The 72,089-nt window shown below is 37.0% G+C and overlaps 2 protein-coding genes across 2 annotated transcripts; both read left to right on the top strand.

The window, feature by feature from the left end:
- Positions 1–46,874: 46,874 nt before the first annotated feature.
- Positions 46,875–47,300, top strand: LOC136851078 (ribonuclease Y-like). Its single transcript, XM_067125048.1, has one exon. It carries the CDS (start codon positions 46,875–46,877, stop codon positions 47,298–47,300), a length of 426 nt encoding a protein of 141 aa, XP_066981149.1.
- Positions 47,301–47,364: 64 nt separating this feature from the next.
- LOC136851077 (M protein, serotype 2.1-like) lies at positions 47,365–48,165 on the top strand. The gene has a single exon (XM_067125047.1). It carries the CDS (start codon positions 47,365–47,367, stop codon positions 48,163–48,165), a length of 801 nt encoding a protein of 266 aa, XP_066981148.1.
- Positions 48,166–72,089: the final 23,924 nt, after the last annotated feature.

Here is a 72,089-nt window from a genome sequence, read left to right as displayed (position 1 = left end):
CTTTGTGAATAAATGTTAATACCGCCTTACTTTGGATCTCATTGCGCACAATACTAAAAACCGGTATTATACAGATCCCTCTTTTATGCAACTATACACATCTTCGCTCATTGTCAGATCTCAAATTAATTCCGTTTTTCAAAATGCCATCAAAATTATCATCAGTGCTTCGGGTTCTTCTTTCTTTCCTCTCTATCTCTTTCTCTCTGTTCTTGACTGAAAGATTTTCAAATTTTTTCCAATATATTTGGACAACGCGGTAAGGCCCATCCTGGTCCACAACTGGTCATGGTTTGCATAAGCTTGAATCTGTGCAACATTTGCATCATATTAGCAAACTTCCACGTATAGGCTTCATCACCTTTGACCCACTAGCTCTGTATTTTGAAATGACCCAACCATAACTCTCCTTGGATTACTTTCAATTCAGGATACTTTGAAATGGTGCGTGGGTCCATTTGAAAACCAAACAAACAAACTAAACTTGAATTCAATTTAACTTGAGATGGTTTGTGCTGAATTTGTTTGAAACTGGTCCAATGGGTCTGCGTAAGAACTCGGAAATGTGAAATACTCATAGCAAACAGGCATAAATACAGTACATACTGTATGTATTCCAACCATACAATACGCACATTTATGTATAAGTGTCAGTATACTTTCATTTTTCTCCGGAAATATGCATTTTCATGGAGAGATGGAAAGGTGAAGATTCTGGCATATATATAGTACATACAGACACACAGAAAGATGAATTCTGAAAAGAATACCTCATTACAATTAATATTATGAAAAGAATACCCCATTACAATTAATATTACGAAAAGAATACCTCATTACAATTAATATTACGAAAAGAATGCCTCATTACAATTAATATTACCTGCGGTTCTTGAAGGATTAGTTTAAACTTCTAGCTTTGAGGATCTTTGAGCTGTCTAGTCCACACAGGAACTCACTCTAACAGTTCTCCGGGGTCATCCTTCAATTAGGCGAGGACAGAGAGAGAGAGAGAGAGAGAGAGAGAGAGAGAGAGAGAGAGAGAGAGAGAGAGAGACCATGGCGGCAAAAAAAAAAAAAAAAAAAGATGCAGAATAAATGCAGATTTTCGAGCTTTGAGTGACATTTAACCTTTTTCAAATACCATGTACACTGTAGAAATCCCTGAATGTAGAATCATTCTTTGACCTCCGATAAAAGAAAGCTTGTTCTTCGACCTCCTATGAAATATGTTCCCGGAGAGAGAGAGAGAAAAAAAGCAGGTATCATGGAGAATAAAAATAACTAACTGAACTCATTTCCTTAATTTGAGCACCGTATTCTTAGAAAGAAAACATGGAAAATATTAGAGCCCTCCATTGCAAAACGAAGGCCACCGTGTTAAAATCAGATTTTTACTTCCTAAGCATCACGTGCTGGAAACTAAACAACACTTCAATCGCAGCGCGAAATTTTACAGCATCACAACCGAATCTGCGACTCAGAAGGTAAGAAGATAATATAATAGAACGCAAAACAGTACGGATTTCAAGAGCACAGATAAGGCGTACAGCGCAAAGAAAGTATTAAGATATCACTACTCGAGAGATTAGATACTTATCACGTCAATTAGCTAAGTATTCAAATAAGTTTATTATAAGTGGTTAGCTACCAGGCAGTTTAACACTCGTATTCAAATCTCGGGTACACAAATACAATATTAGGAAAAAATTGCATGAGTAATCTAAACAAATGACTGGACTGATCAATCAATAAGGAACGAATTAGATTTGTTAGCCTCGATTTTAGTAGAATTTTCACTTTTCAATGAATATGCATTCCTGGAAGAAAAACTGAAAAATACTAACGTGTATACATTTATGTACACACGTAATATTTAATTTATGACTGGAATCAACAAAACCCAGACACTATGATTCTAGGAAAACTCAGTTTATTTCTGTGTCGTCTTTATTTTCCAGTCTCACAAAAATATAGCGCGTGCGATGACACCTTTTTGTTTAAAGTGGTAAACCTTAGTTAAGATGCAATATTTACCATGAATAATACTGATTTACATTCAAGCACTGATGGCCCTTGTTGTAGTGACGCCAGTTACTCGAACGAATCATATCCGTTCTCAGCTAGCACTCTGCTGGCCGCGAGTTCGAATCTCCGACCGATCAGTGAAGAATAAGAGGAATTTATTTCTGGTGATAGAAATTCAATTCTCGCTATAATGTGGTTCGGATTCCACAATAAGCTGTAGGTCCCGTTGCTAGGTAACCAACTGGTTCTTATATAGCCATGTAAAATAAATCTAATCCTTCAGGCCAGCCAGCTCAGTGCTGTTAAACTAAGATATATTACAAACAATGAATGACTGCTATGTTTTAGGCCCAAAGGCAAACAACGAATAAGACTATGTTTTGGTAAAAGGCAATTAAGACTTATCATAAACAATGAATGACTGCTGTTTTAATAAAAGGTAATTTAAGAGTTTTTGAGTACGAAAAACTTGAAAATTACGTGAACTGCGCCTTGACAACAGAACTTGAGTCCCAATGACAAAGGTCCTAATATAATATACTGTAAAAACACACTTGTTCACACAAAAATTAAGGCGTTTAGCAAGCCAAGCGAAATCATTCATTTATGTGAACGAACTTGCACATAAACGCAGAGCGAGGTCATAATTGAATGAATAAATGAAAAGATCAGGATTACGGAAATTGTTCTCATACGTAAAGCATTGAGAGAGAGAGAGAGAGAGAGAGAGAGAGAGAGAGAGAGAGAGAGAGAGATTTCCGTAGGCATACAGTATTTCATTTATCCATTTCACATTCAGAGAAAGGAAGAGATGAAGAAGTTTTATTTACCTAATATTACTGGTTTTTCATTCTCTCTCTCTCTCTCTCTCTCTCTCTCTCTCTCTCTCTCTCTCTCTCTCTATATATATATATATATATATATATATATATATATATATATATATATATATATATATATATATATATATATATATATATATATATATATATATATATATATATATATAGTCTCAGTGTTTGCGTATGAGAGAGAGAGAGAGAGAGAGAGAGAGAGAGAGAGAGAGAGAGAGAGAGCGTGTCGTTGCAACAACGGGGGCCTCTGTCCTCGGTCAATTCGACGGGAGTGGCGAATGATCAGGGATCAAGAGATAAAACCCTGTCATTTATTCATAAAATGGGAACCATTTCTCTCTCAATCTCTCAGACTCACCGCCGACCGCTGCTGCTGTGAGCAGGACAAACAAAAATTGCTACAGGGCAGTGGAGGGGGTCTCTCTCTCTCTCTCTCTCTCTCTCTCTCTCTCTCTCTCTCTCTCTCTCTCTCTCTCTATATATATATATATATATATATATATATATATATATATATATATAAATATATATATATATATATATATATATATATATATATATATATTATATATATATATATATACATATATACATGTATATATATATCTACATGTATATATATATATATATATATATATATATATATATATATATATATATATATATATATATATATATATATATTCTTCACCATTAGATTCCTTGCTTTTCCATTGCCTGGACTACGTAGGGACATTTGGCTGCGTCCGGATTAAAATCAATCTCAGTATTGATATCGAATAGCTGTCATAAAATACCAGAAAAAAAAAAAACATGAGACGAATAAATGGAGAGAGAGAGAGAGAGAGAGAGAGAGAGAGAGAGAGAGAGAGAGAGAGAGAGAGAGAGAGAGAGAGAGAGAGAGATTTAAATGACCGTTCCCAACATCCAAAACTTTCCACAGGAAACCGCAAATCAAACACTGCTAAAAGAAACATGTCATTACTAATGTGATCTTTGTCCGCAGGAAACGGTCAAAATGGAATTGGATATGGTAAAATAGGAAAGAAAAAACATACCATTAATAAAAGAGAGGGAAAGAAAGAAGGACACACAATTCCGTGAAAAAAAGGAATGTGTTTCGGAGGAAAAATAGAATTAAACTTTAAAAGCTGGAAAAGAATTATCCTGAAAACTGTGAAAAAAGGAAAATAGGAACAATGTATTTTTTCAAAAAGAAAAAAATTACAGAGAAGTCATATACACAAGAGAAAAAGAAAATAGAAAATTAAAAAAACCAATAAAGAAAAAAATTTCCATAAAAAAATTTTCTTTCTTAATCTATAAAAAGTAAAAAAGATAGAGAACAAATCGTAAGAAAATAGAAAAGTAAATGTGTGATTAAACACAATTAAAGTAAAAAATTACTTGAAAAATTTTTTGATCTAACAAAAAAGGCAGAGAAAAAAATTGTTAGAAGAGAGAAAAGTAAATAAGTTATTAAAAACAACGTAAAAAAAAAGCACAAAGAAGAAACCATATGAAAAGGGAAAAGGAAGTGTGTGATTAAAAATAAAGTAAAAAATTAGCCAGAAAATGTTTATTTACCTAACAAAAAAAGATACAGAGAAGAAATCATTAAAAAGGAGAAAAGGAAACAACAAATAATTAATAAACCAATTAAGTAAAAAACTAGTTAAAAAAAAGAAAGAAAAAAAAAAAAAAAAAAAAAAAAAAAACTCAGCCAAAAATTGAGAATCTACCACTGCTACATAGGCCCGTCCACCGCGATGATGAGAGCCACGGAGGAAGGAAGGCGCGGTGGCTTTTCGTCATCCCGGCTAATTACAGACTCCCTCCAAATAATATACACCACGAGCCATACATCACCTGCGACAACTCTAACATTAACTTCGAAGGGATAAAAAACGAAATCCCTCGAGTGACTGACTCCCCTGGGGGGGGGAAAGGGGCTTAACTCGGATCAATCAACAATTATTGCTGTCCGCCATTACAAACTTTGAGAACTCTCGCCCTGGGAGCTTTTGCGCTCTCAAGCCCGACCCAAGCTCGTAAGATGCGGAAATAGATTGTAGGACTAATGTTTCTGTAACATACCATATTGATCTGGTGTAAGCTGAAATGGATTATGAGGACTTACGGCCTACAGAAGAAAAGCATTACTAACTCTGATGACATAAAATGTGTACGTATACATATATACAAACACATACAGTATATATATATATATATATATATATATATATATATATATATACATATATATAACAAACACACACACAATATATATATATATATATATATGTATATAACTCCTCTTTCATGTTTCTTTAAGCGGCTAAGATTAGTTACAAGCTGAACATTTTTGCATTCAATGAAGGCTTATTATACTCGTAAGAGCTTTCATCCACGCTACTGACGCGCACTGTCAGTTTCTCTAAAAATACAATGATGTTTTTAACACTGTCATTCTCATCCACGTTTGCTGCACAGACATTTCCATTATCAAAACTCACGACGGTGCAGCGTAAGCTTTGTAAATTCGGATAATGTTACATTAACAGTTTAATATGATCACTGAAAAAAAAACATTTCGTATTAATGTCATTATCACTAACAAGAAATTATAGTATTACTTAATATTATTACTATTATTCAGTAGATGAAACCTATTCATATGGAACAAGCCCACCAAAGGGGCCACCGACTTGAAATTAAAGCTTCCAAAGAATATGAAGTTCATTAGGAAGAAGAAAGAGGAAGTAAAGTGAAATACAGGAAGAAGATATCCCACTTATTAAAAGAAAAAATAAATAAATAAATAGATAAAAATGTATTAAAATGCAAGAAGAATAGTATTAGGGTAGTAATGCAATGCACTTTCGCCTGAACTTACGAAGTTCCAATTGCAAGACTTCCTCAAGAATCTATAATATATATATATATATATATATATATATATATATATATATATATATATATATATATATATATATATATATATATATATAAAATAAAATAAAAAAAACAAAGCAGCTCATACGATTTTCAACGGAAATTCATCAAAAAAGGAAAAAAAATACCCCTTTAGTGAACACTTTTTCAAGTTTTATATGCATGCATTTAAAAGCAACCTGAAGATCGCCCGCACAACTTACAAAGTACGAAATAATTCAAGATTTACCAGGAAGTCTTATAAGTCTGTGGTACAGTTTTCCTGACACCACTATTTGTGGTGATTCTCACCCCTCAATTCAAAAGTTATAAGAGCGGCACGCACAACTTCTGCATTTTATCTGACTTGAATTGTGGTTTTTTTATTTGGGACTAGTCCGTAATTTATCTTAAAAGTCTCTTATTTTTCTTGTTTTATCTTTATTTTCAAATGCTTATTCATTCTGAATAATAATAATAATAATAATAATAATAATAATAATAATAATAATAATAATAATAATAATAATAATCATTACTGTGCTTATTAAATTATTTTCATTCTATAATCGATTATCGTCATCGTTCACACACTAAAGTCTCAATACCATCAGTAAATACCATAATTAATATTTATTCATACAAAATCACAAAATAAAAAAGTATAACAACAACAACACAACCAGTCAAGCTAAATGGAAAAAACTACAACAAAATAATCACTAAAAAATGAGTAAAAATTAATGCCTAAAATCTCCATACAAAATCACATGATAATAGAAGCCAATAACAATAAACAGCAACAAAACCAATCAACCTAAACAGAGGAAAAAAAAAGCTACTACGAAACAACAGCCGTAACAACCGCCCCATAATTCATAAAACACAGGTTCAGTCACACCTTCCCACGTCATGAAAGTTACCCTGTAATCTGGCAGCAAATTACAGCCGCGAGCAAATCTCCTTAATAACGCCTATTCATACTCCTCCACGGCGCAGCAGCGGCGCAGCAGCAGCAGCACAGCAGCGCACCACAGCGCATTAAGTCCATCACGCCCTGACAAAACACGGAATTACGTCATTATGCAGCGCTCTCTTTTCCCTTTAGATACACCCCACAAATAATTTTTTATTTATTTGAGGTCATGTCGTTTGTATTCGGTGGCAGCCTTAGCCTACCCTGAGAGAGAGAGAGAGAGAGAGAGAGAGTACATTTTTAAATAGCATGAAGAGATTAAAGAGAGAGAGAGGTAAAGGGGAAAAATATCAACATCGCAAAAACTGGTATATAAGTCAGTACTACCTGAAATTGACCCTTAAAAAAATACAATGTACAAAAATAGAACAACATACGTTCAAATAACACACAGAGAGAGAGAGAGAGAGAGAGAGAGAGAGAGAGAGAGAGAGAGAGAGAGAGAGAGAGGGGGTAAAGGAAAAAAATCAACATCGCATGAATTGGTGTGTGTGTGTGTGTGTGTGTATAGATCAATACTGCCTGCAATTAACCCTTAAGTAAAAAAAATATACAATATAGAAAAATGGAACAACATACGTGTAAATAACAGAGAGAGAGAGAGAGAGAGAGAGAGAGAGAGAGAGAGAGAGAGAGAGAGAGAGATATAAAGAATAATTCAACATACCAGTTAACGAATCAATATACAGAAAACTTTTTCAAAATAAAATGGCCAAGTGGAAGGCCACTTTGACTGAAAAAGGATCATTTATGAGTACTTAACTTATAGCCAGCTGTGGCCGAGCTCACATACAGCTAAGCTATGGTCCAAACATAAATAAAGAAAGCTAAGGAGTAACTTCTAAATCATCTTCCATTGCTAGGGAACACAGGCTACTAAACTGTATGTCCATAGGTGAAACACACGAATAAATAAATAAAAATGGCAAAATAAAATTATTTTCTTCAAATTTCAACAATACCTAAAATAATGACCTTGATTTATTTCCAAGCCCACTGAGCGTCATGTTATTCACTTTTGAAATGTGGAATTCTCTGCAACCCTTTATGTTTCCTGACTTTTCCCGTAACATAAGAAAGGACGGCCGTTATTGGTGCCCGTTTCCTCGCTAAGACCTAGTTTAATTTGGGCATTTTTTATAGTTAAAGTATTTAATTCTACGCCGCCAGGTTTCTGCAGAAAATCAACCACCCCATCAAGCATATGTCGTCGACTTCATCCTGAAAAATCATCTAAATGTTGTATTAATTTTTTTTCAGCACTCTGATGCATCTATAATAGGTGCCCACTGATGCAACTATTATAGTTGCACAATGATAAATCCATTATAGTTGCGCAACGATGCAACTATTAGTTGCACAATGATAAATCTATTATAGTTGCACTATGATGCCTCTATTGCACAATGATGCAACTATTAAGAGTTGCACAATGATAAATCTATTATAGCTGCACAACATGAATAAATTAACTATAGGCATCTCTTATAGTTGCAAAATACGAATGAAATGACACACACCCAATAGGAACGTGATTCTGCTGAAGACTTTGGTTAAAAAGCATGGGCCACGAACCCTCTATCAAGGCGTCACCAAATGTGTAAGTAAATGTATTCATAGGATGTAAATTAAGGATTTACACACATTCTCTAACACCTCACTTAATTGGCAAGAACTCGTATACGTGATTCACGTCACATGACGGTAAATGAGGCTAAAGATATCCATTCTCGATAGCATACGAACTCCAATATTTATTTCAAAACAGCTTCAAGTATAAATGATGTATATCTTTATCAATGGCGATATATCATTGTGCACGAAAGGTGGTATTTAATAGAGTTATGTGCACGATACTTGTGATAATGAAAAAAAAAATAAGAGCAAAATTAACGCTTATTTGAGGAATAAAAAAATTTATGATCAACAGGTTTTTCTCAGTTTTTTTAAAAGATCATTTGCGCTGCAGTAACATAGGTCTTGCTAAATCCTTATCTATGGCGACAAATTATTGTGTATATAGGACGTCATTTAATAAAGGTGCAAATGACTGATTCTTCTGGTTATTAAAAATAAAAAGTAAAAAATGCACCGAAGTTTCTTCGGCGCAGTCGAGTTTTCTGTGCAGCGTATAATCAAGGCCACCGAAAATAGATATATCTTTCGGGGTCTCAGTATCATTCCGCATGAGCCGCGGCCCATCAAACTTTAACCACGGCCCGGTGGAGACCTGTCCTATATCGTTGCCAGAAGCACGATCATAGCTAAATTTAACCTTAAATAAAATTTTTAAAAATTCTGAGGCTAGAGGGCTGCAATTTGGTATGTTTGATGATTGCAGGTTGGATGATCAACATACCAATTTGCAGCCCTGTAACCTTGGTAGTTTTTAAGATCTGAGGGCGGAGAGAAAAAGTGCGGACGGACAGACAAATAGTCATCTCAACAGTTTTTTCTTACAGAAAACTAAAGAGGGAGTGAAGTGAAAGCTTAATTAGAAGTATATTTAAAGAAAAAAAAAAGATCAGTATGTTTTCTTAAAAGATCATTTGTGTATCTGCGTTAAAGAGGTGCTGCACTGACATGAAACCTTCGTTGCTTCATCTGAGTCCTAAAAGTCTTCAAAGCTGTACTAGCTAAAAACAAAAACAAAAAAAAAAAAAAACAAATAAATGAAATTTCTTCGCAATCGAGCGTACAGCGTAAGTTTGGCCGTGGCCCGTGAAACTCTCAGCCACGGCCCAGCCACGGCCCATGAAACTCTCATCAATGCCCCGGTGGTGGCCTGTGTTGTTGGCACCTACAGCGGAGTCAGAAGCACGATCATGGCTAACTTTATCCTTAAAATAAAACTACTAAGGCTAGAGGGCTGCAATTTAGTATGTTTGATGACGGGAGGGTGGATGAGCAACATACCAATTTGCAGCCCTCTAGCCTCACTAGTTTTCAAGATCTGAGAGCGGACGGACAGACACAGCTTTTATTGGGTGGATTACATGCTCTACTACTACGGTCGTCGTCAACAAATGTTCGGATAAATATAAATGCGCAGGTGTTCGGATATGAATGTCCATGCAACGTGGTTATGTACATGCAAGGGACTACATGCGCCCAATATGTCCTCTCAAACAAACAGCTGCCTCCATCAATTCAGAAACAAATGTTAAAATCACATTTGTCATGTATTCATTCGATAAGTCGTACACCTGTTGAGTTAAACGAGGTACAAAATAATACACGGAAAACCACGTTTGACAAATGATGAGGATGATTGATATATATATATATACCATGACATGAGCATAAATCATTTACAATATCAGGCGAACGATGAAGGTATTTGAAGAAAAAAAAAATTAAGTCATTTGAAGTTGCAAACGGCGATTGGAATCTATTATTATTATGATGATTATAATTATTATTATTATTATTATTATTATTCATAAAAATTTCATAATCACATTAGTCATTAAAATGGTGGCGCAATCCACAATGATGTCATTCTAGACATATTTAAATATATATATATATATATATATATATATATATATATATATATATATATATATATATATATATCTATCTACTATCTATCAATATACAGTATATGTATGTATGTATTTATGCTGACATCACTGTGGATTTCCCCACCATCAAATTTATTATTATCATTATTATAATTATTTTTTTCAAATGTCTGTACAACATAGAAAAGCTCAATATTTACTCAGTTCGTCGGAAAGCTTTAACAAAATACCCAGAGAAAAACAAAGTAAACTCCGGTAAAAAAAGTATTTACTTGAATATGAAGAAGTCATAGAAACAAGTATATATTTTATAGTCCTTCATTGACAATTATGACATAGTATGTTTAATAAATAGAACAAAAATCGATTAAAAGAAAAAAAATTGCAACCACCAATTACAACGCCACAATCTAAAAACAGCCTACTCGTTAAAAAAAAAAATGTAAAAAGCATAACTTAAATCAGCAGCCAATGTTAAAATATATAAAAAAAATATATAAAATTATAATAAATTATATGAAGGATATCATATATATATACATATATATATATATATATATATATATATATATATATATATATATATATATATATATATATATATATATATATAAATAATAAGACACTTTACAAAAGAATCAGCTAACAGTAAGAACAGGCCTGGATACAGACAGATAAAAAAAAAACACACACACACATTTTCCGTTTTTGAAGAAATATTGACATTGTTTCATGCACATTCATTACTTCCCTTTCATTATTCACTGTATCTTTTTATGACGATGGAACTAACCCCAAAGCCCCTCCCCCATCCCCGGAAAAAAAGATTAAAGGTACAATTTATCTTGCGAGTTCGCATTTTATGCCGCAAAAGGAAACACACGCACACATACACTGTTGTAATGTCACAAATACCCGATTTTTTTTTCTAAGCGATTCGCGAAAACCTTCCACCATTTTAAGAGGAGGGCCTATCGCTTTTTTTTTTCTTTTTAGGGTAGGTCCACTCCTTTTCTCTTCCGACTACCCATTCTGGTTTCCTACGGCCCTGGACTTGGAAAGGTCAATAGGATGTCCTTCGCAAACGCCCATACATTAAAAAATCGAAAGTTAACCTATTGATGCACAAAATTTGAACAAGCTAAAAATAATGTAGGAGTCAAAATATATAGAGGCACTAATTTTCTTTAAAAACATTAAGCTATCAATATGACAGTCATTAGTGAGTGCCTCACTCACGAACCTGCCAAGCAGTGAAGCAGCCTTTCTGTCTTGATTAGAATGAGGACTGTCAATTCCTTTCCGTCTTGATTGGAATGAGGACTGTCAATTCCTTTCCGTCTTGATTAGAATGAGGACTGTCAATTTCTTTCTGTCTTGATTGGAATGACGACTGTTTTTCTGTCTTGACTAGAATGAGGACTGTCAATTCCTTTCTGTCTTGATTGGAATGAGGACTGTCAATTCCTCTCTGTCTTGATTAGAATGAGATGAGGACTGTCAATTCCTTTCTGTCTTGATTAGAATGAGGACTGACAATTTCTTTCTGTCTTGATTGGAATGACGACTGTTTCTCTGTATTGACTAGAATGAGGACTGTCAATTCCTTTCTGTCTTGATTAGAATGAGGACTGTCAATTCCTTTCTGTCTTGATTGGAATGAGGACTGTCAATTCCTTTCTGTCTTGATTAGAATGAGGACTGTCAATTCCTTTCTGTCTTGACTGGAATGAGGACTGTCAATTCCTTTCTGTCTTGATTAGAATGAGGACTGTCAATTTAAATGTCTCGTCGACTGATCCGTTTGACAGGAGCTACAGACTGGGACCAGTCTCCTATCTCCACTCGGAAATAAATATCTATGGATGATATGCGTCTATCCAATACACAGTCCCATTAAAATTATGTTGGTCCTCTGGTCAAGGTGATGTGAAATCTGCCATTCTTAAACGATGGTCAAATGCCTTCAGCTATATACTGTTAGCTAAGCTATCCCATTTAGCTTGCCAATTAATTCTCAAGTAAGAGCAGCCGTTAGAAGATGTGATCTATAGTCACGATGAGTCACTTGGCAAATAATGGGGGTGGTCAATACTTGGGTGGGTGACCACAACACTAAATACCACGCTGTCGGCGTGTAAGCTCTCGTAACCATTGATGAACTTTGCGGTAGACTTTGGGAGTCTGGTGGGAGTGGCAATGTGTCAGAGAAATATTCAATAAAAACAAAAAACTGTGAAGGACAAAATATAATCAAATATAGTGGAATGCATATGAACCCAGCACTATATAACAATTGATCTATGAGGATACCTCACATCCCGTGATGAGATTCGAACCCAAGCACAATGGGTTGGGGAGTGGTTAAGACCAGTAATTGGGTTCGAATCTCACCGCAGAAGTTGCGGTCAAGCGGTTTAGCCCCACCCATCGTCGTGGGTTCGAATCTCAATAATGATTCTGGGGTTTCTTCATTTGTTCTTTATTTGGACTCGGGGATCCAAAGAGAGTGAGGAAATCGAGATATCAAAAGGTGATTTCGGCTACATAAACAAACTTATGACAAATATATATATTCTCTCTCTCTCTCTCTCTCTCTCTCTCTCTCTCTCTCTCTCTCTCTCTCTCTCTATATATATATATATATATATATATATATATATATATATATATATATATATATATACTATATCTATATATATATATATATATATATATATATATATATATATATATATATATATATATATATATATATGTATATATATATATATATATTTATGTATATATATATATATATATCTATATATATATATATATATATATATATATATATATATATATATATATATATATATATATATATATATATATACACACACACATACATACGTAGAATACCATGTTACCATAATGCATCTTCTGGGAAGTCTTGTTTATATATAATACAGTACATTCTTCCGACGTATTATCTTTCGTACTTGACTACACACAATAATAATAATAATAATAATAATAATAATAATAATAATAATAATAATAATAATAATAATAAGCTCAGAACAAAAAAAATAAAAAAAAAAAGCAGCACCAAGAGCAGTACGTGGGTGGCATAGCCATCGGAGAACCTGAGACGATAATCCACGCATTTCTCCGGAGCGGCTCAGCTCCTTCCTTGCGACAAACAGGTTGTCGTGCGCGTGTCTGTATTGGCCAGGGACGTGACGAGAATGAGGATTGATGCCGAGGGACAAGGAAGCGACGTCGGGAGGACGGACTTCGGGGGAGAGGACGATGGTCGTTTCCTATATAAAACTGTGGACTTGTCGAAGGCGATTCGTGAGGAGGTCAAGTGTGATTGCGGAGTATCATAATGGTAATTAAAATTACAATTTTTATTTTTGTTTTATTATTTTCTGTTAATGAAAACGGAACGAACAACCTTTTCAGTTGAAAAATATAAAATTCAGGGGCAAATCTATACAGGAATTCTTTATAAACCCTAATTCAGTACAATTTATATACCATGAATTTCGTAGATTTGACATGCCTTATTAATAAACTTCGCCCTGCCATTCGATTTGGTTTAACTATAATTAACGAGCGTTTAGTGGCAATAACCAAACCAGTTATTCCATATCAAAAAAATAATTCAGTTCCTAAATACTCCTGAAAAAATAAACGCTCACTGGTCAATCGGTTTGAATAATTTAATTAACTTTTCAAGCAAATTCGCTCCCAGGTTGTCTATTTCCTGAATCATTTAATATGAACTTTTTATTTTCTATTTATTATGAGGCGTGTCTGTCACAGCCTATAGGTTCAATTATCTACACACCTTTTCTTGTGGGACCGGGTTTGTTTTAGGCACTTTGCCTCCCAACCCCATGGCCACATCTTAAAAATTAGATCTCAAAGAACTCATTGATTGATTTATTTAGCCTGGCGTCGCAACAACTATAGCCACCGACGCCTTAATCTGAAAAGAACTGCCGCGTTACCAAACCTTCCATATACAACTTCTAAAAGTTGCGAACAAACTTTAGAAATAAGACAAAACTCACTTCCAGAACACCATAGTATCATTATTAGCATTCAGAGGCCCAAAGCCAATTCATCCACCCTATCAATCAATCAGCCTTCAACTACTTCGTCAATCAATAACAGAATAACGAACGATATCCCCGTACCTCTCTCGCCGCCAGATCAGCCATTTTGTCCCATAATTGCTACGCGTTTAAGCCAAGACTTCTATAGGTGCCATCCATCACGGATCGTGACGGCATGAATCCCCCTTCTTCGCCCTGTGGGGTCCTGCACCCCAGCCCAACCCCAAACCAATCTCTCAACCCATTCCCTAAACAACTACCCTAAATTCAAGGTCCAGGTCCCTTAAATCTAACAGTACTCAACCGTTTTAAAGTTTCGTTTTGCAAGTTTAATTACTGTGCACTGTGTGCAAATTTAGGTATTCAGAGAATTCTATCTAAATCGAGGGTGCAGATATTAAATTTAAGTGTTTTTAAATTGCTATATATTTCATAATATTTTTTTTTCATTTTAAAAATTGGCAAATAGTGTTCCTTGAATAACGAAGAATTTGTCATCTAAAAAACAATACGAACTTTTGAGAACTACATCTGCCTTAGATACCTAAATGAACATTACTTCATGGCAAAAAGAAAATAAATAAAACAAATAAATAAATAAACAAAAAAATCATTAAAAAAAAGTTCATTGAAAATATGAATATCGTTTAATTACATTGGAATAAAGTTCACTAAGCAAAAAACACAATTACTTCACTGACCAAAAAGCATAATTACATCACTAAATTGATCAAGTATCACTAAATGCCTACTTGCAAACTGAAGCCTGTAAAGAAGTGCTGCTGTTTAAACTTGAATAATATACGAAGAACACAAGATTACTAAAAAAAAAAAAGAAAAAAAAGACAGAGTTATCAAATGTTTTCCCTGAAAAATAAGGAAGGACAAATGATCATTCATAAACAAAACGCAGGTACATCAAATCCACAGTCTCCCTCCCTACCTCCCTCTCTCTCTCTCGTTAACAGCTCAATTATGACCAGACCAATTTGCATGACAATTAGTGGGAGGAGGGGCGAACACAAGGCGAAACCAAAAGGTGTACGGGGCTCATTAAAAAAAAAAAATCATAAAAGAACGTTTCCATACAGTTTTTCATCTCTGTGACCGATACTCACGATATTACACAGGCGTTGATATATGTATGTTTGAGTATGCGCATACTTATATACATACACACATATAAATACCCTTTAATATCGAATAAATTTTACCTTGTGAATAACTCACACCTACAGGAAATTATACATGATAAGCGCGTCTACCTTGGTCATGTTTAGAACCTACGCCTTTTGGGCTTGATACAGCAATGACAGTGACATCCATTTAGCCTGTTCAGTATCAGCATCGATAAAAGTGACGGGTGACCCCACAAAGGACAAATGTTCATCCGGGGTCAGAATTGACAAGTCTCCTCTGTCAGAGTATGAGGGGCACTTTTGAAGGCATCCTATGTCCTTAACTCCTACAAAGTCAGAGAGGATGCTGAACTTAACTTGTTAATTAATGAGTAACTGGCGTCACAACCTGTGGTCATCAATAGCGTATACGATACTGAAATGAAATTGGTCAGTCATTCATTAAGTTTTCATTTGACATCGACAAAGAAAACACACAATTAGAAAATGTTTTTGTCACACGTCTTGAGGTTAGGATCTACTTACTTGACCTATATATATATGGTGTTCGGTGCTTATGGTAAAATGTACCCCCAGGCGCTGTAAATCAGTATTTTGGCCCTCCGCCCCCCCAAAAAAAATAAACCGATAAATTTTTATGGGTCAATTTCATAATCCTTGTGAATGAATGAACCTCTACCAAAAACTTCATGCGCCTTTTACACTGCACTACAGTTTTTAACAAATAAAAAAGTATCGCATTTGGTAATTACACGAAACTTTCCTTTGGAACGTTAATGAAAAATGTCAACTTAATTAACTAGAGCACGATAAGAAGTTCATACGAAATCATCATAAAGATCACCCTGTCTACGAATCGTAAAAAAAAAAAATAAAAAATAAGGATATCTAATTATGAGACGAACAGCTGCTCAGAAACATCAATCATCATTAAACTGTCAAAGCATACATCGCGAACACTTAATAAATGCAATAAGAAGTCGCGGGCACCAAATCTTTTGCTCGCTTCAACTAGCAATTGACAGAGGGTGACACACCACTTGTCACTTTCCTCATCATCCCGTGCAAGACATTTCTTTACCATATTCACTTCTCTCTCTCTCTCTTTTAGACTGTTTGCCTTTATCAAGAGATTATAGAGTCTACACAGACCCATTTCAGTGTATTTTACACCTTTAGTTTTCAGTAGAAATGGTTCAGATATTTATACATAAATTTCTATCGATTGCTGATGCACAAATATCCTCCACTATCACAAATATTCTCCACTGTCTCTAATTTTCTGAATCTCTTCTTATTCTCAAGGCTGAGACTCTCAAGGATAAGATTAAAATTGTTGCTTTATAATGTTTCATCTCTTCGCCTACAGTTCAGCCATTAACTCAAGAGAGCATAAACGCTACCTTAAAATAGTGGATGCCATTTGTTCAAAATTTTATACAAGTGTATTTAAATATTTGTTTCTTCTGTAATTATAATCCGACGTAGGTCACTCCCACAATATGAGATTTACGATACAGTATCATGACATTTAAGCCCGACGCAACCTTGCAAATGGCAAATGCCTGGCCAATAACAGCGCTAACGTAATTATGTTAATGAAGACGGCAGAGGGAAGTCCCAAATTGGTCTCATGATGACAAAAATTTTCCTTTTTCAGAGAAATTACAGAAAGACCATATTCCTAACTACCAAACTACTGTTCCATATTTAATTAAACCATAAATCAAAATGCGTTAGATTTTTCATAATTTCACTATCAATAATAGTACTTCCAATTTCACTATCAGTAACAGTGCTTGATTTCAATATTTGCATGTAACTCCGACTTAGGAAAATATAAGATGCTTTTTCGTAAATATAAACATAAGACTTTTCAAAAATGTTATCATGAATAAAATATGTTAAAATACCTCAACATATAATCAGGGTGAGCAAGCACCACTAAGCTCATCATTACGTACCATGATTTATGTAAAAAGCATTTGCAAACTTGTGTTGTTCAAATATTTTTCCTATCGTCTGGTTCAAAACATGCATCTCACACAATTCTGCAACATATAATAATAATAATAATAATAATAATAATAATAATAATAATAATAATAATAATAATAATAATATTTTTGCTTTTAATGGTACTGTTAAACTGCCTTCCGGTTGAAAGCTTTTTTTGCTGAAATATTTTGCAAATATTAAATAAAAAAATAAACTAAAACAAAAATTTTTAGCGCTGGATAAAAGTTTATGAGAGCAAATGGAACGTTACCACACACATACACACACACACAGAGAGAGAGAGAGAGAGAGAGAGAGAGAGAGAGAGAGAGAGAGAGAGAGAGAGAGAGAGAGAGGGGATTTTGCACGGTCGACCTTATGTACCAAAGCTTTCCAAACTTGCTGATCATAACAGTATATGGGTGGAGACAAAACAAAATAGCCCGCTGGGTGTGGTTCTTCCATGAACTGTCAGTGGAGGAGAGAGAGAGAGAGAGAGAGAGAGAGAGAGAGAGAGAGAGAGAGAGAGAGAGAGAGAGAGAGAGAGAGAGAGAGATTTTAAATGTCCGCTCCTAGAACCTGATAATCGGGTTCAACTGTGTGTGTGTGAGAGAGAGAGAGAGAGAGAGAGAGAGAGAGAGAGAGAGAGAGAGAGAGAGAGAGAGACACGATCAACTCAATCCACGTAGATTATGGACAGCTATAAATTTTGGACAAGAGAAACGGCCAATTAGGTGCTGAATTCGCGCGCACACACACACATACATACACACACACGCACAAGCACACACACACAGACACACACAACGCAATACAAACAGAATTCTCTCTCTCTCTCTTTCCTTGAATTCACACAGCCTTGGAACTCCTTCACTCACCAAGAATTTCTTTTATGCCGTTTTGGGTGTGTGAGAGCGAGAGAGAGAGAATAATTCTCTCTCTCTGCCTCTCTCCGAATTTCACAAGCCAAGAATCTGCTTCGCTTCCTACATTTGTTCTACTGCTGTATGTGTGTGTGTGTGTGTGTGTGTGTGTGTGTGTGTGTGTGTGTGTGTGTGTGAGAGAGAGAGAGAGAGAGAGAGAGAGAGAGAGAGAGAGAGAGAGAGAGAGAGAGAGAACAATTCTCTCTCTACCCCAGAATTTCACTAACCATGGATCTACTTCACTTCCTACATTTGCTCTACTGCTGCTGCTGAGAGAGAGAGAGAGAGAGAGAGAGAGAGAGAGAGAGAGAGAGAGAGAGAGAGAGAGAGAGAGAGAGAGATTGTGCAAAAACGTGAAACACGAAACACGTCAGCTGTCGGTTTAGATCAATTCCCATTTCCCTATACACCTGTAACCACAGGAAATTATCGCTCCATAAATATTTATGGCTTATAGAGTCTGGTCTCTGGTAATACTGCTCCTCTTCTTGCTAAAGTATACTAAGAATATTACATCAACTATAATAATTGTTCAAACTATAATCATTATTTCGCTCACCAGTTAGAATACAAAAATTATCGTAAGATTTTATACACTAAAGTCGGTCACAAACCCGGATAAAAAGGTGTCGAGCATTAGTTACCAAATTTGCAACACCCCTGAAGGGTCTGGTGCGAACGGCAGTGGAATATGATGGCGTCTGAAAGCCACTCACAGAATTTTTAACTACTCGTAAGGGTCTCAGGGCCGGATTAAAGCAAAGTGCATTAAAAGAAAAAAATTTAATGTAGTTCCTATGAAATTTACAGTACATCATACCTCAGGGGTCTGATGCAAGCGTCAATAAATCATAATGAGAACCCGAAGATAACAGAGTAGGAAAATAGCATAAGCAAAATGTAATAAATACAACGATAGGCATTAAAATATACACTGATAATATCGGGTTTTTCCACTGAAACAGTTCAAAAAGATTATACACTACATATATTTTTTTTTTAAAAAGGATATCTCTCTCTCTCTCTCTCTCTCTCTCTCTCTCTCTCTCTCTCTCTCTCTCTCTCTCTCTCTCTCTCTCGCTTCCATTCAAACATAGCATATACAATTATTTTATTATAAATGGGGTATATAAACTTCATACCATTTTTCCCCATTCAAATAGAGTATTAGTATATATATCTTTATTCTATTTACGAACTGGATAGACGACATATCCCTTTTTTTTTTTTTTTTTTTTAATTAAACAAGGAATCTAAAACGAATATTTTTAGGTGGTACTGGTTTGTTATCTGAAATAAACCAGAGATGACTGCAAATCATTTTCTGATTTAAAACCTACATTCCTTACAAATTATAAAACATAAACGTGTACACCTCTCTCTCCCTCTCTCTCTCTCTCACACACACACACACACACACACACACACACACACACACACACACACACACATATATATATATATACAAACATATATATATATATATATATATATATATACAAACATACATATCTATATATATGTATATATACACATATTCATATATATATATATATATATATATATATATATATATATATATATATATATATATATATATATATATATATAATGTACATACACATATTCACACACATATGCATACATACGTATCTTAAATTCAATTCACTTCACTTTATCTTCACAGGCAAACTAAGGAAGCTTTCCCTCACCTTCGGATAATCTGACTGCAATTATCCGCAGACCAACGGAGGACAATAGCCATCATTATTTACATTTTAAAGATTCCATTTCCTCGGATTGCAAGTTCCTTGACAGGATTGCATATACAGTCATATGAGAGAGAGAGAGAGATATGTGAGAGAGAGAGAGAGAGAGAGAGAGAGAGAGAGAGAGAGTTTTATTTTGGTGACGACAAATATCGCAAGTGACCAGATAGCGAAAGATAAACATTTTTGCCTTTTGCAGGTCACGTGATCAACTGTTTTAGGTTTTGTTAAGCTAAATATTAAGTTCTTTTTCAAACTTTTTTAGTAGCAGTTTTAAGCGTCAATGAAGATTAATATCAATAAATAAATAGTAAGTGTAAATCTGTTATTATCATTATTATTTACAAACTTTTTTAGTAGCAGTTTTAAGCGTCAGTATATGGAGATTAATATCAATAAATAAATAGTAAGTGTAAATCTATTATTATTATTATTATTACACACACCAAAGGAGCTCAAAACCATCACTCTGTATACAGAATTTGTGAATGGCCCGTTCGTACCTTAACTTTCTCTCGATGTACCTGGCCACATTTACCAATGCCAGCCACCACATACGCCCCTCCCTCATTTCATAACCGCTTTCAGGAGTACCTGTATAAGTACCTACATACCCCATTGCACAAACAATGGTCGATAAACCGATATTTTTTTTTCTTGTAAGTTTGGCAGTGAGCATGTTTTACGTCAGCGATGTTTAAAGAGTAGCCTGGTAAGTGATGTTTGTTTTAGCACACTTACTTGTCTGTCCTGTCTATGTATAATAATAACATTGATGTAATAATAATAATAATAATAATAATAATAATAATAATAATAATAATAATAATAATAATTTCAAAAGAACAGTCTCAGAAAACCTGTCGGCTAAAAAATCGAACACTGTAAAATAATAATAATAATAATAATAATAATAATAATAATAATAATAATAATAATAATAATAATAATAATAATACTGCTAAACTGAGAGCAAATCAGACGGAATTGTGACCAATTTCTTCTATTTAAGGGAAAGAAATATGGAAATAAATTACTAAACCTTTGCACGGATACCCAAGAAATGACCATGAAAATTATTACCAAATAAAAAACAAACATCAATGAATTATGAAATTTTGGCTACAAATCCAAGCTCTGGGACATTTCCGGCTATTCAGTGCTCAAAAAGGTTCTCGTGCGTGTGTGTGTGTGTGTGTGTGTGTGTGTGTGATAAAAAAATATATACATACATACATACGTACACACACACATATATATACAGTGTATATATATATATATATATATATATATATATATATATATATATATATATATATATATGTAATCTATAAATTATACATATTATACACACACACACACACACATATATATATATATATATATATATACTGTATATCTATAAAATTCTTTTTAATAAAATAAACCATCAGATACTCGTTACAAATACGACAATCTTGCAAACAGTTCAACAAAGCGAAACCAAGATGGCCATCACCACGCTTTAGTGAAGACATTAAAAACGAGTTTCCTGCGACAGATAAAACAATTCTCTCTCTCTCTCTCTCTCTCTCTCTCTCTCTCTCTCTCTCTCTCTCTCTCTCTCTCTCCAGTTACTGTTCCCTCTTCCCCCCGAGCGAGCTCATTTGATTTATAGGAAAATAAAACTCACGCAATACCCGCAGGCTAACAGGACTACTGAACCCATCATCCCCAGGTACCATCATTCACTGTGCGCATTCTCTCTCTCTCTCTCTCTCTCCACAGTGTGTGTGTATAAATGTACAATAATGCAGTGTGTATGTTTACATGTACGTATATATACGTATTATATTATGTATATAATTTATATACGGTACAACACCCTAATACATAAAAAACATAAACACACAGGACAAAATTATCAATTTTATACGCAAGCTTCATCATCTTACCCACACCTCTCTATTTCCGTGTGTGCGGGTGTGTGTGTGTGTGTGTGTGTGTGTCCGCACCCCCCAAAAAACTCCTCCTATCCCTTCTTACCCTTTCTGCTCTTCATTATTAATTATCTCGTCGTTTCCCACGCCCCTCAGACTCCCATTTGCAACATACAAAAGGGTCTCCTTCTTCTTCTTCTTGCAGGGCAGGGATGGCTAAGCACCGTTTGTCTACCGACAGTCTTCGGCGCACCAGATGACGTCACGAACCACTGCGGCGGTACCACACGATTTTAAAGGGATTAAAGGAATGTGGATATTGCAGTCTGCTGAAGAACATGCCGATACCAATGGAATCGCAATATTAAATATAATATATTCACAGGTGCCCGATTTTGCCAAGGGCTAAAATACCATTACCTGAGGAAAGTAAATTATGAACAGGAAGATATTACCAGTTTGTGGTACCCTATGTGACGAACCACTAAGCCAAAACCAGGAAATATGGAACTGAAAAACTGTAGTTTCAGATTTCGACAGGAACCACCACGATGGGAACACAGGCTTCATTTATATATATAAAAATATACCGTCAACAATATAACAATTCTTAAATAAAGGGTATACAGGTACCTAATAAATTATTAAAAATAAAAAAAATACAAATATGCTACCATCCTTGGGCAACATCCTCGGTAATGGTAGCAAGAGGACAATAATAAAAAAAAAACTATTACATTTAATTTGCGAATCTCAGCCACAGTATAATGAGGATAATTAGATACCAGGTTCCTCAGGCACCGCTGTAACTAATATCATCCTAATTATAGACATAATGAAAACAGTCTACGGTACAAGATCTCGTCAGGTACTCCAATTACAGATAAATTGTTTTATAAGCATAAACGGTTTTTATGAACGAGAGGAATGGGGCGTCTTATAAGGATTAATGGCTTTTTAACTTTTAAATTTTTTATCTAAGCAAAGGAAAATTCTAATTTTATACGGTAAAAAATCACTGTGACCATCATCGATAAAAAGAATGCTTAATACACAGTCTAACGATGCTCACATCACACCCCTAGGGTCTATTGCAAGTTTCCTTATCGAATGCTGTTTTCACAAGGCAAGTTATTTACCCCTAGCTTAGCCCTTTCAATGGGAAATGTAACTGACTCTGTACTTGACCTCTGACCTTGTACCTGATCTCATATACTTATATTTCTGAAAAATTACTTAGTTCTTTTCCTACGCATACAAAGATCTGAAATTCATGGATAGCCTATAGAAGGAGGATGTTTTAAAAAATTTTGAAAAATGTATTTTGTGGAACTGGTAAAAATAAAAAAAAACTAGTTGGTATTGGGGAAAACTTGGCGTTCTCTCGTAAAAAAGACGGGGAGCAACATGCACCGTTCTAATCAGGGTGTAAATATTTGAATTTGCATATAAGCAAACAATAGGTGACGTCAATAATGTCATGAGCAAGACTCCGCATCAGTTAGTAACGTGAATTATGACGCGCAGGAAGAGAAATTAGAAAATTAACAATACAAATCAAACGAAACGTGTAAATCATCTAACAAAATTTTAAGGTTAAGATTTGCTTTCTTGACAGATGTAATAAAGAATCGATGTAACTTTGCTGACACATTCGCACTGACTTGCTGAATGCGTCGCGTAATAACTCTCTTTTTAATAGAGATAGCTGAAAATGGAATCCACTTTCCCATTACACACTTCAGAACCCACTGCCGCTCCCAAAGGACTCCCAAATTCTGTTGCAAGATTTAAGTAACAATAGTTATTTCTAGCCATGATATGCCACATTTTAGTCATATAGCCGTTCGATATTATAACTTAATTTCCTCGTATTTCTAGCCATGGTATGCCATCTTTTAATCACATAACCGTTCATTATTATAACTTTTTTTTTTATCTCGTGTCTCCGAATTTTGTAAACAGTAGGACTATTGTATGTACCCTGTCCATTTGTGTACTATATGGCCCTGGGCTGAAATAAACGATATTATTATTATAAGTATTATTATTATTATTGTTAGTATTATATACAACCGACTGGAAATCGTTGCGGTAACATTTGGAATTATATTATCTACCAAAGTAATAGGAAGTAACTTCACTTGCTTTGAATATGGAGATAATGAAAAAAAAAAAAAACAATTTGAACAGAAAGTCACTAATCTAACCGTGAGAGAGGTGAACAGAGCAATGACTGAGAGACTAGAAGATTTAGTATTAAACAATGACGTCACATTATTGTCAATGAAGTCTGTGACGTCACGCCACCATTGTCACTGAAGTCTGTGGCGTTACACAACCACTGTCACTGAAGTCGGTGACGTCACACAAGCGCTGTCACTGAAGTCTGTGACGTCACACAACCACTATCACTGTCACTGAAGTCTGTGACGTCACACAAGCGCTGTCACTGAAGTCTGTGACGTCACACAACCACTATCACTAAAGTCTGTGGCGTCACGCCACCGCTGTCACTGAAGTCTGTGACGTCAAACAACCACTGTCACTGAAGTCTGTGACGTCACGCCACCAACGTCACTGAAGTCTGTGACGTCACGCCACCTATGTCACTGAAGTCTGTGAGGTCACACAACCATTGTTACTGAACCCAGAAATACACTATTTCTACGACTCGTAATGAGAAAAATTATCAGTAACTACTTTTTCACACAGAGAGAAAAATCATATCAGCAACAACTACTCACTAACTGCAATTTACTGCAATAAAAAAATTCAATCCACGGCTGCATGAGGAAACTATTCGACCTTTAAACGGGACTGAAATTATGAGAAAAAAATGATCAAACTCCCTTTAAAGACCTTCTACCCGTATGGGAAGTCATTACTATTTCAAGCGCAATTCTGTATTCTGTATTAAAATGAAACTGCATAATTTGACGACAATCTACTGCACTTTTCACATTCGTTATCTGGGCCACCGGTACTCCAGTAGATTTTCTGTCAATGTCAGTTCCGTCTTCATAATAATGTACTACTGTGAAGACGAAATGAATAATGATTAAATAACTGTCAACAGAAGAACGCAAGGGATAGTAAATAAGACTTAACAATAATAACAATATAGTGGCAATAGGTAGTAATGTAACAAATCAGAAAAATATACAATACGAAGGAAGGTCAAAACCACCAAATAAAGAAAGAACAAGATCAAGAATGTGAAAAAAAATCAACAAATAAAACAAAATGTATAGTAGATTTAACAGCCAAATTTTTATGAATTGTATGAACTCTTAACTTATTCCCTCTTGTTTTCGGATATTTTCTCCTGAATACCTTTAATCCGAATTTGGGAAAGCAATGAACAAACATTACAACACGCCAGGTTTCTAGGCGTGATAGCGTACGTGGTTAAGTGCTGGGTTCGAATCCTGGCTGGAGAAAAAAAAGAAAAAGTTTCTTTCACTTCATTCCAATTCCAGATTAAGATTTTAATGCTTTCAGGGGAAAATGCATCCAGACATACTACTGGAAACAATTTAACAGTTCACTGGATGGTGGCTGTTGATCGACATATATCTGGCGATTGTGACCTGTACATTTCGTAAACTAATTTATTGATGCATTAACATTACAAATTTGATTCTAACATGAATCATGATACGATATCTGATAACTAACAAACGCTTTTAAAATTACAGAATACCCACTTACGGAAAACTATTAACATAATACTACATTAAAGAAACAAATGACAAAAGGAAAGCATTCCCATTTAAAATTTCTCGCAAGGAGTAATTAAATACTTGAGTTTAACCTACAAATATTAACGTTAAATACTTGAATTCAACCTACATATATTAACGCTCACTTCCAAACACCTGCACAGGATATCGCTCACTTCCTAAAAGCACGAAGTCGCTCCCTTTGAATGCGACTTGCTTCATTTGAAAATAACAGTTGTAACGTCTGTAATTATATTACAAGAAGTGCTCTGTACTCGTGTTACAAGAAGTGCTAGGTGAAAATGTTAAACGGAGTTACTAATAAAATTTCTATATAATGGGGATGATCATGAGGTATATATATAATGACAAGGATGACAATAACTGAAAATTAACAGTATCCGTAGCTTGATAAATACTATATGAATATAATCACAGACTTGTGCAAATTGTATATAAAAAAAGGGAGACATATTCTGAAGGTGAATCAAGCAGACGTATTACATCCCCCCAAAACCAAACACAATTAAATGCAGACGATGCTTACCAAAAACGGTTAAACCAATGTCAAATCACAAATTGCCCTTTGGCCAATTCTCCCCTCGGGGAAAATTGGATTTTAAAGACCTTTTCCCATCCTGCCATGTTGACAGCCGAGCCACGCATAAATTGCAAAAATACACTACACTTTATCGTTGTAATTTATAAATAAATTTAGTTCTTAAAAATTATTCCCCCGGTTTCGTTAGCTTTATAATACAGTTCAATATGCAGAAAACGTTTCCATAATATACAAGATGAAAACGCAACAATCCGATCATTCATATCAGCAAAGGAAGAACAGCAATGACGGATTTCAAATTAAAAGTAAGAAAGCCGAGAACAAGGGAAATATTTAGCAAAGAATTTGGTCTGATATACTCAACAAACAAACGCTTGTCCACTAATAATTATCCTAGCAAAAACACTTTCTGAAGATGGGGAAGTACTACCTCACCCCTACAACTGTGGATATCTATGACCAAGATGCAACTTCACAGTCCAAGTGGTACCTAAAATATCCTTCCTTCCTGGGTACTTGAAATAAAAACGAACAAACGTAGCAAAGTATTCCAGATACTTTGGATTACTGGCAATGGTTCACAGTGAGACTTCAATAGAAAGCAAGGCCAAGAGAAAGAGAAGGCCTGCTCACTCGCCCCCAAATCCCCAAAGTAGGCGGAGCTTTGTCTACCTCCTTATTACGTCAGCAGGTGAATTGCCGTAACGAGCAGGTACCTCTAAGATACGTCATCGCCTACGTAGTAACCCCAGGTGGGAGGCGACTCCACCCAAATGGGTAGACCTTGTCTCTCTTGGCCTTGACAGAAAGTTGTCATGAAAAAAATCATCGCAGGGGATTCTTGAATCAGTAGTAGGCCTGATCTGTGGTCTCAGCAAACGAACATTATTTTGGTAGGGTATCAGAAAAACTCGTGTCAAGCTAAGCAACTAGCAACAAACCTCATGAGTCTGGCGTGAGTGCAGTGGATCACGATGCAGCCCAAATAACTTATTAACAGCCCCAATAACTTATTAACAGAGGGCGTGAGAGATCGGCAATCAATGACATTCGCTGGCCACCCATTGCTGGAAACCACCTTTGATCGCATGTGACAGGACAACACACAAAGATGACAACAATAATAATAAAGAATGAGAGAGAGAGAGAGAGAGAGAGAGAGAGAGAGAGAGAGAGAGAGAGAGAGAGAGAGAGAGAGAGAGAGAGAATAACTAACCATGTTCGAGTTTCACAATCCCTGTTCTTTACAGCTGATTAAGGATATTTTACTGACCTGTTGGTGGTAATGCTGAATACAAAATGAGTCAAGACTGGAGCTGAAGATGATAACTAGGCATGGCGACAATCAGTTATACTGTTTACTGAGAATGATTTGAAAGAGTAAAGTTTAAACTGATTTGATGTAACCGGGATGTTTATTGAAACGACCTAATTTTAACGATTGGGGTTATACGGATTTAGAATCCAACTGAGAATTACTTAAATGGGGTTTGATGCGAGGTGAGTGGTCATTAAGAACGACTAAGAGTCTTTCAAGACCCGCTGAAAATGGTAAACGACACTGTGTATAAAATGTTGGAGTAAGAATTATTGAATTTACTGTGCCTCCGTTCATATTCTCTTTCTTCCATCTTACTTTCCATCCTCTCCTAACAACTGATTCGTGGTGCAACTGAGAGGTTTTCCTCCTGTTACACCTGTCAAACCTTTTACTGTCAAATTCCGTTTCAGGGCTGAATGACCTCATAGGTCCCAGTGCTTGGCCTTTGGCCTAAATCCTATATTCAATTCAAGAATGATTGAAAGTAGCATTCAAATGGCTTAGGTGAAGAGCATTAAATGTTGACTGAGACTGATTTAAATGCCCTGATGTTAAAGATCAAATGGAACTTGACTTTAACTGGAATGGAATTAATTGGCGGCCAAAGTCAATTGAGAATGCTTAAATGGAGCGAGATTCCATTCACTTAATTAGTTACGTATCTGAATAAGCTGGCCACATGACAGCAAGGACCCTCCTGTTCTGAGACCAACAAGCGCTGGACATAATGACTTCTTGCTTCTTTCCATCAATCAAATCTCAAAAGGAAAAAAAAAACTAAATAGCTAACGTCTGACACATTAATATGTCTGACAAGCTCTCGCATTCCTGTCCCGTCCATCAAAACAAGTTATTATGCGTCCATTCGACAAACTGTCGCCTGAACGCACGCCAGTAGTGTTTGCATGGTTCGTCATTAATTAGCTTCTTGCACTGGTAAAATAATAATCTAGTGGTCGGTGCGCGTTCCAGTGATTATAGTTTATTTTTATTTCTCTTCTTATTCTGACTCATGCCAGACAGGTAATTATTCTCAACACCACAAGTTAATGAGCGTAGGTTTGAATCCCAACTGGAAATTGTCAGCTTCTTCATATGTTCCCGGTACGGGTGCAATGCATATAGGATTTGAGTGTTCGAACGGTGTGAGGAGGGCTAATAGGTTGTTGTTGTTGTTATTATTATTATTATTATTATTATTATTATTATTATTATTATTGGAGAAGCAAATCCACAGTTATGTATATGTCCATATATTTAAAGATAAATCAATATAGATAGCTTTCGGGAACCTTTTCAATAATGTATGCATGAGATTGAAAAGGGGAACCGCACAAGTTCCCGAAATCTATCTATATTGATTTATCTTTAAATATATGTACATATACATAACTGTGGATGTGCTTCTCCATTTTAAGACTCATGCTACTATGAGTATTTTTTAATTATTATTATTATTATTTTCTTCTCACCAGGGCTGACATTTGCTAATAACTGGCCGATGTTCAGGCCTTACTGATAAGGAGTAGTATCTGAAAAGTCCCTCCTTTTCGTTTTTAACTTTGTACATAAATATTTTTAACATTACTGTGGCTTTTAATTCTCGATATTATAGCCTCGTTACAGGGTCGACTGGTTTCATTATCATTATGCACAACGAGCATATTTTTACATGGACATGCCGTTAAATCATACACTCGCCAATATGTCTCCAAAGACCAGAATGGCCATACGTGAAAAGCAAACACAAGAGCAAAGTAAAAATACGGCTACTTGGCATATTTAATAAATGACACAAAAGAATAAGCATATGAATATAATTACAGAGAGTTATTACAACAGCGACCGGGGAGGAAAATGGGATTTGAGTGAACTCTCAACCACTGGTATAAAACTAATTTCTCTTAAAAGCAAACTGAAAATTGAAAATAAAATCTAGCTAGCGAGAGAGAGAGAGAGAGAGAGAGAGAGAGAGAGAGAGAGAGAGAGAGAGAGAGAGAGAGAGAGAGAGAGAGAGAGAGAATAATTAAAGTATAAACGGACATAATCTCAGAATCTGCCTATTATTGTCAATAATAATTCTACCTGACAACGAAGTCTACCTGTACGCAAAATAATCTAAAAAAGATAAATAATAAATAAAATCTAATGAAAAACACTGGCGTAAGAGTATTCCACTCTGGTATGCCTGGCATGTAACACGTGTGCGTACGCATAAGGTTGCGTGCGCGGAGGAGGGACTAGGTAGTAAAAGATCATATTTTATTGTTGTAATCCAGCTGGGGGATGGTGCAAGTGGTCGAGAGAGAGAGAGAGAGAGAGAGAGAGAGAGAGAGAGAGAGAGAGAGAGAGAGAGAGGCACGACAGGTAGTCGCTGATCAGATCCTAATTAGAGGTGATGGGTTGGTGGATAGTTGAGCGAAAAAACATGTTATGAATATGAAGGAGGAAGAAAGGGGAGAGGAGGAGGAGGAGGAGGAGGAAGAGGAGGTGGGACAGAAAATAAGAAAGGGAGGAGGGGGAGAGAGAAAGAGAAGGACGGGAAGAAAGAAAAAAAAAGTGTCTAAACAATAGAGGTACATGAGGGTTAGCCAAACCTTCTTCTGTTCAACGCCATGTTATAATGTCCAACGTCAAGACCAGAAGAAGAAGAAAAAGAAGAAGAAGAAGAAGAAGAAGAAGAGAGAGAGAGAGAGAGAGAGAGAGAGAGAGAGAGAGAGAGAGAGAGAGAGAGATTCAGCATTATCCGGTGAGTGCTGAAGTTCTTGTATGCAACAAAAATCTTAAGCTTTGCTGTTTTATTTTCAACTAAGATTGAGATGCAGATTACATACCATCGACAACCACTGGCTGTGTAGGATTTGAGAGAAATCATGACCAAATTATGGAAAATTATATGGTAAATGAATAAATGACAAATAACCCATTATTATTATTATTATTATTATTATTATTATTATTATTATTATTATTATTATTATTATTATTATTATTATTACCAAACAAATTTGCTAAGGCATGAAAAAAAAGCTAAAGTTGGAATTAACTATCAAAGCAAGTCCACATTAAAAATAATAAATATATAAAACAAGGGAATATAAGTGGAAAAATGAAGTAGATGATGACAATAATAATAATTACATTTGTTCCCTTTTATAACGAGGGGATACATTTCTTTATCTCCAGGAGAGACAAAAGAAAAAAATATTGTCCTTAGGGCGCAATTATCTCCAAACTTCCCCAGCATTATCCCCGGTCCATTTTCCCCAGAAACCTCCGATAAGGTCTTCAACGTTTCCTCTTCTCTCTCTCTCTCTCTCTCTCTCTCTCTCTCTCTCTGTCTATTATTCTGACCCCTATCCCCTTTTCTTTTCCCTCATCCTTTCCATGGCCTCCATCTTCCTCCTTTCGCAGACATGCATCGCGACTCCCCCATACGACTCTCCTGAGTCTCCTCCACAATTCATACTGACATTCTCAGCGGTAGCCACCCCCCCCCCCCGGGGGGGGGGAGAAGGGAATCCTCACCCGGGGTGAGGAGGTCCCCTAATCCCCCCTCAACAACCCACGGCCATAATGGATGTCCGATTGTAAGTTCTGGGGTCTCTGTTCTCTTCAGTCCGTACTATACTTAAGAGGGCATCATGGTTATTAAAATTACTCATTAAAATGGGTACTCCCACGGGGATGCCCAAGGTTATCACCTGGGGTCTGTCCTTATCCCCATACCCAACACCCTCAAAAGCCCCACCAAAACCAACCTTATGTCCCTCTCTCTCTCTTTCTCCTTTGCCGAGATTCAATGACCTGGTTGAACTCACAACCCACTTCAGTCTTTCTCCAGCAAGTTTTAGAACCCAGAGCTAACCCAAACCTTGTAGGTACCCCTCCTTCGTCAAACCCAAAAGAAACCCCCCTCCACCCCAACATCCTCTCCATTTCCGTCAACCCCCAACCCTAAAGTCCTCTCCATCTCCGTTAAACCCAAAAGAAATCCCCCTACCCAAACAATGTCCTCGCCACCGCCAACAACCCACGCCCATGTCCCCTCCACCTCCGTCAAACCCAAAAGACCCCTCCCCAACCACATCCCAACATCCTCTCCATCTCCGTCAAACCCCTTCCTCCCCCCAACTCCTCCAAACCAATCCCCTTAGCCACGATGCTACTATACCTCAGCCAAGAACCTCCTTTTTCTCCCTCCACCCCCTATAACATTAGCATCATCCTCCCCCCCGCTCCTCCTCCTCCGCTCACAAAATCTCCAACTTCCATCCAAACCTGACTTCTTCCCTTCTTCTACCACCACTGCCACCACCACAACAACGAGACCCTTCCACCACCATCAAACACCACCACTACCACCACCACCACCGGAGGGGTCTATGCGTGGCGGTCACATTCCCGAGCCACTCAATTGACTGAGTTACGACGGGACGACCCCCGTTTGTCTTAGGTAGGCGGCTGGTCGGTTACATGTGCTGAATGTTGGGGCCATAAACAGACATTTCTTGATTTACTCAGGAATGAAAAAAAAAAAAACACAATACAATGAAAAAAATAAAAGGTAACTTAATGGATAAACTTCTTCCGACATGAAAAGAAAAATAATATTAACCCCACAAAATAAACAAACTTCTTCGACCACTCCATACAATATATATGTATATATATATACACATACATATATATATATACATATACACACACACACACACACACACACACACACACACATATATATATATATATATATATATATATATATATATATATATATATATATATATATATATATATATATATATATATATATATATATATATATATATATATGGCCGAATGGGTTAGTGCGTCCCTGTAGTCCTGAGTCCTCGTCTGTTGCTGGTTCGACCCCACGGGACGGTGGACTTATTATCAACTAAAAATTCCCCTTCGGTAACATATATGAAAATATATTATTTCCGAGGTAGAGCGAATAGGATATTAAAGGACGTTTGTAGCTTTCTGATTGTATATGAATCACGGTGATGTTATAAATAGTCACACATATATATATATATATATATATATATATATATATATATATATATATATATATATATATATATATATATATATATATATATATATGTATATAATGTTTCTGAGAGTTTCTGAGAGAGAGAGAGAGAGAGAGAGAGAGAGAGAGAGAGAGAGAGAGAGAGAGAGAGAGAGAGAGAGAAATTAAATTTTCATGGAAATCACTGCGAGACGCAGACACTAACCTTACATAGCCAAGACCCCCTCCACGGCCCTAACAAAATGGATCTACAGAAAAAAAATAATAAAAAACTAGGACCAACCTCCGAAAAAAATAACAGACCTGCCTCTTAAAAGAGCCTAAAGTTACATGGATCGTTCATGTCTTTGCCTCGGCGCAAATATACTCATTATACGAATCTTTATCTTCCATAATTTTTTCATTACATAATACAGCGTTTTTCCCATCACCATCGACCCAAGTTTCCCATTTTCGTGATGAAATCCACATCAATATTTGCATTTTATCTGTCCTTGTCTTTTCATGGTAATGCTTAGAGCAGGTACGTGGGTAATGAAAGGACGACTAAACGTACCTGACGTACTAGCGGAAAAACAATGGCGTCAACGGTAGGCATCTAAAGATAAGGTTGCGGGGGCCACTTTTTTTTTTTTTTTTTGCGTCCTTCCGTGAGCCTTACCACAAAGTAGCCAACTGTTTTTCTACGTCAGTGCAACACCGAAGTCACGTGAAGGTTATGCCAAGAGCAAGAGCATGCGTGACGTCAATTGTGATAAAATATCGTCAAATGAGCAGGTATCATGCGAAGGCAAATTGGCTAACTGCTTTTTAATATATCTGCTCACGTAACAATTCACCTTAACTGTACGAAAATGAAAAATTCTGCTTGCAGATTTTCACTCTATCGGCTAGTTCACAATACGAGGGACAAAACGGAATTTCACGCCTTTAATGAATGATTTATTTAGTCTATACTTCATTCTGTAAACTAGAGAGAACTGCACGTCAAACCGTTATTGTAATCTGCAGTATTCTAATTCTCATACGGACAAGTGAACAAGAATAACCACTGAAACACTAAGTACTATCTGAAAGGAGCATAGAATAATATATATATATATATATATATATATATATATATATATATATATATATATATATGTGTGTGTGTGTGTGTGTGTGTGTGAGTGTGTGTGTAAAATGTAAGTAAATAAATATAGAGATGAATACGCAGTAACATACTTGATTAGGAAGACGAAGTGCATTTGTAAAAATATATGCAAAGCTTCAAGCTTACATCTCTCGTCCATCCTTCTGTGGATATATATATATATATATATATATATATATATATATATATATATATATATATATATATATATATATATATATAGAGAGAGAGAGAGAGAGAGAGAGAGAGAGAGACGAGAGATATAAGCATTAAGCAGTAGGGGAAAAGGTGCCATTTGGCGTCCTGAACATTTGGCGTCCTCAAGAAAGGGTGTCATTTGGCGTCCTCAATTATTATTTATTTTATTTTTATATTTTTGGTGAAGAAAATAAATAACATGCAATTTTATTTTTATATTTTTGCTTTCGAAAATAACATGCATATATAAAAAAAATTATGTTGTAAGTAAGGGGAAAAGGTGCCATTTGGCGTCCTGAACATTTGGCGTCCTCAAGAAAGGTGTCATTTGGCGTCGTCAATTATTATTTATTTTATTTTTATATTTTTGGTGAAGAAAATAACATGTAATTTTATTTTTAAATTTTTGCTTTCGAAAATAACAGGCATATATAAAAAAAATTATGTAGTAAGTAGTGGAAAAGGTCCCCGAACTGATATGAGAGAGGTCCACTGAGTGACTTATCAACTGTCGCATGACTGACGAGATGAATCAATATAAACTATCTGTTATTAATCCCACTTTATCGATAAGAGTCTGATTAGGAGGAGGAGACACCTTGCCGAACAGATCTGAACTGATATTAGAGAGCCCCACTGCGAGACTCAACCACAGTCGTGTGACTGATAAGAGCTGAACCGATATAAACTAACTGTTATTAATCCCACACTATCGATAAGAGTCTGATTAGGTATCCGCTGCTGATATGATTTAGACCTGCCGCGTGACTCATGAACAGGTGTATCACTGATAAGAGTTGAAGCGTTATAAACTATCTGTTATTAATCCCACTCTATCGATAAGAGTCTGATTAGGTATCTATCTGTTATTAATCCCACTTTATCAATAAGAGTTTGATTAGGAGTGGCGTCCCACTATATAATGTATGAGTTTGGCGAGACGGACACCAGTTCACAGAATGCGTAGCTGTACTCCACAACATCCCACCAGCAGAGATGGGTAATTCCAGCAGCTCCAGCAGTGGCGATGACAGTTCGAGCAGTAGCAAACAGCCAATACCATGGGATTTATTAATACCATCAGTGGCAAAGACATTGCGCAGGAGGAAGAGTAGCGCTAATGGCGGAAGAAGAAGAAGAAGAAGCAGTGAGAGAGGTCAGAAAGGATCGAACCCAAGACCCATCCCTGCTGAAGAGAACACTACTCTCAGCTCTGGTAATAATATAATAATAATAATAATAATAATAATTTAATTTTTCATATATGATGCAACACCAGTCTACGTGAATATTGCCGCTCTTTTTACATATAAAACTTTCCATTTTATAATTAAAAATTTGCCACAGCCATTCCTATTTTGCAGCCTCTCATAACACCCACACTACTCCTCTGCCGAGCGAAGCAAGGGTAACCTCTGTAGGAGAGAACACAGCTACTCCTGTATCTGGTAAGAATAATTCATTTTGACCAGTCTCCATAAAATAAAACATTGTCACCTTTTACATATAAAACATTCTTTTGATACTTTTAAAATTCACCACAGCCACCCCTATTTCGCAGCCTCCTCCACCTCCACTTTGAATGCCTTTGTCGCACCTCCACCGCCGACCGTTGCACCTCCACCGAGTGAAGCAAATGAGATGGAAACATCTACAGCGAATGCTGGAAGACACTGTCGAGTAGGTGGTGCCAAACAGCGAGTGCCCCAGCAGCAGGAAGCACCATTGCTTGACAGGGAAGGAGAGGTAGGCAACTGGATTGTGAATGCCATCACATACTCGACTGCAGTGGGAACGCAAGTCGATGTGACAACGGCACTCAGACTTAACCGAATGCAACTTGCCGAGGAGGTTATACGCATTCTCAACAACCTGAATGTAAATAGCGCCATGCTATACTTGTGCATTGTCATCAGCAGAGAGAGAATGAATGGTGCTAGTGCCACTCGTGAAACTGGTACTTTTTTACATTAATACCCTACCAGTGTTAACATTGGTGGACACTGCCCTTGATGTGATAGACGAGGCTATCGAATATGTGGCGAGCAATCTAGAAGATAGACTAATCCTGAGTGAAGGTTCAGGTTGGCACATCACATCGTTGCGCAGTGTAACGATCAAGATCTCCTGGCGAGAACTGGTGAACATGGCCAATTTTCGAGAGTATCCTACAGGAGTTAGGGGCGGTGGACAAATCCTTAACATCAATTCGGGGTACAACTGCGTCATTACAGCGGTAGAAGTGTACAGCATACTCGAGGGAAATGATGATCCTAACCGCAACCTCACCCGAGATGTGAAAAGACGAATAAACTTGAAACGCTTCACCATTAAACACACGCCCGACATACCTGTGAACAGTGATACCTTCAAAATGTTAGAGAAGGATAACAACCTTAATATTTATGTATATAGATTGAGGGAAGTGGTCATGGGAAAGGGACTGAAAAAACACTGGACAGTGCATCTCGCCAGAAAGGGGGGCAACAAATCATGTCCCCAACCAGTTCCACTACTGTTGATCACTGATGACCATGTCGCCCTCATCTAGGATTTGCCAACCTTCATAGATACTTTCCACCGTTTGAAATCAGGTAGGCGTGACCATGCAGCGGGCGTGTGTTACAATTGCCTCACTCTCTTCAAAACTCCAGTCATCCGTGACGCTCACACCCAAAGATGTTCAACCTGAACCACTGTTCTATACCCTGAACCTGCCCAGTTTAAACAGTTCACCAAAGTGAAAGCACTGAATAAAAGCTCACACATCGCCTTCTTAGATTTTGAGGCGTACAACAGACAGCCGGAAGAAGAGGATGAAAACCCGAGAATCGTCTCGAAGCAGAAAGCGTACGCCTATTGCTACGTCATCATCGATGGCAAAAGTGGTGAATACTGCGTACACAGAGTAGGTGTAGGTGAACAGTGTGTCGATGATTTTCTCAATAAAATTGAGAGAGACTGGGCCAGGTTATATGAGAGGAAATTAAATGTGAAACAAGTTGAAAGATCCCTGCCTGTTTCAGTGCATAAGTTATCATATGATGTCGCCCTCATCTTGAAAGAAGCGTCGCCAAACACAACTTTGAAATTTTGAAACGCGATGGGGGTACATTTTATGCACTGAAAACGGGTAACATCCGATTGATGGATAGTTTGAACATGATAAGAGGATTGCTATCCAGTCTCACTTCGAGCCACATTAAACAGAAGGGGTCACTGGAAATCACACGTCGGATGTTATCCAAATATCCTGACCAGTGCACAGAACTGGTTTTAAGTACGGGTAAACAGTATTACCCCTATGATTATGTCACAGGTTTCAACGTGTTGAGAAAAACGGGTGTCCCTCCTAAAGTGCATTTCAATTCCTCACTGACGGGGAAAACATACCCAACGAAGGATACGAGCATGTCTGCAAAGTGTGGAAGGCTGCAAAGTGTACTAACCTGCTTGATTATACCATTTTATATTTGGTTATGGATGTGGGATTATTGTGCGATGTTTACTCAGCTTGGAGGAATGCCGCTTATGCGCAATTTGGATTAGACCCGATCTATTATTCAACCTCTACCTCTCTCTCTTGAGATGCATTTCTTCACTCTTCACGAATGCGCCTCCCCCTAATTTCTGACGGGAAACTTACCAGTTGATTTCCAACAACATTAGAGGCGGTCTCTGCAGTCTAGTCCAAAGACACGCCATAGCCAATAATCATGAGTTAAATCCTAATTTTAAAACGGGTGACAATCATATATATTGTATGTTGATTTCACTAGTCTTTATCCCACAGTCATGAGCAGATATAAAATGCCTCTGGATGAAGTAACAGAGCTCTCCCCCACCGAACTTGAAAGTTTTATTGCCAGCGATATCACGAGCATCAATTCGCAGGGGGAATACGGTTACTTCATCCTCCTCGATACCAAGAAGGTTAGAGACGATGCCACCCTTCGGACTGATGACTTCCTCTTGGCCCTGCACAATATGAATGTGACTTTCCAACAACTCTCCCCATACACTAAAAGTCTATTGGAAAAATTCAATGTGAAGCTGCCTAAGAAGAATGTCAAACTGGTGGGTACACATTTGCCAATGTGTAACCATCTGATCTGTCTTCCACTTTTACAAACGCTGATAAGACTCAGGTTGGAAGTGAGAGGATAAGGAAAGTTTACAAGTTCAAGCAGGGATATTATTTGAGGGAATACATCACTGAGAATGCAGAGAGGAGAGCGAAAGAAACGGACCCCGACAAAAGGAACACCATCAAAATCTTGATGAATGGTCTTTTTGGTGTAACCATTAAAAAACCTTTAAACTATTCCACCAGGACTGTTGTTACCACCAACGAAACCTCGCTGCTTAGAAATGTGTCTAAGCATACATACAAATCTTTTGAGAGATTGGAGGAATATCAGTACATTGTGAATCACTGCAAGGAGACTGTCAAAGCTGAATCCCCGATCTATATTGGATTCAGCATACTGGATCTGGCAAAGGACATGATGTACAAGTTCCGCTACGACGTTCTTCAAAAACTGTATGGCGGGAGAGTTGAGCTTCTGTACACTGACACCGACAGTTTGATCTTCTCCCTGGAAACGGACGATCTCACACGCGAATTGAAGGATGTGCTCAAACCCCATTTGGATTTAAGTAACTTCCCTAAAACTCACACAGCATATGACAGTTTGCGCCAGGGAACTCTCAGACTTGTTAAAGTCGAAACAGGAGCTGAACTCATCAGAGAATTCATCGGTGTTAAACCTAAAGTGTATTCTTACGAAACACAAAACAGTTGGTGCAATACTTTAAAGGGGATTCAAAGTTGCAGGCAGAAAACCATTAGTCATGGTCAATACCTGGATGTAATAAAAAATAATGAGATTACGCACACTACAGTGCACAATTTGCAGATGATGCAGGGAACAATGTGTCACACCCAGCAGAGAAAGGTAGCTCTATGTCCTTTAGAGGACAAGAGATATTACCTCACTCCATTTAAATCTTTCGCTTATGGACATCCACAGATTGCAGCGAGCGAGTTAGAGGAAGCCGTTAGCGAAGATGATGACACATTACCTCGAGCACCATCGCACCATGGAGGAAGGGGCGCCAACCCTTTACCCTCCACCCCGGATAAAAGGTTGTTCCAAAAGTATCCTCCATCCAGAATTTCCCGATGTACAACCCTTTACTCTGGCGATTCAGTACCCCGGATAAAAGGTTGTTCTAAAAGACGGAGAGTGGACAGCAAATTGGTGGATGAGCAACAGCAGCAGCTGTTGCAACCTGCATGGGCTAAGCCAAGAAAAGACGGCTGAGCTTTAGTAGACGCGTGTGAGAAGAATGTACAGTTTTCAATTAATGTAAATATGTACCATAGTAAGAGTATACACGTCACTCAAATCAGCCTAAATGCCTTGTTTGTATATATATATATATATATATATATATATATATATATATATATATATATATATATATATATATATATATATATATATATATATATATATATATATATATAATGTGTAATTTTCAAATAATGTAAATATGTTTTATAGTCAGAGTATTCGCATCACTCGCTCTGCAAATAAAAAAAACAAATGCTCGCTTGTATATAACCATCACCAGCTAAAAAATATACACATGTATATACCCTGTAATATATACATATGTCAATAAAAAATGTTATTTATTAAAATTAATTTTCTCTACAACCTTCATTTTTCTCTACAACCTTCACCTTAATATATAACAACACGCAGATCATCGCATCCTCTCAGTACACCTTGAACTTTAAACATGGAAGCTGGTCCTTTTCAAGGAGAAATCTTAAACCTTTTCGCTGTTCCTGCGCGGATTATCATAGCAGGTTTCAGCAATAGTGGCAAATCTGTGTTGTGTCAAAACATAATAGAAATGCATGAGGCTAACTTTCGCTGTATTTTATATTGCGGGGTGAGTGAACACCCTCTGGAAAGTCATCACACCATAAGCACCAAATTAAAAGTATCCAAAGAGATATTGAACCCTTTCGATTACACGGAAAGAGGAGTGGAGGGTGGTAGTAAAGGACTGTTATTTGTACTTGATGATTGTTTTCTCGAAGCTAGCGACAATAAATTCGTGACCCAAGCATTCACTGCCGGACAGCATTCAAATATATCGGTGATCTTCATAACCCAGAACGTGTTTCACTTGGGTAAATTCAGAAGGAGCATCAATCTCAATTGCTCCCATTACATCCTCATGAAGAATCGTGACATTGTCAAACTGAAACTTTGGGCAGGGAATTGTTCGGTCGGCGGAGAGGTGTGGAGTTTTCTGACATATACAAAAAAGCTTTAACGCATAACCGATATGGTTATCTATTAGTAGACTTCGCACTGTCAACACCTGAATTGTTGCAGCTCAGAACAAATATTCTCGGAGAGACCGAATATCAAATCGCGTACAAATATGACCGAAGAACATTTACGACTGCTTAGGGATTTATATGGCAATGTGACACAACCATCATGTTTCAGCAGTGTGAATGCACTACTCAAAGCAGCGAGGAAGGTAGACAAAAACGTGACTAGAGCGGACGTCGTTAATCTTTTAAAGAGTCAACCTTCATATACCTTGCACGAGAGCACGCGCAAATGTTTCCTTAGAAGGAAAATCATATCAACTAAACCTCGAGCAGCGGCCAGCATGGATTTGGTGGACATGTCGAAACTGGCTCGACACAATGAAGGTTATAAATATCTCCTAATTTTCATTGATCAATTTTCGAGGTTTTTACGCATTCTTCCCTTGAAAAAGAGGGATGGCCTTACTGTGTGCAATGCGCTAAAAACGATTATTGAATCTACAGATTTTTCAGGTCTGTCTCGCCTGAACAGTGATGAAGGTAGGGAATTTATTAACCGGCATGTAAGGAATTATCTGAAAAGTAAAAATGTATTGTTATATAGCATCTATTCGCGGGAAATTAAAGCTTCTATAGCTGAAAGGGTGATAAGAACTATTAAAAACCGCATATACAGATACCTCACACACAACAACACGTTGAAATATATCGATGTTCTGCGAGACATAGCTAACAGTTATAACAACTCACCGCACAAGAGTTTGGGGCAGGGGCGCACACCCGAGGAGGTGCACGCCTATGAGAAGCGAAGCGGAGATTAAAAATCAATTCTCGAGAATGTATAAAAACGCTTTTCCCACAACGAATCGTGTCACTTCATCCTTGAACGTTGGAGACACCGTATGTATAGCTGACGAAAACCAGAACGCAGTTTTCAGGAGGGGGTACACTATTCAAAACACTATGAATTTTTAAAATCAAGAAGCTCGTCACTCTGCAAAATCCCACAGTTTACATCTTAGAAGATTTAGCAGGAGAAGAAATAAAAGGCACATTCTACAGAGAAGAATTAATACCTACCGAATTACCCGAAACCTATGACATCACCATCTTAGACAGGAGGAGGAGAGGCAGCAAAACGCAGTATTGTGTTAATTGGAAGGGTTATCCCGCACAATTTAATTCGTGGGTTGACGAATCGCAAATTGTGCGGACATGAGTTGTAAAAAGGAGGTTTTAATACGTAAAAACAAAGATTTTATTTTATTCATCTCTCGTTTATCCCCCTCCGAGAGGAGTAGAGTAATTCCAACATTAAGCAAAGCATTTACCGCCACCATATCTGAAATTTTCAGAAATTTTTTTCGTGGTAATCTGACCAGAGAAAAAACATTTATTAAAAAACTCGGAAGGTGTAAGAGAGAGATCCATCAAATATCCCTGAAATCTACGTCATTAACAAAGAAGAAAAAAATATTGAAGAGTCGCAAAGGCAGCGCCATTCTGTCCGTATTACTTCCTTTAGCGGCTAGTTTGATAGGCAGTCTTTTTTTAAAATAGGAAAAAAATAAAAAAAAAAAAAAGAAAATAAAACAAAATGAAGGAATTCTACGTTGTACCAGCTATCACATGTGAGAGGTTGACAAAAGGTCGGGAAACATGCGTCAACAGCAATAATGTTAATAACAATAGTAATAACGTTAACATCAATGCCGACGGCAAAGACAGCGCTGGTGGGGGAGGAGGAGGAGTGGGGGGGAGGAGGAGGAGTGGGGGGAGGAGGAGGAAGGGGGGGGAGGGTGGGTTAATGCGGGGGCGGGTGTCGCACCCATTCCTCTTAACGTGCAGAGAAATGTGAATTTTCCAGCAAACGCCAAAACAGTTACACCTCCACCTCCTATACCTCCTGTCGAGGACGATCGTGTGAAGGAGGGAGAACAGCTAATTTTAAATGTGCTCAACAAGCAGAGTTACCCGCAAAAGGGTTAATCCTGACCTAACTGGTATTATTCCTATATTATTCAAAGATCATCAAATACCATATGTGACTGCCTTGGTTAACCACTTGCAAAATTCAGGTGCGACTGAATGGAATGAAGAAGGGGACTTGTCCCACCCGCTTATGGGATATAACATTTTAGATGTGGCAAGAGAATTTCAAGCGAATAAGAAGACGGATGATAACAATGTACCCAGTTATAACTATATAATTGAACGGGGTGGTATTAGAGATCAGATGGTGAGAAACTAAGCTATAAAAAAACAGATAGAAGCATGGCTCAATTCACCTAGGAAAGGAGGGGAAGGAGGAGGAGGAGGGAGGAGAATAATGAAAAACAAGGTGGCGAAGAAAAAGGTGAACGTGTAGCAACCATATTGATGAGTCAAGAAATTAACGTGTTCAATCCCGCAGCAGCAGTGATAAACTTTTTCACAAGTGAGTGACCATTCTGATGCATATCACAAATTATCTGTGGCAAATCCTTCCCTTATCGCGGGGTTTAAGACCCGTTCAATCAAGTTCGGTCATGGGGTGGGCTCGAGAGAAAACTGTTTAATCAAGAGGGTGGGGGGGGGTGTGGAAAATTGAAGGAGTTTATGGAGGCATTAGTATTCCAGCTCGTGTAGCGTTAACGTGTACACCCTTCCAATTTTCACAGTTCAGAGATGGCTTCATCACCTTGCAAGTTGGTTTTCGGGAGATTATCCGAGACCAAGTTCAAGAAGGAGTGTTGCCTGGTTATAGCTACTAACTGTGTAACGTGCCGGAATTATGGCACTGCTCAAGACATTGTGAGAGTTTACCCCTACGCCGATGTTGCAGGTCTTGGTTACAACAGAGCTGGGACGAGTTACGCTGCATTCTGCCACCACGGGATAGAAGGTACCGCCGTTTTGAGAGTGCCCGAGGGGGAGAATACACTCGATGCGGAAGAACCCGACCTACCCGTCAATGCTACGTTGTTAACCCCAGGACCCACTCAGACAGGTCAGGCGCGTGCAGGTAGAGCTCGAGGCGGGAGTGAGTGATGACGTCAGCTGCACCTTTACATACAGTTTTGCGCACCAGTCTCACCCAAGCCACCCTCGTGTGTACATCTTTTCATCGTGATCTTTTTCCACTAGACATACTTCAGTGCTGCAGATATGCCAAACAACTGTTCAGTATACGGGTGCCATAATACAAGAACAAAACATCAGGACCAGACATACAATACTTCCGTTTTCCAAGGGCAAAAGAACTTAGACAACGATGGACTCATTGCTGTTGTCGCACTGATAGCATAAACGCTGATAAATGCAGTAGTATGCTCTGTGGATTTTGCTGACACTGACTAAAAAGATGACATGAAATCCAGACTCTTTGGAATCGATAATCCTAAGCGAGAACGAACATTAAAGGATGATGCAATTCCATCTCTCCTTATGCCTCAAGGTATTAAACTATAAAGCAGTAGTATGTATTAGTGTGTGTGTGTGTGCGTGTTGTGTGTGTGTGTGTGTGTGTGTGTGTGTGTGTGTGTGTGTGTGTGTGTGTGTGTGTGTGTGTTATGGCGTTGTTATAGTTTTTTTTGGAGGGAGGCGTTGTGTTTGAGGAATTGTTATGCATTTATAGCAATGTAGAGCAACTTTTGTATGTTTTGTTGAACTGTTGGAACTGTGTATTTATGCAAATGTGTCATTGCTTCGACTTTTTTTGTTGAACCATTGTTTAAGGACTTTCATTTATGCAGTTTTGATCATTAAGTTAAATTTTAGTGCATTCTACTGTACCTTTGTCCATGTACAAATCTCTGGTCAAATAACGACCTATCTGTCGGTCTATATCTATTTATCTATCTGTCTACGTAGTGTAAGGATGTGTGTGTGTGTGTGTGTGTGGGTGAATGTGTGGCCAAGGATAAGAGGTGGACAGATGAAGTAAACAGAGGTGAACGTTACGCTCCCTCAGAATCATTTTATTTTCAATTAACTACAGTGAGGGAAGTATTTCAAATTGTGCATGGTGTCAGTCTGCAGGCGGGAAAAGAATGCTTTAAAAATATTGTATCTGGAATTGAATGTGCGGGAGTTTATTTATCAAATGATGCCATAGCCTTCTTTTCCAAAATATCAGTGTTCTTGAGAATAAGGAAGTTAAATAATGATATTACGATAAATAAGAAAAAAGACAGGACTTGCAGAAGTGAAAGTAAAAAACATATGAAAGTGATAAGGTAATGGTATGCACAGCAAACAAACATAACTGTGTTAACCTGTGCACACACATCATTTATATATAAACTCTGTAAATAAACTTTACAGTAATGTAATAGTTATATATTTATTCCTCTTTCAGAAATATACTATGGACATTATAAATATGCTGTCAGTTAATCTAGGATATCCAAATCAATATCGAGAGAGAGAGAGAGAGAGAGAGAGAGAGAGAGAGAACAGGTGAGTCGTGGATCAGCTGACGTCACTGCGCAGAGGGATCGTAAATCGGGTCTCTGTCCGTCTGACCTGTCTGAGTGGGTCCTGGTTAACCCAATATGGAATTGGCGCTTCTGTGAAAGAGAATGAATTCGCCAAAACGTGTATAATGTATTCCAAGGATGAAGACCATGCAGAAAGGTTGCGAAACGACATTAGAGAAATGAGATACAATCACTTCTACGCATCATTGAAGAGTTTGAAATCGCAGTTAATGAAAGCGTCGCGTGAAGATGTGAAATATATTCTATTTTCTGCGGGGATAGGACCGATTGGTGCGTGAACTGTGATTGGTTAAACCATTACCTGCCTGCGATTGTCTCCTTTGGTGAGGAGATGAAACGACACGGAAAAGTCACTTGCATAGCTATCACGGAAATTGTTTTATCACACCTTGAAGAGAGGTGTGCGGACGATGTGAAGTTGAAAGACGCATCATCTAAATTGAAACATTTGGAAATAATGGACGCGGAGAAATTATGTTTGGGGGTTGAACAAAACATGGATGTCTCGTCCAAACTGAAACGTTTGGAAATTGTGAATGCGGAGAAATTAAACTTTGGCGTTCAACATGGCAAGCTGTGTGACACACCAATGTAAAAATGATTACCAAAGTCTGTAATTTAATATGTGTATTTTAATATGTGTATGTCTGTATGTATGTATGTTCCAACAATTTGTATAATAAAAGTTTTTTTTTATTCTATACATAATTTTTTATTCAATCATTCTATGTTGCGAGGTATATATATGTATGCAATTGTGTGTATTACCAGCATTGCACATTCAACATGTGTAGCGATTACATTGTATATGTGAATAGCGGGTTGTGTCTGAACTTTAGTCGATTTTTTCCCCCTTTTATATTTATTTATGTTAGTATTATCTAAATCTTCAGTATTATTATTTTATCATTATTTTTAGTGGCGGGGGGGGGGGCACGTGCCCAAGTGCCCCATCCGCTCGTGTATACATATGTGTGTGTGTATGTGTATGTTTGTGTGTGTGTGTGGAGATTGGTTTCAGGGCTTTTAGATATTCTCTGGGGACTCCATAAGAATTTCTCTCTTCTGAGATTATTATATATATATATATATATATATATATATATATATATATATATATATATATTCATATATATTTTTGATATGTATATATATGATTAGAAAGAGGTGACCAACTTTCCAGGGAATCAGCAGAATTCCCGAGGAATGAAGCAGCCCCTGTGGAGCCCAACATGACTCCGGAATCCCAGCAGAATTCAGATACATCAATTACTATGTCCGGGGATCAGCAAGAGTTCCCGAAGACAGGATCGGCTCCGGCGAAGCCAGCAATGGCTCCAGAGTCCCAGCAGAATCCAGACACGTAACTTGTGTCCGTTTTGAAAACTAATGATCAGGCAGAGAGAGATGATCTGTACCAAACGAAGATGCTTCTAAGTTTGCTTTCATTTGTGTTTGAACAGTGCTTTGGTTCCGGGGTTATATACCCCCGCAAGAATATCTTTTATATCAGTCTTGTTGTGCTAATCACGGAAGTATTTATACTTCGTGGAATTTGCATGGAACTGGTTCAATTCTTTATTCATTTCATGGCTTTGGACAACTCTGACTGTCCAAAGGAGTCTGGGGTTCAATATGGCAATAATTCTCATAGTGAAGACGACGACAATTCTGACTGTGAAGAAGACGATAGTTCAGACAGTGAAGAAGAGAGTTCAGATAGCGAAGAAGACGAAAATTCAGACAGCGAAGATATACCGCATGTAGATATCACTCGAAAGGTCGAAGAAGTAACTAAGGAAAACGAAAACGTTTCAAGGCTTGAAAGAGAGATGTTACACAAGAATCAGCTGATAACTGAATTAAAAAAGACGGTAGAGGATCTCACTCAAGGAGGAATGAAGTTGGAACAAAACATAAAAGACCTGGAATGCCTCAATCAAGACAAGGAAAGACAATTCTATTCAGTGTCGGCAGAAATGCGAAAACTGAAAAACGAAATGACGGAGAAGCTGAAAGAAACAGAACTCCAAATAAAGGAGAACGAGGACAAAGACCAAAAGTTAATCATTTTGGAAAACACGGTCGTGGTTCTCCAGATGGAGAAGGAGACTCTATATCGAGATCTTCAGGAAACGGAAAATAGCAGAAGAGAAATGCAAGTCTCAATAAACAAGCTAAACGAGGACCTGGAGAAACTTCGAAAAGAGAATGGTAGGAAGCAGATTCACATTGAAAGCCTGAACAGGATAAAATGAGAACAAGACCCTGAAGATCAACGATTTAGAAGACGAGTTACATGTCCTTACCACTCAGAAACAGATGGCCCAAGAAAATCTGGAAAAGCTCGACCGGTGTAAAATAGAAATAGTTGAGAAAAAGTTTAAAGAACAGAACTTGCAGAAGGATAGAGAGATCCTCCGACTGCAAAATGAGTGCACTCAGAAACAAATGGAAGTCTTATGTTTGTTGAAAGAATCTAAAGCTGAAAAACTGAAGGCCAATGAAAAGCTGAACGAAATGACGAGGAGGAGAGTTCAACTCGAATTCGAACTGGCTGAGGCGAAGGAGGAACTCGAAACGATGGAGTTCGAAAAGATGGAGGCGACCTTGGAACTCGAACGACTCCAAGAAGAGACCTTGGCCAAGGATACAAAGATCACATCCTTGGAAACGCAAGTCGAAATTCTTAAAGAAGGAAAGCCAAGTGAAGAACTGAAAGGTCATAATCTGATGTGCAAAGAAAAGGAAGCGTGCAAAAGAGAGAAGAATGAGATTAAAATGGTGCCGCAAGAACAAGCTATGCCAGAGACAAAAGCTGAAGAGAAAAAGGCTTTGTATAAAACTCGATGTCTGAGGAAGCCCAAGATCAATTGCAAGGCCCTCTACCAACAAATGGACAGCATCGAGGAGAAACTTCGCCAAATCAGTGCACTACAACGACCTTCTACTGGCACCAAGGGGCACCCAAAAGACCCGACTAAAGCTCCAGCAAATAAAAAGCCCCTAAGCAGAAAGGAAGCGCATCACAAAATGAGGCTGGAATCTGCAGCCAGACTACAAACACTGGAGCGAGAATCAGAAATGGTTCGGAAGCTGTACAAGATCAACTCCGTCACGTGAATGGTGCGTAAAGATGATTCTGCTTTTGGATGAAAACTCGTGGTTTGCTTGCAGAGGAAAGAAGCCACGATATCTACGATGTTGGGAACAGGAATGAGCTGAGTTTTGTGATGGAAATCAATCCCGGATATGGCTGTGGAAGCAACTCTGCGCGATGGACACACTACAGCAACTGGTGGGACTGGCAGGAAGTGCCTGGACACTGGATTGTTGTGCACCCGCTCCCCTGCCACGCGATACCCTCAGGAATGGGGTATCAGTGCCCAATCACATATGCGAGGAAGGCAACCACTGGCGCGGCGTAAAAACCCGTAAGTTTCATGCCTCTTTCAATATGTGAAATGGGTTATGCATTGCATAACGGATCCCATTCTTGCATATACTGCAGAGGCAACCACTGGCGCGGTGTAAAAACCCGTAAGTTTCATGCCTTTTATATATGCAAAATATGGGTTTAATGCAATGCATACCGGATCAAATTCTTGCATATACTCTCAAGGCAACCTCTGGCGCGGTAAAAACCCGTAAGTTTCATGCCTTTTATATATGCAAAGTGTTTGATCCCAGCGTGGCCTTAGGGGCACTTAGGGGCACTAAGATCTTAGTCGATGGGCATCGTCAGAAGTCGCTGTACTTAGAAGTCGTGCAATTTGGAGATTGGAAGCTTCCTGTCCATAGCGAAGGAATGATTGGACTGCAATTTCATCAAGGAATCAGACGTTCCCAGCAGCGAGCAGAATCATCTGGAGGCGTTACAAGATGTAAACATAAGATTGAGGATTTCATCTCTCTTGGCTAGCTGATGGAGCTGAGAATGGGGAAGGTCCACCCCTGGTAAAAATAAACCCCCATTCGATGACTGGCAGGAAGTGCCTGGACACTGGATTGTTGTGCACCCGCTCCTGCCACGATACCCTCAGGAATGGGGTATCAGTGCCCAATCACATATGCGAGGAAGGCAACCACTGGCGCGGCGTAAAACCCGTAAAATTCATGCCTCTTTCAATATGTGAAATGGGTTATCATTGCATAACGGATCCCATTCTTGCATATACTGCAGAGGCAACCACTGGCGCGGTGTAAAAACCCGTAAGTTTCATGCCTTTTATATATGCAAAATATGGGTTTAATGCAATGCATACCGGATCAAATTCTTGCATATACTCTCGTGGCAACCTCTGGCGCGGCGTAAAAACCCGTAAGTTTCATGCCTTTTATATATGCAAAGTGTTTGATCCCAGCGTGGCCTTAGGGGCACTTAGGGGCACTAAGATCTTAGTCGATGGGCATCGTCAGAAGTCGCTGTACTTAGAAGTCGTGCAATTTGGAGATTGGAAGCTTCCTGTCCATAGCGAAGGAATGATTGGACTGCGGATTTCATCAAGGAATCAGACGTTCCCAGCAGCGAGCAGAATCATCTGGAGGCGTTACAAGATGTAGGGTCATAAGATTGAGGATTTCATCTCTCTTGGCTAGCTGATGGAGCTGAGAATGGGGAAGGGTCCACCCCTGGTAAAAATAAACCCCATTCGATGACGCTCTGTTAGCAATGATGCCCCAGGGGGTGAGATCACTTGTGGTCAAGAAAGGCCCCCACAATATATATATATATATATATATATATATATATATATATATATATATATATATATATATATATATATATATATATATATATATATATATATTTATATAAGTACCCTATATGTATGTATATGTATGTATATGTATGTATATATATATTTATATATATATATATATATATATATATATATATATATATAATATATGTGTGTGTGTGTATATATACATATACACATATATAATATATATGGATGAATTTTATCACATCACTGTGATTTATATACAAGCATTAAGCTACAAATGTCCTTTAATAAGATTCGTATCTACCTTGGAAATAATATATTTTCATATATATGTTACCTGAAGGGGAATTTTTAGTTGATAATAAGTTCGTCGTCTTGTGGGATCGAACCACGGAAGAACAAGAACTCAGAACTACAGTAACGCTTCAACCACATAGCCTTGTGGTTAAGGCGTCACTGTAGTCCTGAGTTCTTGTCTTCCACAGCTGTTCATTCAAGCCCACGAGACCATGAACTTATCACCAACAAAAAATTCCCCTTCAGGTAACATATATATGAAAATATATCATTTCTAGGTAGAACAGTTCAAATTGATATTAAATGACATTTTACCCATTCAAATTGCAGAAACATGTTTAAAACTGAATGCTAATTTTGCTTATATTTACCATCAACTTTTTGAATTATGAAGGCATCAAGTTTAAATATTTTCTCCATTTTTATATTTATTTATGTTAGTTTAATCTAAATCTTCAGTATTATTATTTTATCATTATTTTTAATGGGGGCATGCCCAAGTGCCCTCCCCATCCGCTAAGAGTATACATGTGTGTGTGTGTGTGTAGATTGTGTGTGTCAGGGTCTTTCAGATATTCCTGGGGACTCCATAAGAATTCCCTCTACTAATGATTTTATTATATATATATATATATATATATATATATATATATATATATATATATATATATATATATATATATATATGATTAGAAAGAGGGGTGAAGAATTATTCAATTATTACCACACAATGGGCATGACCAACTTTCCAGGGTCTCAGCAAGAATTCAAAGACTGAAGCAACTCCCGTGGAGTCCAAATGACTGATCTCAGCAGAATCCAGACACATCAATTACTGTGTCCGGGGATCAGCAAGAGTTCCCGAAGACAGGATCGGCTCCGGCCTATGATTATGTCACAGGTTTCAACGTGTTGAGAAAAATAGGTGTCCCACTTAAAAAGACATTTCAATTCCTCACTGACGGGCACTGAAAATGGGCAGGGATCTTTCAACATGTTTCACATTTAATTTCCTCTCATATAACCCTTTGTCTCTTCAATTTTATTGAGAAAATCATCGACACACTGTTCACCTACACCTACTCTGTGTACGCAGTATTCGCCGCTTCTGCCATCGATGATGACGTAGCAATAGGTGTCAGGCTTTCTGCTTCAAACGATTCTTGCCAATCTTCTTCTTCCGGCTGTATGTTGTATGCCTCAAAATCTAAGAAGGCGATGTGTGAGCTTTAATTCAGCGCTTTCACTTTGGTGAACTGTTTAAACTGGCCAGGTTCAGGGTATAGAACAGTGGTTCGGGTTGAACATCTTTGGGTGTGAGCGTCACAGATGGCTGGAGTTTTGAAGAGAGTGAGGCAATTATAACACACGCCCGCTGCATGGTCACGCCTACCTGATTTCAAACGGTGGAAAGTATCTATGAAGGTTGGCAAATCCTAGATGAGGGCGACATGGTCATCAGTGATCAACAGTAGTGGAACTGGTTGGGGACACGATTTGTTGCCCCCCTTTCTGGCGAGATGCACTGTCCAGTGTTTTCTCTGTCCCTTTCCCATGACCACTTTCCTCAATTTATATACATAAATATTAAGGTTGTTATCCTTCTCTAACGTTTTGAAGGTATCAATGTTCACAGGTATGTTGGGCATGTGTTTAATGGTGAAGCGTTTCAAGTTTATTCGTCTTTTCACATCTCGGGTGAGGTTGCGGTTAGGATCATCATTTCCCTCGAGTATGCTGTACGCTTCTAACGCTGTAATGATGCAGTTGTACCCCGAATTAATGTTAACGATTTGTCCACCGCCCCTAACTCCTGCAGGATACTCTCGAAAATTGGCCATGTTCACCAGTTCTCGCCGGGAGATCTTGATTGTTACACTGCGCAACGATGTGATGTGCCAACCTGAACCTTCACTCAAGTTTAGTCTATCTTCTAGATTGCTCGCCACATATTCGATAGCCTCGTCTATCACATCAAGCGCAGTGTCCACCAATGTTAACACTGGTAGGGTATTAATGTAAAAAGTACCAGTTTCACGGGTGGCACTGGCATCCATCATTCTCTCTCTGCTGATGACAATGCACAAGTATAGCATGGCGCTATTTACATTCAGGTTGTTGAGAGCGCGTATAACCTCCTCGGCAAGTTGCATTCGGTTAAGTTGAGTGCCGTTGTCACATGGACATGCCTTCCCACCGCAGTAGAGTATATGATGGCACTCACAATCCGGTTGCCTACCTCTCCTTCCCTGTCAAGCAATGGTGCTTCCTGCTGCTGGGGCACTCGCTGTTTGGCACCGCCTACTCGACAATGTCTTCCAGCATTTGCTGTAGATGTTTCCATCGCCTTTGCTTCACTCGGTGGAGGTGCAATGGTCGGCGGTGGAGGTGCGACAAAGGCATTCAAAGTGGAGGTGGAGGAGGCTGTGAAATAGGGGTGGCTGTGGTGAATTTTAAAAGTATCAAAAGAATGTTTTATGTGTAAAAGGTGACAATGTTTTATTTTATGGAGACTGGTCAAAATGAATTATTCTTACCAGATACAGGAGTAGCTGTGTTCTCTCCTACAGAGGTTACCCTTGCTTCGCTCGGCAGCGGAGTAGTGTGGGTGTTATGAGAGGCTGCAAAATAGGAATGGCTGTGGCGAATTTTTAATTATAAAATGGAAAATTTTATATGTAAAAAGAGCTGCAATATTCATTATTATTATTATTATTTACTGGTGTTGCATCATATATGAAAAATCAAATTATTATTATTATTATTATTATTATTATTATTATTATTATTATTATTATTATTACCAGAGCTGAGAGTAGTGTTCTCTCCTGCAGGGATGGGTCTCGGGTTCGATCCTTTCTGAGCTCTCTCACTACTTCTTCTTCTTCTTCTTCTGCCATTAGCACTACTCTTACTCCTACACAATGTCTTTGCCACTGATGGTATTAATAAATCCCATGGCACTGGTTGTTCGCTACTGCTCGAGCTGTCATCGCCACTGCTGGAGCTGCTGGAATTACCCATCTCTGCTGGCGTGATGTTGTGGAGTATAGCTACGCATTCTGTGAACTGGTGTCCGTCTCGCCAAACTCATACATTATATAGCGGGACATCACTCCTAATCAAACTCTTATCAATAAAGTGGGATTAATAACAGATAGATACCTAATCAGACTCTTATCGATAGAGTGGGATCAATAACAGATAGTTTATAACGCTTCAACTCTTATCAGTGATACACCTGTTCAAGAGTCACATTAAACCTATCAGCAGCGGATACCTAATCAGACTCTTATCGATAGTGTGGGATTAATAACAGTTAGTTTATAACGGTTCAGCTCTTATCAGTCACACAGCTGTGGTTGAGTCTCGCAGTGGGGCTCTCTAATATCAGTTCAGATCTATTCGGCAAGGTGTCTCCTCCTCCTAATCAGACTCTTATCGATAAAGTGGGATTAATAACAGATAGTTAATACTGATTCATCTCGTCAGTCATGCGACAGCTGATGAGTCACTCAGTGGGCATCTCTCATATCAGTCCGGGGACCTTTTCCCCTACTTACTACTTTTTTTTTTTTATATATATGCTTGTTATTTTCGAAAGCAAAAATATAAAAATAAAATTGCATGTTATTTTCTTCACCAAAAATATAAAAATAAAATAAATAATAATTGAGGATGCCAAATGACACCTTTTCTTGAGGACGCCAAATGTTCAGGATGCCAAATGGCACCTTTTCCCCTACTTTAAGCTTTGTACATATTTTTACAAGTGCGCTTCGTCTTGCTAATCTAGTATATTACTGTGTATCCTTCTATATAATTATTTATTTACATTTTACACACACCTATATATATACACATGCACACCCTTAGTACACAAAAAACGACCATGTGAAAATATATATGGAAAGCAAAAAAAAAAAAAAAAAAGCCACCCCATGTAAATAAAAGTAAGTATACCTTAGTTTTACCAGACCACTGAGCTGATTAACAGCTCTCCTAGGGCTGGCCCGAAGGATTAGACTTATTTTACGTGGCTAAGAACCAATTGGTTACTTAGCAACAGGACCTACAGCTTATTGCGGAATCCGAACCACATTATAGCGAGAAATGAATTTCTATCACCAGAAATAAATTCCTCTAACTCTTCATCAGTCGGCCGCGGGAATTGAACTCCGGTCCATCGAGTGACAGTCTGAAGCTCAACCGGCTCGGCCAACAAAGGGTTTAAAATGCGGGTTTGCAACGTAACACGATACGAGAGTTTTTTCAAAATGGCACGATAATCACCGATTGTGTTGCGGAGACGCTACAACGGAGTTGAATCGCGCCGAATTAGGAATATGGAAAAAGGGGCATTTATCTAGAACCGGTTGCGACGGAGACCGAAATATTCACCCAGGTGAGGACGCTTGCTTACCTGAGGGTAAGAATGCGCGTAACAAATACCTTCCGGCCTGCATTCAAGCGACCGCCGGTGCGCAGTTACGTTCGGGGCGCTCGACTTGAATGTTGTGCAAGCGCAAATTAGACTTACAAGTACATATACAATATATACATATATATATAAATCATAATTAATAACAGGACTTCATGTAAACTGGACGGTATCTAGCTGATATAATATTTATTCAGGACAAGTGTTACAAGCTTTCTAGGACTATATATATATATTATATTATATATATATATATATATATATATATATATATATATATATATATATATATATTATATATATATATTATATATATATATATTATATATATATATATATATATATATATATATATATATATATATATGATTATAAGCACACAGAAACGAAGTTTTGTATATATACATGTACCAAGTACATGTGTAAATCATATAGATTAGCATACAATTGTGGCTAATAAATACTATATATATATATATATATATATATATATATATATATATATATATATATATATATATATATATATATATATATATATATATATATATATATATATATATATATATATATATATATATATATATATTATATATATATATATATATATATATATATATATATATATATATATGATACATACATATATATTATTTCTACTCCGATATTCATATTCATCTCAAGACATATTTTCAGAAAACAATACAAGACAACGCGACAATAAATACCGACGATGTCACACCAGACAGAGAGACAAGTGATGATGTCAAGCAGATGAATTGTGATGTTCTTTCTAATACTGATCCACACGCATGATGTTTATCCTCAGTACCTCAAACTCTTGAAGTTATCACTTTCTTTTTTTGGCTCATACAAACTTTCCAAAATATGCCTTAAAAATTCTTTACTATAAATAAACTTAGAAGGTTAACTGAAAGAGTTTGCCTTCTCTGAGCGAAAATCTATTTAAAAGGTTTATAAATAAATGCACAGAATAAACAATAAACATAAATGAAAATGCAAGCAAGTGTTTATTTAAGTTGATTTTTACCGCAAGTCTCACAACCATTTCAGTGCAATTCAATGTCATCAGTTTACGAAGTTGTTTAATATGACACTAGAAGGCTTCTTACAAAACTCATATTCAGAAAAGTTTGACACAATAAATCAATAGGTCCTTGAAAAGCGGTAACTTCATTCCAGAATGCACTCTCATTTTGCTAGCTTCTTAATGCTTTACGCGGGCCACTGTAGGCATTACTGAGGGTTCTTTGCAGCGTCCCTTCGGCCCCTAGCTGCAACCCATATTCCAATTACTGTACCTCCGTTCCTATTCTCTTGCATCTCACTTTAAACCCTCTCCTAACAATCATTTCACAATGCAGCTGCGAGATTTTCCTCCTGTTACACCTTTGTAAACTTTTTACTCTCAATTTCCCTTTCATCGCTAAATGACCTCATAGGTCCCAGCCCTTGACCTTTGGCCTAAACCTTATATTCCAATTCTAATTCCAATGCGGACAATAAAAAAAGAAGAAGAAAATTCCAAATGAAAGTTGTACGGGTCAAAATGCCCTAACAGGAAACACAGGTGGCAGCCATTTATAAAAGGCTTTCGGGGAAACCAGTTTTCTTGTGAACCCGTTTCTCACAGTTCCTCTTGGCTGGTTTACAGCTGTAAGAAAATGATCACATAAACAAATCTATATATATATATATTAAATCAAATAATTTGCAAAGTGTGTTCTCCAATGACGTCACGATAACGAAGCGCTGTAACTTTGGCCGTCAGTTTCCTTTCATCATTACTTCTATACCACTTGAGGGAATTTTGGTTATTTCTAACCATCTGTTAAACGTGGTGCCCCATTGGAACCTCATGCAGAGAGAGAGAGAGAGAGAGAGAGAGAGAGAGAGAGAGAGAGAGAGAGAGAGAGAATTATATTCGCTCTCTGTCACTAAGTAACTGTAGCAATTACAGGTATCGCATGAATTATGATGATATCGTTTGTTTTCTTTTTTTTTTATAAAATTTCATTTTTTTTTCACTTTGCAAAGAAACTCTGAACATTTTTCATAAGCGTAAGAGGTTAACGTCCCTACCGTTAAACATCAAGCTGAGCTGAAACTTGCAGCAAACCGGCGGTGTCGCAGAAGGTACCCACAAATCTTACTTTTAACTTACCTTTGAGTTCCAAATTCAGTGGAAAAAAAAGAAGAAAAAAAAACTGGAAAATGCAGTTCAGCAAAATCATACTCTGGCCTTTAGCCTTCTCTTGACTTCTAAATTCAGTCACAAAGACACTGGAGAAAAAATATAAACATATTTTTTTCTTTAATTTCTGGAAATTTTATCCTAGATTGTATTTGGAAATAAATCGTTTTCAACCTCAAAACTGGGCTTAAAAAAATTTGGACATCAACTTCCTACAATTATAGGTATCGCTGTCTGATTTAAACGGATAACTTCATGAGCATTCAAAGAAAAAGAAGCTTAAATCAAACACATGCACACCCCTCCCCCCCACACACAAAGGCACGCCACTCCGAATTATTTACCAGCGATCTGTCGAACAACATACACGAAGTCGTGTACTGGCTAACACATCCCTGACAGCGCATAAACTCTGGGGGTAATCAGTCACTCGAAGTGACAGATAAAAAGGACATTCCCTCACCTCTCCCCCTCCCCCTCATCCTCACAAAAATGGGTCAGGGCTATCGCCATGGCCCACTGACCTTGAGGACGAGCTCCACCTTGCTGGAGAGTGGTATAGCTTCTATGAGGAGTGTCATTCGATCATTTCGGCGGTGATCTAATGGAATCTAATTCTCAGGAAACGCTGCATTGGCTTTGTACAGTTACAGGTGTTGTTGATAAAAGTTGTTTGCAATGGTGAATAGAATGGCGTTGATAATAAATAATTATGTACATGCGTAGAATCACAATAACACTATAGATGCCTGTATTGCAATTTACCACAAAGATAATGAAACTGATGCCGTCGTCTTTACTTTTGTAAGACATCTCCATGATTTGTTTGTGTCTATGAAAGCATGTATGTGTACATTATAAATTTATACGTGAACGTATATATATATATATATATATATATATATATATATATATATATATATATATATATATATATATATATGACAAAACAACCCCATAATAGTGAAATACTTCCAAAAAATTGCATATGTTCCCGCTGTTACATTGAATCTCATTTCATAAGAGCGATGTCGTATACTACATAAATACTGATTGATTTATTTTTTTTGTTGATGTGTATTTATCTTACCCCATAATAGTGAAATTGCAAAAAAAAAAATTGAGCTGTTTCTGTTACATTGAATCATTTCACGCGTTGTCTGACTACATAAAAGCCAAGATTTATTTTTTTGTGTGATGTGTATTTATATATATATATATATTGCCATATATATTGTCTGACTACAAGCCATATTTATATATATATATATGTGTGTGTGCACAGGTATATAAATATATACTATACATATATATCCAAATATATACGTTTCGCCAAATCGTTTGGCTCTTGAGAATTACGTACCGGGTAGTTGGTCGAACGTAGTGCCAGCACCTGAAAACGGAGGAGGGTATAACACCTGAAGATTAATAAAAAGTAGCCTAAATCAACTTCCTACAACCTGAGACTAAGAAGTCACAAATCACCCTTGCACACCTGGAGAAGAAAATCTAATCAGAAATACATTGCTGAAGACTTGCCACTCTCGCTTTGCACATCTTAATCTAGCACTAAGAGTGTTCGTTCGTCTCTTGCTACGCTAAGATGAAATTTTAGGAAGCTCTTGATTATGAAGTTCTTGAGATGAAGTTTTCTAGTGATTCTAAAAAAGAACTGATGGCCGAATGACGGTCATTTTTGAGGACTGCATGATGGTCCACTACCAGCAGCCAATTTCATTTTTCATCGATATTTTTATAACGTTCCAAAAATTACCAAACTAGGCTGGTTATACGCGGCCATTTTGTGGATAATCTAACATACTCGTACGTCTTGTATGTTTACATATAAGCATACATATTTAGTATATTTTCTTGTGTGAAAATACACAAATATATCCTTCATAAAAGTCGCTGTATTTAGCAACCAAAATGGTTTGCATATATTATCACAGTTCAACAATACAATCGCTTCTTGGAGGGGAATTCATATCACATGAAATACAAAACACGCCCCAAAATCTGCTTTTACTTCCTGTTTGAATTACTGTAACCAGTTCACTGTAATTAAGAATAAACTGCTCAAAATACGTTATTTCGTTCTATATATATATATATATATATATATATATATATATATATATATATATATATATATATATATATATATATATATATATATATATATACCATATATATATATTATATTTTCTGGACGCATGCTAAGCGAGTTAATGGCAATTTCGACAAATTCAATGTAAAATATGTACTCATGGGGAAAAATAAACAGAATAAAAATAAAAACGCGCACACATGCCCGCGTAACTGTTGTTATTATTCACTTTGCCTCAGGAAAACACAAGCTAACCAGAGGCGCCCTGTAAGACCTCCCTGGGCAGGTAAATGGCCCGTCCCGTGGGGGGCCCCGCGGAAGAAGGAAGTCAAGCAGAGTTTGACTACAAAATAACAGTAATGGTCGAAAATGTCTCTACAATAATGGTCGGAAATGGCTCTGTCTCTTCTTCAATTTCGATTATCATTCCTAGCACTAATGAACTAACTTCAAATTTAGCCACGCTACGGGTTAACAGTAATGACAATAACTACGTGTAAGAGTTCGTTAACTTCCATTATCATTTCATATATACTTACGTACCAGTTCATGTTTTGTCTTGCTACAGTGACCAAAATACCCACTGTTTTACATTTTTGACCTTCAATCTTTTAACCCAAGAATCCGAGTGGAAAATTCTGAAGAGCAGAGGCAAAGGAAAGGCCATTGCGTCATTCCAAAATGCCTGGAGACCGAACAGGCACAGAGAAAAATGATAAACAGAAAAACTTCATCGGAGTTGGACAGCGTCTCTAGGGTAGCTTCGTGATAGAGATAGGATGGTAGGAAATGTGGGGGAAAAAAATTTGGAAGACGCCGATTCCCCTTTATATGGCGGTGAGGCAAATAGGAAGAATTCAATCATACCTCAAGAGGAGAAAGTAATGGCTTTCATCTGTAAACATACCATAAGAACAACTGTAAGTCACTTTTCATGAGATACATTATGAGTGCTAAGGTAAGTGGCAATTAAATGAGATTAGGTTTCAGCCCTCAATTGCTTTGAACTCGCATCCAAGTTAAGGCTGATTTCTATAGCAGAGAGAAAGAGAGAAATCAATACTGTTACTGAGGCTAAGGTACCGAGAGTGATCAAGATTCAGTTCCAAACAGAGGACAACGGAATGCCCCTTGAATGAAGCCAACAAAATGGTTGCTTTCACAGCAAAAGGTATTCGGTGTTATAAATAACTGTCGATTCTGGTCTATCAACAAAGGCCTTTTGCATACCACTTGTCAAACCTTCCTTGAATATTATCGCCAAAGCTTTTTTTTACTATTTTTAAACCCTTTTGGATACCGCTTATCAAACCTTGCTACTATTTCCAAGTCAGAGTCTTGTAATTGGTTTTGTTTAGCCCGATCCCTGGGAATACATGTCGACTACTGAAAGACCATCCAGCAAAGAGCTACAGAGACCACATTACCAATCAGCTACATAGGAAAATACAGACATCTTTATTATTATGGATCACTGAGTATACGAACATAGCGTAGCCTACCGGCACTTGTGCAGCTGTAACTCTTAATAAACGATTGAAGCGCTGACACAGGTGAGGGCAAGGCGAGTAAGGTTACGGGGCTGGGGTTCGACCACACAGGCTAAACGGATGGCCTTGCTGTTGGCCTTAAAACAAATCACTGGGAAGTGCAATTACTACTAAATCTGTCATAGTCTTTACAAAATAGCAAGGACTTTGTATGTAGCATAATAGTAAATGAAGTTTGAAGAGAAACTAGTCAATGAAATTTAATGAAAATAAGGAAAATGATACTCGGGGACATGATCAGTGTTTCTGTGGATGGTCTGTCATAAAGGGATGCCCGGTACTGAAATGGTATTTTTGCTGGCTAAAGAACCAGCCCTAAAACGCTACAATTTGGCTTCTTAATAACGAGCATCAAAACAAGAATCTGGAGTGGTTCAGAAGTAGTAAATTTGAATTCAGCAGCAAATGGAACTGGAGTGAAACAAATGGAAGAAGTTTTACAACAAGGTTGCAACGGACACCACAGGTATATTTGGAAAGAGAGGGGTAAGCAAACATAAAATATGGTGGATGCTAGGTAAGACTGATACGGCAGGTTATGGGGCTCACGGAACGTAAAACAAGTGACTGCAGAATAATCAATGAAACTCATGGGCAGGCAATTCACTTCTACGTCATGACTTGTCCTGCGCTTCGAGATTATAAGGACGTTAACCCCACAAAACCCTCCCGTTTTAATCACATGTTGCCATTTTGACGGGGCACTGGTTGCTCTCTCTCTCTCTCTCTCTCTCTCTCTCTCTCTCTCTCTCTCTCTACTACGACCGACAATTGTTTGCTAACATCCAAAAAGCTAATTCACCACTTATGCTAACAAATACACAAAAGGTATTTCTGCACAGAGAGCTCAAACAATCACTTCGGTCTCCACAACAGTTGAAACCCCGCGGACACAATTACTCACACACTCACACACACACACACACACACACACACACACAAACACAAACCCAAACACACAACCTCACTGTCAGGTCCCACGATCGTGAGAAGAAAATGATGAGGAAGGAGGTGCAATAGGCCTAACCAGGACCCACTTTGCTGATGTCACACGGTGCACTTGCCATGACTGACCTTTACGTGGTCATAATACTGTAGCTTTAAAAGTTCGCTTTTTGCTTTGGCGTTTTGAGAATGCTATACTTCATGGCACCCTGAACCATTGTCTCGTTCTGGTTACACTGCTCTCTATGCTAAATAATTATGCTATTGTTATTTTCTATTCTTGGTTGGGCGTTTTTGCTGAGGTGAATATTCCATACGGTTGTTTAAAAATAATAGTAATAATTATATCTTGCATAAGCAGAGTTGTTTTCGCAGACTTTCAGTTCTATGACTTTCTACACATATTTACAAACAGGCGTCACAACAACAAGGTCAGAGACGCTGCCAGATGCCAAAAATAGACCTACTATTTTTTTTTAGTTGTGTGATTGTCTAAAGACATCTCAAAAGTATTAGACGCATTTTAATTAAATGTTGTAGATGGGCGAACTACGCCCCAAAGAAGGGTCGACTCGATTTTGAGATGGATCCGAATACTGATATGAAAAGCTCCCAGCCTGTGAGATTTTATACGGATCCGGACAACCTACCGGAATTGGGTAACAAATTCTGGCGTTGGGGGTGGTATGAGCTAAACAACATACAAGGGTAAACAAAACTCTAAGGTCTGTTGCAAGTTCTCTTCACTGATTTTAGAGATGGGGGTTGCCTACACAATGCACGTGCCCCACAGAATCAAGGGAGCTTTTTTGAATAGCTGAATGCATGGTATTTAGGCCCAAGAGCGCCCGAAAATATTTCTTTATGAAGCTTGAGAGGGACGTGTGGTACATGTGAGAGATTCTGAAAGAAATTCTTATAATGGCAGAGTCTAATATTAGAGTTATGATAATCTTCGATCAAAGCGTGTAAAAACAAATGTTATGCTTTCAACAGTGGTCACTCGGACAGGTAGTGACCTAATAAATATTTTTCATATTACTAATCGTGAGGTAATCATAATAGTAGAAAAACTAAAGAAATAAACCTGGGTCAGTTTTGTATCACATTTTTTACAGGGCAATCAGGCAGGATGTGCAGTATAATGTCGAATGTTTTCAGGAAACAAGCTGAAATCGAGATTAAACAGGTAAGTGTGTGTGTGTGTGTTTGTGCGTGTGCGCTTTTGTGTGAGTAAGGAGGCCAACACATATAATGTGTGTGTGAGACCTCTTGTGTAATTGCGTAGGCTCACAAATAAATAAATAAATAAATAAATAAATAAATAAATAAATAAATATACATATATATATAGTGATGTATATATATATATATATATATATATATTTACTATTTATCATATTTATAATACATTTTTGTCAACAGAACTGTGTATACAAACATACAGGAATAATTAATTAACCATTCTGAAATTTATATTACACGAAAGATCATGGATATCCAAAAACACAGCATATATAATCACTCAACAAAATAAATATCTGCATTATTAATATCAATTACAAAATGAGATTCCAATGCAATGTTACTTACGCTTCTAATACAAAATAACAAGGAAAACGCTAGACATTAGTAAGTACTTTAGGTAAAAGAATGTTTAATTAAACCCTTTGAAAATAGCAAGAATTTGTGTGTGTGTTTGTGTATGTATGTGTATATATATACATATATATATACATACGTGTGTGTATATATTATATATGTGTCTATATACATATAAATTTATATATTATATATATATATATATATATATATATATATACACATATATATATATATATATATATATATATATATATATATATATATATATATATATATATTGCATATGATTTTAAGAATTCTTCGAAAACTAAGCATTACTTTTAAATATACTTTTCATAAATAAATAACTTTAACATTATTTCTAAAATACTGTGACAAACGGTAAAACTGACTATATATTCCATGTACATCAAATCTTAATTTTTTTTTTGCACTAAAATGAGCCCATAAGATCCCGTTGTTGCTTTACAAGTGTTAAAAAAGACAATAACAAATGATCTATATTATTCATCCTCTGCAACTGATCTCTCTACAAAAAAAAAAAAAATTATAAAAAAATTACTACATATTCTCTGTAAAGTATTCTTGCCAAGCATTGAAAAACATGAAACTAAAAATTACAAAAAAGAATAAAAAAATAACTAAAAATTATAAAAAAATATATCTCATAAATGACAAAACAAAAATAACATTTACTAAAATATTTTCACATAAAATCTTTGCTTTCTTATAAAATAAAAAGCATACAGCGTATAACGCTTTACCTACAAATTACAAAAATATAAACTGCAAGCACTGTAATCTAAAAATGACAGAAGTATAAAAAAAAGTAATAAATACTTCTAAAAACAATGACAATAATAAAGTAAAAAATAAAAACTCCCATGAAAGTCAGGATGTGTTATCAGATGAAATCGTTTTCTCCTTAAACAGAACACAAACAAAACCTCAGCTTTATTGCATTTTTTCCTCGTCACAACAAAAGAAAGAGAAATAGAAATACCCATTTAAATACTCATCCTTTAACTGACAGGCAGGAAGTAAGTTATCTTGATAAATGCGATAACAGCAGGAGGTGATGACTGCAACGTCATAATAAGACAACTCATTTTGAAGCATTACTTCCTCCTATGTACGCCGAGTCTAAATGCTACTGGTTTTGCTACTTAGTAACGCAGGAACAGCTTAGTTGCTTGTATTAATTACTAGTTGCATTTATAACGCAATCATTCTAAATTATCCTACTCCTATTCTTCTTTATTGTTCAACAGTCTTGAAAGTCATTATTAAAATTCAATTACACTTACAGCGCAAATTTACTGTAAAATAATAAATCATCTTCATTCTGCAAATTGAATCGAAATGCATCACCAATTTTTTGTGGCACATAAACCGGTATTCATGTTCAATTTATTAGTGTTATCCACTGGGTATTCGACAGTAATCAACGTGAAATCATTCAGCAGCATCTGCAGCCTCCAAGAATAATTAACTCATAATAATGTGAAACAAATTTCCTAACAGAGTCCACTATCGTGCAATAAAAAATTATGAGACTACAAAATTATGAAAATGAAAGGATATTTAAACGATGTAATATATATATATATATATATATATATATATATATATATATATATATATATATATATATATATATATATATATATAAATACTTTTAAGCCAAGTTATAAATCGTTTGCCTATCCATCCTTTTACTTTTCATTATTTTATTGTCATGATTTTTTTTAATGTAGAATAGTAGTCAGGAATTTTTTTAACGACACATATAATAAATATATATTATTGCATAAATATATATATACAGTATATACATATGTATGTATGTATATATTTATCTGTATATAAGATCAAATTAAAATACCGACGCTCAACACAGCAATTTTTTTCAACGAAAAAATGTGTGCTTATGCGTATAGATCCTGGTCGTCAATTCTCTATATTTGTTTTAGTATCATTCTGTACTACTGGAACTAAGTTCTACGGCTTGAAGATATGGTTATAGGTTGCAATATTTATCAAGACATGAACAATGTTCCATTACGTCTCCATACTGTGCAGTTTGCATAATTCTGATTACAATTACTGTGGCTTGCTTTTATTTATAAATTAAACGTATTACTTCAGGAGGGGAAATGAAATCCCACCAAATGTTACAGACATTCCCACCGAGGCAGACTGAAAGTCACACACACACACACACACACACACACACACACACACACACACACATATATATATATATATATATATATATATATATATATATATATATATATATATCACTAAATTTACTAATGTTTATGTATGTAAGAATGTACAAAAGCTATGAATGCTAACTGACGCAGTCTTTGCTTGCCAAATGTCGTTGGATCTTTATATCTTTCCAACGGAATGACCGAATGCTGAGAATGTCCGAAGAATGAGAAGTGAATGAGAATGAGCATTGGACTTCTTACTTCCCGCCAAGCAACCGGTGTCAGTTTCGCTTTAAAGTAATAATAATTTAATGAAAGGAGGAAGATGTAAAGTATTTAATGTCTTGAGCATATCAGTGAGGATGCATTCCCAGTCAGACGTTGCTAACAGCTACACTGTGTATGTGTATGCGCGTGTATGTTTGTGTGTGAGTGTGTGTATATGTGCGGGCGCCTTGGGAAAGAAGAAGAAATTCGCACGCGGGATTCGTCCACATCGAAAGGGCGGTGGGAGAGACAACCTCTCCAAAATTTATGTGGAAAGTTAACTGTGACTCTGGCTTCGTCTGATGCGTTTACATGGCTAAAATAAAATACTTCGCTTATCTGTTGAAAGAATAAGCTGTGTGTGTCAAAGAGCATGTTTTAAGTCGATAATTAGTTGCATAAATTAACAATAAATGCAAAAGAATAAACAAGTATTAATCACAAGTCGCGAAGAACAGAATCGAACACAGCCCCATCGACAACGACTGGTGCTGTGGCCTCTTGCGTGTCGGCGGAAATCGCCAGATACCCACGAAGGAAAATATTGTCCAGATTTTTCCCACACTTTCAGGATCGTGTTGCACCTACTGGATCACCTGATCTACACCTGAAGAAATTCTACCAATAAATAAAAATGATGGCAAATGCCCATCTCGAGGAAAAGGGTAGGGAAGAAATAAAGAGAGAGAGCGAGAGAATGTTGGCAGGGAACGCCCGCTTTGTGATGATTAGCACATCCACTTCAACAAGGGCAAAATCAGTCCCGGAATATATTTCTCCACGCATCTTTTTTTCACCTTCAAGCTGGTCAATTCTGGACATATTCCTTGCTCCTACTAACCTTAGGCAAAAAGAACAATATAATGAATTAAATACTATACTTCAACAACACTCAAAAACGTGCATGGACAAAAGTAAGACTAGGACTTGGAGACGAAAAATGCCAGACAAATTTGGCATCAGGGAGACGAACATAGACGGAATACCCCCACCTCCCCTTTGCCTCGCTGTTGCTGGGGAGGGGAGTGAGAGAGCAGGGGGAGGAAGGGGAGGGGGTAATCTTTTTCATGCATTGTGATGATAAATATTTCCCCGAGTCGCAAGGGGAATAGCACTCAGACAAGTCTTAAAATATTTTCCTACAGTATGAGTTTGAGGCAGACGAATAATACTCCGCTGTCTCTGCTAAGTATCTTGAAATTTATTTGTTGGACCATATGCCTGGGAAAAAATATTTTGCCTAAATACCAACGATTTCAACCAGCTAACGATTGATTGTATTAACTAAAAAATATACGAAGTATATTTAGAAAGAATAACCAAAGAGCATCACTAAAGGAAGAATATTTTCGTCCCAAAACTAGACTATGATTTGCTTGACTGGTTTTAATTCAAAAGGCAGGGCAGGGGAGAGAGAGAGAGAGAGAGAGAGAGAGAGAGAGAGAGAGAGAGAGAGAGAGAGAGAGAGAGAGAGAGAGAGAGAGAGAGAGAGAATTTAATAGTCAGTCTAATGGTCGACATCAAAGTTTGAACACTGCCTATCTTTCTCATACATCAAATACTAAAACATATAGTTGATATAAAAAAAAAAATTAAGCACCCTTGATGAAAAGCGGAAAATAAAACAACAATCAGATACAAAAATATATAAAAAAAAAAAGGCAGCCTTATGAACCGAAAAACTATTTTAAATTGAATTTTTTTCCCACAACCTAAAAGTTAAGACTGCCACTGAAAAACTTAATACCGCCAACCACAAGAAATAAAAACATGTTACTGTACTTACTTTACAATATGTAAGTGTTCAACATGAGGAGTTCATCCATGATTCAACAGTTCAAAGAGTCAGTAAGGCAGCAGAGACAATAACGGTATTTATATATATATTTATATATATATATATATATATATATATATATATATATATATATATATATATATATATATATATATGTTATATTTACATTCAAAAAAGTGAATATAATGGGCATACAAAACGAACTCCCATTATTTTTCAGGCTATGTTTTCCACTGAAAACCTTGATGCTGAATTAGGAAATCACGCCAGGATTCTTCAGACTTGCTAAAAAAAAAAAAAAAAACTTTACCTACCTCCCTATACAGAGAGAGAGAGAGAGAGAGAGAGAGAGAGAGAGAGAGAGAGAGAGAGAGAGAGAGAGAGAGAAAGAATAATTAACTAAACTTTGCGCAAGCTTAAAACATACCTGCATAAAAGTATCCAAACTGGAGTTAACAAGAAATGACTGTCCTCTTTTTTCTTATAAAAAAAAATATACATTCATCGTCTGAAAACATATTCTTATGTTGGTTCTGATGTTTCAAGTGAATTTAACCGCAATCCTGTTTAATCTGCTTGAAAAATAAATAAATAAATAAATAATAAAGACCCTGACTGTCACAGTACTGTCAATTCATGAGCTGAGTAAATGGATAGCAAATAACTTGGCTTATTATGAAGAAAACGGGGATCTGCTGGGCAAGTCATGACAGAAACTGATCTTAAGTCTGGATAGAAACTGATCTCAAGCCTGGATAGAAACTGATCTCAAGTCTGGATAGAAACTGATCTCAAGTCTGGATAGAAACTGATCTCAAGTCTAGACAGAAACTGATCTTAAGTCTGGATAGAAACTGATCTTTAAGTCTGGATAGAAACTGATCTCAAGTCTGGACAGAAACTGATCTTAAGTCTAGACAGAAACTGATCTTAAGTCTTGACAGAAGCTGATCTCAAGTCTGGATAGAAACTGATCTCAAGTCTGGATAGAAACTGATCTTAAGTCTAGATAGAAACTTATCTAAGTCTGGATAGAAACTGATCTTAAGTCTGGATAGAAACTTATCTAAGTCTGGAAAGAAACTTATTTAAGTCTGGATAGAAACTTATCTCAAGTCTGAATAGAAACGGATCTTAAGTCTGGATAGAAGCTGATCTTAAGTCTGGATAGAAACTGATTTCAAACTGATCTCAAGCCTGGATTTAAACTGAACTCAAGCCTGGATATAAACTTCTCTCAACTCTAGATAGAAGCTGATCTTAAGTCTGAATAGAAACTGATCTTAAGTCTGGACTGATCTCAAGTCTGGATAGAGACTGACCTTAAGTCTGGATAGAAGCTGATCTCAAGTCTTGATAGAAACTTATCTCAAGTCTGGATAGAAACTGATTTCGAGCCTGGATAGAAAAATATCTCAAGTCTGGATAGAAGCTGATCTTAAGTTTGAATAGAAACTGATCTCAAGTCTGGATAAAAGCTGATCTTAAGTCTGGATAGAAAATGAGTCTGAATCTAAATCTCACCTATGTCTACTTCATCCCCACCGCTATCCCTACGTTCAGGGGTCGGTTGCCTTGATGCGTCTTCTCCAACCATTTCTGCCAAAAGCATCTTCCTCTGATAAACCCATCTCCAGATCCTCCCTCACTTTATGGCATTATCAAATTATATGCCTCCATCTTGACCTTCTTCCCAAATCAGGTTCCATCCAAGCACTCTTCACACATTCCTCCTCACCCATCCTTACCACAGGTCCAAACAACCTTAGTCTGGACTCTCTTATCAAATTAGTAATCTTTACTACACCTGCACTTCTAATTTCTTCCATTTCCTAGCCTCTCAACAACTGAAATCTCCCAAAATCCAACTCAGCATCCCAATCTCTGTTCCCCCTTCCTTCTCAAAGGCCAGGGCTAAGTCAAAAAGACCGGGTATAGTTAGCCTAAGCAAAACTCGATTTCTTTGCAAGTTAGGGTATGCCTGAGTGTGATTGCTAGCTTACTAACTTGAGGTCATCCAACCGAGATTCTTCAGTGTTTAAAAAAGTTAATAGTTGAAAAAAAATTTTAGAAGTGAACGTAACCTCTAAGAAGGAATATTTCGATTTCCGGAAAAAAAAAAGCACAAATGCTTCATACTGCATTAGAATAAGGCTGGGTGGTATTAATATGCATTCTATACAGCGTTTGCAGTTTTTTTTTTTTCATAAAAAGAACTTTTTCTTATTCAATAAATAAAAATCATCAAAAAATAGTATAAGTTTTAGGAAAAATGGAAGGAGTGCTTTCTTGTTTATAACGAGAAAAATACAGACAATACAAAAACGCACCAAGATCACTATTAAGATCACTATTATTATTATTATTGACACAAAATATGTGCAGGTTTATATATAAAAAAATGTAATGAACTTGGTAAACTGAATAGAATGTCCATATGAGTTAAAACAGAAAAGTAATAGATTTATTACAATTCCAAAAAGTTTCACTGTCAAGAGTTTACAAAGAAAAAATGAGAGAGAGAGAGAGAGAGCAGTAAAGAAATGTGTCACTGTCAAGAGTCAAGAATTTAGAGAGAGAGAGAGAGAGAGAGAGAGAGAGAGAGAGAGAGAGAGAAATAAGTGTCACTGTCAAGAGTCAAAGAGAGAGAGAGAGAGAGAGAGAGAGAGAGAGAGAGAGAGAGAGAGAGAGATGTCACTGTCAAGAGTCAAGAGTTTACAAAGAAAAAGAGAGAGAGAGAGAGAGAGAGAGAGAGAGAGAGAGAGAGAGAGAGAGAGAGAGAGAGAAATAACATGTACTGATAAACCTCACGATGTACATTTCGGCCGAATGGCAGGCACGGCTGCCGGCGGGCCTCAAACTCAAAGAGCAGCTGATTTTATCGGCCCAAAATAGACGCACCTGTAAAAACACGGGTCAGTTGAGACGCCGTGACGTTTCCGACGGCCGACGCTGATGGCGGTCGAGTGCGCATGCGCGCGCGCATCGCTGGGTTTATCTTCAGGACGTCAGTAATAATAATAATAATAATTAATAATAATAATAATCAGTACGTTAATAATAATAATAATAATAATAATAATAATAATAATAATAATAATAATAACATCGTACAAGTCATGAAGGTCGTTACATTCTCAAGCCCGTTACAAATAATAGAAGGACTATTTGCAAAAAATAAGCGAACAGTAAGATAAAGATATAAATAATAATTCAATATAAAAAAGTCCCCCCCACAAAAAAAAAATAGTTCATAAGCAAGCACCGCTCAAGCCTGAAAATCGGAATTAATGCCCACCATCCTACTTTGTAGGATGGTGGGCATTAAATCCGAATAAAAACCCATAATAAATGTATTAAGTAACTTAATAATATGCAAATGCAATCATTTCTTCTATTGGAACGGCATAACTCTTGTACTTATCAAGTCTAACAGGCGTAAGCAACTGTATTTGTATATTATGGTAACCACTGCACAATACATTATACTGAGGTCCTTTCTACGGTCAGATCACTTCAGTTTTTGCCTTTCCAATAAAGCTAATGTACCTGCACATCACACAACATGATACATCATTGCGGAATTCGCTCAACATACCCCACATATCCTGTCGGCATACCCCATGTATTACCATCAAAAACCCGCGCAGCATTTTTCCGTATCTTAAATGATATACAGCATGTTACGTCATTGTGGACTCCCGTTCATACCCACCTACACAACCGTCATTACCTGGCAAAACCACCACCACCACCACCTCCTCCTCCTCCTCCTCCTCGTCCTCCCCCTCCCCTCCTCCCCCTCGCCACGACACAACCGCCAATCTATCGAAACCATCAACATAATTTTCTCGTTAACATTTCACTTATTTCCCAAGGTAGCGTATCATTAGGCTTCGCCCGAGAGCCAGTATGGGTCGGAAGAAAATACATATATATGTATATATGTATATCTTCCAAGTTCCAGCTGTCTACGTCTGTCTGTCTGTCTGTCTGACCTTTTGGGGCAAAATTCCACATTCGTTAACCTTATCTTGCCGATGTATCTTGCCTATGGACCTTTCTTTTTTTGAAGTGTTGAGCCGTATATTCCTCGTATTGAAGGAAGAGTGACCTCTTGAATTTTATTGCAAAATTGTTTTCTTTCGTTCATTACAGAAATTTTTCTTTCTCTCTTCGTTCTTTCTCTAAACCTTACGCTGAAAACCTTTAAGGACAGACTATAAACCCAAGAGGGCTCCGAAGGAAAATCACCCTGGAGAGAGAGAGAGAGAGAGAGAGAGAGAGAGAGAGAGAAGTTATAGTAAAAGGTGATTAAATAAATTGAAAGCCAGGGAATAGAAAATAAATCCGATACACCCGAAACTCAGAAGTCAGCAGAAAGTAGGCATGAATTTGCTCCTCGCTTAAACTTATATCAAGAAGGTTCCACAACTACACCAGGCAAACTATTTCTGTTTTATCTTCTCTATACATATATATATCACCTCCACTTTCGCAACGTATTCCAATTCATTATTATCACGAAGCTTAAAAAATACCTACAGCTCAACATGGACTGCGGATTACATTTAGTCAGCGATTACATGGCTACTACTTTATGTGGTAACATTTCTTCTTTACACTTTCAGTAGTCATACACTGTAAGGCGATCTTGCATTTCTTTTATATCAGGGCATTCAATGCTTGGAGGCCTACTTTCAAGATCACTGAGTGACAATCTCAACTAGAACCATTTTAACAATGAACAAAATAACAAAAACTTACTTTTTCTCTCTCTCTGCTTCTGTGTTTCCTAACTCTTACAACCCTTCTTACTTTAAAAGGCAGGTCCATCGCTTTGTTCATGGTAAAGAGGCCTTTACTTCAT

This window comes from Macrobrachium rosenbergii, chromosome 23 (genome assembly GCF_040412425.1).
Source record: "Macrobrachium rosenbergii isolate ZJJX-2024 chromosome 23, ASM4041242v1, whole genome shotgun sequence".
In the NCBI taxonomy this organism is placed as follows: Eukaryota; Metazoa; Arthropoda; class Malacostraca; order Decapoda; family Palaemonidae; genus Macrobrachium; species Macrobrachium rosenbergii.
This window is presented reverse-complemented; position numbering and strand designations above follow the sequence as displayed.

Bases quoted from the DNA above. Each gene is read 5' to 3' on its own strand.
- LOC136851077 (XM_067125047.1), top strand. From the start codon at position 47,365: ATGGCCCAAGAAAATCTGGAAAAGCTCGACCGGTGTAAAATAGAAATA.
- LOC136851078 (XM_067125048.1), top strand. From the start codon at position 46,875: ATGTTACACAAGAATCAGCTGATAACTGAATTAAAAAAGACGGTAGAG.